Here is a 72,089-nt window from a genome sequence, read left to right on the forward strand (position 1 = left end):
ATTCTGCCGTTGTGGTAAAGACTTCTGATGTGCAGGTTTCCGCTGTGTATGTGATACCGCACTAGTGTAGAACACAACAAAACAACATTTAAAGGCACATTCCTGAGTTTGCTCCATTGTAAGATGTTTCCGACTAATAAAATATTTCTACAATTAAACTTACATATTAAATATATTTTCTTGTGTAGAATATCAGTGTCTGTATATTCAATGTGTTTCTGGTCGTCTTAATATTTGTAAGAAGCCCAAACTGGATATTGTCTTCAAATAATTTCGTATTTTAGGAAATAAAATAAAATTTAACCTAGTACAAATATTAGAACGATCAGAAACACGTTTAATATACAGCCACGGATTTTTATGCAGTAAAATATATTTAATATGGAATTACAATCGTTAAAAAGTCTTTGTTAGTCAATAGCATCGTAAAAATTGCAGCAAACTCATGAATGTCCCTTTAATGTTTGGCATATTATATTTGTGTTACTGTAACATCATACAATCTAAATGTTTGAAAATTAATGTACTCCACCCCAGAACGGTACATAGCAAACATCGGAGGGTGCGCATCAAACAAAGGTTAATTTCAATGTTTTAAAAATAGTTTGGTTTTTATAAATATACTTACCTTGATATTCGTGTTGTATTGTGCTTTTACAAGCAGCTCTTTAAAACGTTTGTGCTGGGGTGTCGTTAAACACTCATTCATTCATTCATTCATTCATTCATTACATATATATATATATATATATATATATATATATATATATATATATATATATATATATATACATACACACACACACACATACATACATACACACATACATACATATATATATATATATATATATATGTGTGTGTGTGTGTGTGTGTGTGTGTGTGTGTGTGTGTGTACAATGAAAAGCCGAGTGGGCATTTGGCAAAATAGTTGTTGATTCCATGAATCTCTATCTAGTGCCTTGTCTATAGGAGGACAGCCACTCCTGAGGAGATCCTTTACAATATATTCATTTCATTTCATTTCAACTTATTTTCGTGCTTATATCCAGTTATGGTTCAAGCACGCTGTCCTGGGCACACCTCGGCTATCTAGGCTATCTGTCTAGGACAGTGGGTTAGTTGTTAGTTGGTTAGTGAGAAAGAAGAGAGTGTAGTGGTCTGACCCCTACCCATTGAGCCCTTAAAAACTCGCTCTGGGTTGGAGCCGGTACCGGGTTGCGAACCCTGTACCTACCAGCCTGTAGTCGGATGGCTTAACAGCTGCGCCAACTGATGCCGGTTATATTCTTTTGACCACCACACCGAGGACTAATTATAGATATACCTGATCTAATTGCACCACATTTATCTTATCGAATTTGCTTTTGTGTAATCAACATAAGCATAACCGAATTTTGTGTCTACCAAAATATAATGCACTGTCTGTAATCACAATCCTTGTCTAAAATAACAATATTTTAAAGGCAACCTATTATATACTGTTGACATATTATTGCAGTTTAAAACCATATTGTTTTTCTGTGCCAATCTCCGATGTCGCCGCGTATAGTTAAATTATCTGTAGCGAAGATAACCGTAAAAAATATATAGGCGCGACTAATAAAGCCAGCTTATTTAACTGTAACTGATACAAGACTACTTATAATAAAGTCTTAGACACGAAATCCACTATGACATACAATGCGTCTTGTCTCTCACCAAGCACTTAATAAACCCGAGTTTTTGATAACGCGATACAGTTTACTTGCTGACACGTGTCCCGGGTAATTTAATTATATCTTGTCAGGCGGACAAACATAAAGACCATAGTGTTACAGATTGTCATATTATTTGCACACCATCATCTGTTTTTTTCACAATATAAATTCTTATTCCCGATAATGTTAAAGGGACATACCCTAGTTTTTAAACACTAAAGCATATTTTCGACTATTATAGCCGTTTTTGACAACTGAAATCATACTTTACTTAGATTTTGTGGTTTACATTATCAATTTCCGTACATTCGAAGTGTTTTTGGTCATCCTGGAGTTTTTAATATCACAAAATGCATTTCTCATATTTTTAAAAACGCACGTGCGTCTGAGAAGTAACAGTTAAGAAGGCGAGTTTTAGTCTATTTTTAGAGGGTATTTCACCATTTCAAGGTCACTGAATTGTAACTTTATGCAAATGTGTTACAGGTTTGTAGATTAATTAAACTTAACGTTAATTTTCACAGGTTGAAACTAGGGTCTGTCCCTTTAAAATAATTTTGGCAAAACTTCTATATATACTTACATCTCCTTATTTTAAAAGTGAACAAAACAGGGCCGGGGGGGGGGGGCATAGAGGGAGGGGAAATTGCCCCTCTAGTACTGGAGCAAAACCTCAAATTCGGGCAAAAATTACACAGACAGACACATTTTTTTATTTACGTGTCACCTTGTGTACAGATTAAAATAAGAACAAGAGTTCAACAGTAATAATACAGTAATACAGGAATACAAGTACACAATCCACTCCTATGGAGTTATGAGACACTTTAAAACTACTAAAAGACTATCAAACACATTTAAAAAGTATTGTATTTACAAGAAGTAAAACTAAAACCCCTAAAATAGTTATATGTCTATATGTATATATATATATATATATATATAAATGACGTAATAAAATAAAATGGCAACTTTTGGCTGTAATTTTAACAATATGCCGGTGGCTTAAAAGTACTGACATTTTTTCTTTATCTGAAAGGTTATTAAAGTTTACTACAGCAGCTACTGCCTTTAAAAAAAAAAAAAAGGATCTACTCTAATGTCATCATAAAGAGGACAGTCAATAAGAACATGTTCTTCAGGTAGTACTAAACCAAATAACTTCCGGCTGGGTCAAAGTTCGAGGTGCACCCAACGTTTGATAGAGAGGCGAACACCACAAGTCCTGTGATTGGTGATAAATGTGAGTGTGTTGGTTGTAAAAAAAAATAGTTTCGTCTGGGTAAAAATAAAATATGCAATTTTATTTCATCTAATACCACTGAGTCAATTAGCATTGTGCTTGAAACATGTATGGGGTACCTGTAAAAAAAAGTACTCGAATTTTTTGCAGAACTAGGGTAGTTAGAGACGCTACCCGTTATCTCAGAAATGAGCAGCTTGACCCCCATTTTTTTCTGATTTACTTTAAGGGTGAAGGTTGGTAGTATTTATATCTGTGGCATTTATGTCGATTGATACTTGCAGTTAGGAGTTTTAGCCACACATTACTATTGTCGTCTAAGGGATTTGATTTGGTAGTATACATCCTGTACTAAATTATGTACTTTTGGTTTCACAGCAATTGCCATGTAATCCTTTTGCATAGTCGTCTGTTTAATTCATTTGTTAGAAATCGCTTATCTTTAGATGAGATCGTTATTTGAAGTAACCACATCGCGTCTTCTGTCTTCTCTATAATCACTAATCCGGGCACCAGTTAATTTAGGAATCTTTTTGCACTACAGACTGACGAGCACCAGGTTAGGTCTCGTGCACTGGACAACGTGGGAAAACGCGATCCGATACTTATCGAGTACTTGTGTTTTGTAGTACTAAACCAAATAACTTCTGGCTGGGTCAACGTTCGAGGTGCACCCAACTTTTGATAGAGAAGTGAACACCACAAGTCCTATGACTGGTGATAAATATGAGTGTGTTGGTTGTAACAAAAAATAGTTTCATCTGGGCAAAAATATGTGTGCAATTTTATTTCATCTAGTACCACTTTGTCAAGTAGTCTTGTGCTTGAAACATGTATGGGGTACCTATTAAAAAAGTACTCGAATTTTGTGTGGAACTAGGGTAGTCATAAACGCTACCCGTTATCTCAGAAATGAGCAGTTGACCCCCAGTTTTGTCTGATTCACTTTAAGGGTGATAGTATTTATATCCATGGCGTTTATGTCGATTGATACTTGCAGGTAGGTGTTTTAGTCACACGTTACTATTGTCGTCTATGGGATTTGATTTGGTAGTATACACCCTTCAGATTCTACATAATTAAGACCGTTAAAACAGGTTATTTTGTGAATCTCCAAATGTTCATATCTACCCGTTTCTAACCTTAAAGGCGCGGTACCACTACGAAACATTGATAACGCACGTCGATACGACATAGGCATCGGAGTAGTAACATCAAATTCAGTGGTAAAACCATGTTTAAAAGTTCTGTAAGTACGGAGTTTATTTCCGCCATTTTTTTCTAGTAGACGTGTCACGTTCCAAAACATTTGTCCATTAAATTTCAAAACCATCTAATACTTTTCTTTTCGTTTCTGTTATTGAAATTGGATTATTAAAACGATTCATTGTATTATTAAAACCCAGAACACCAAATTTTCTGTGAAATCTAAAATGCCAGTGTTTACAATGTGAACCTGGTGTATTGTTCGACCATTCATAAACACTAAATTAATCCTATTAAAATTAAGTTTGAGTTTTCTACACCAATGCCTTGCTATAGCTACTGATTGTCTTACACAGTTATTCACAGACACAAATATTCGGGGAAAATGTGCTAACCTGAGAATCTTTCACCATGTATTTCCATGATTCTAATCTCAAAATTAGTTGTAATCCATGTAAAAATGCGTAGCGACTCGTTTGTAACTCTATATAGCTGTTTGGTATTAATACTAATATGAATAAATGTTGTTATCCAGATTCGGGCATTTTTGTTTAATTCGGGGAAAAGCCAATTTGACACCCCCCCCCCCCCCCCCCCCCCCCTTACACAAATGGAAGCCCGTACGCCTTTGCCGTGTTTGAACCTTCAAGTGTGAATTACATGGCATGTAAGGGATTTAAAGATTTGTTTGTGCAAAAAATCACGGTTGCATGTTTAATGGTGTGCTATACTAGTTTCCTAATCTAGTGTACCTAATATAACAATAGTAGATTAATAAAAATATTCGAATTTATTGGAAATAGAAAATAATATTTGAAGAAATAATCATACTTCTTTTAATTCATAATACTACCAGCTTTTACTCAGTGAATATCTGACGGTGGCACGTGGACGTATAACAGAAAGTCCCCCATTTCACGCTTGGAGGGTATATAATCTGAACAGAGTTATTCCCCATGAGAAGGGGGTTTTTTTTGTTGCTTTTTTTGGACATTACAAACATAGATGATGATGAGATGAATGGTGAAGCCGCAGTATTTCTATTTCGGTATGGGACTACTTTACAGGTCCGTGCTCCACGCTTGCTGTCAGTTGAGCTATCTCGGTATTACTCGAGCCCAGGGTACACGGAACCTGCAGTGCATGCCGGGTAATCATCCCCCATGTGGGGTCATAAACTTGGGAGACACACCCATAATCGCACCCGTGAAGTGGGTGAAACTCGGTGTATGTGGCCTTACACCTACCCATTGAGCCTAGCGGTGCACTCACTTTGGGTTGGAGCCAGTACTGGCATGAAACATTCCCCATTGCCTCAGATGGGATACGAACCCAGTACCTACCAGCTAGAAGTCCGCTACACCACCGAGGCCGGTCCCCATGAGAGAATTAGTTAAAGGGATGTGTCTAAGAGAGGAAACCCACCCGCCGCCGCCAACGTAGGCTCCTAGCATTAAAACTACAAGGTTCCTTTATTTGCAGATTTTAGCAAACGGGATAGTGAATACCACGGTCTTTGATGTACCAGTCGTGGTTGGGACGGGCAAAACGTTCGATAATGTGAATCATTCTCACACATAATAATGTGAAGAAACCCAGTTATCAAAATAAATTACTTCCCATTGTCAGGACAGCACATACCATGGCCATTGATTTACCAGTCGTGAGGCACTTGTTGGAACGAGAGAAACTACATAGGGCAATCAAGGAGGTTCGATCCCACTGAGCTCGATCCTGCCGCCCCCCCCCCCCCCCCACACTCCACACACGCACACACCTACAGCGTTAACTGTGTGAGTATACTGATACTCAGCCAAAATAAGATAAGCTAATTATCTGACGAACACAAGTGTTAAATATTGTATCAAATTTGTTTATTTCGTTTCAATTAGCCAATGATTTGTCCACTCAGCGTGCTCGGAATTAGGACGTGATCGATAATATGAACAACCCCGTTGTCGCACTCGATGTCGCTCTGTGATAATCGTGCCACGCGGTTGAGACGAATGTCATTATCTTCAAGAAAGAAAAAAAAGATGAAACGACGTTAAAACAAACTCACACTATGTATGTATGTATGTATGTATGTATGTGTGTATGCATGCAAGTGTCAGTTTATAACGTTTAATACGGGGGGGGGGTAAAAAGAGAAGGTTTGATGGGGGGGGGGGGGCATGGCCCTCGTGTCCCATCACCTACGTCACTGTAAAGTTAAGGGATTGCATGCAATGTAACAGACGTCTGATTAAGTTTGTTTGTTGTTATTGGTCACAGGCATTGTAAAATGTAATTTTGTGATGTTGAAAGGCAGAAGATGGGGAATAAACTGTAAATTAAAAAAAAAAAAACTTAACCTTAAAAGACTTACTATTTATATCGACGCCTATCCTGTGTCCAGTGTACAGAGTGGAGATTCTGCCGTTGTGGTCAAGACTTCTGATGTGCAGGTTTCCGCTGTGTATGTGATACCGCACTAGTTCTACACACAACAAAACATTTAAAAGACATTCCTGTGTTTGCTGCATTGTAAGATGTTTCCGACTAATAAAATATTTCTACGATTAAACTTACATATTAAATATATTTTCTTGTTTAGAATATCAGTGTCAGTATATTCAGTGTGTTTTTTGTCGTCTTAAAATTTGTAAGAAGGCTAAACTGGATTTTGTCGATGAATAAATTCATACGTACGAAAAAATTATATTTTAGGAAATAAAATGAAATTTAATTTAGTACAAATATTAGAACGATCAGAATCACGTTTAATATACAGCGACTAATATTTTATGCAGGAAAATATATTTGATATGTAATTACAATCGTTAAAACGTCTCTGATAGTCGATAATATCTTTAAAATTGCAGCAAACTCAGGAATGTCCTTTTAACCAAATGTTAAACACAGTATCGTTTCGGACTATCTAAAGTCGAACCTATCAGACACATATTGGAATTACATAACTATAGCCCGTCCCATCATTCTATAATACAAATGTTGTTGTTGTTTTTGTGAATAATTTCTGTTTGGTTTGACGTAAAAATAAAAGTCGAAGTCTTTTGAAATTAACAAAAATATACTATTTTTGTGTGCAATTTAGAAAAAAAATCGGCTTAGAAATAAATAACTTCCATAGTATAAAAAAAGGCGTTCCCCGTGGGACGGACTATAGAAATAATCTTGCACACTGAGATTTAACCATTGAAAAGATAAAATTGCATCCAGTCGGTGAATAGGTAACGTAGTGTAACGCCAAGGAAGGAAGGAAATGTTTTATTTAACGACGCGCTCAACACATTTTATTTACGGTTATATGGCGTCAGACATATGGTTAAGGACCACACCGATACTGAGAGAGGAAACCCGCTGTCGCCACTTCATGGGCTACACTTTTCGATTAGCAGCAAGGAATCTTTTATATGCACCATCCCACAGACAGGGTAGTACATACCACGGCCTTTGTTACACCAGTTGTGGAGCACTGGCTTGTAACGCCAAATGCTAATTTTATTGCAAGCAATGGCATTAAACAGAACAGTACAACCACGACCTTTGATGTTTCAGTCATAGGACACTGGTTGGGATGGGGGGGGGGGGGGGGGGGGCTCGACTCCATCGAGAGCGGTCGATTCTGCGATTGATCGCACCGCAGGCGAGTGCTCTCTACTACTGAGCTATGCGATATAGCCCCTTAGACCACAGTCCTTCGGGTCCTGGTTGGGAGTTTCGTAGGTGTATATACCAATACCAATCGATGGAACGATTCATACACTGTGTTGTATATACTGAGTATCCCAGTCGTTGGACCCATTGGGCTATTTCTCGCTCCAGCCAGTGCTCCACAACTGGTGTAACAAAGGCCGTGGTAAGTGCTATCCTGTCTGTAGGATGGTACATATAAAAGATCCCTTGCTGCTAATCGAAAAGAGTAGTCCATCAAGTGGCGACAGCGGGTTTCCTCTATCAATATATGTGTGGTCCTTAACCATATGTCTGACGCCATATAACCGTAAATAAAATGTGTTGAGTGCGTCGTTAAATAAAACATTTCCTTCACATTGAGTATGTACAACACAGGGTATGACTCGTTCCATTGAGTGGTACTAATTAAACGCCCATAACTTCCAACCAGGACCCGAACGGCTGTGCCTTAGACGACGTTAAAATTACGTTGGCTTAGTTACACTCTGCCTGTTAATGCAATGTTGCTTCATACGCCTAGGTCACTGAATACACGTGATGCTCTACAAACCCCTAAACTATTTTTTTTTAATCTGGTATATAACAGGCGCGGATTCAGACTGGGGCTCACACCTCCCAGGTAATTCCTTTTAGTCTTGTTTATCAACACCACGGAACCACTGAAAAACATTGCACTAATGTTACGCCCCTACTGTATGACTGCTATCAATAGTTTAAATTTACATATAAGAATTCGGCGTGGGCTACAACAGCTTGTTCTGTATGTGCACGTTAAACAATTTTCCTTCCTTCCTATAAGAATTCATATTTCCATATCCAATGTATTGCCATGCATTTACCTGATGCGTAGGTTGAACTTTGCAAAATGTGATCCAGTTGTGCTTTGTTCAACTTGTTAAAGGCCACGTCGTTTGGAGCGAAAACAGTGTAGTGTCGACCGACTACAAAATATATAACCATACACTGCATTTTTACGAAAAGACAAATTTAGATTTGTGAGTATTAAAATGCAATAAAAAAAAAATTAACACTTTTTAAAAGAACAAAAACATTTTTCTTAAAAACATTGATTTCACAGACAGACAGATATTTTCTTTGAGTCTCACCTTATATGCACAGAATAATAAAATGTAATATAAAATACAATATAAAAGTACGTAAGTCATTCCTTACAGTAATTAGGAGAGACTATCAATAATACAATTAAAAGTGAATGTACATATTATACAAAGAACACACATAATAAATAAATAAAATTGAAATACACATATCTAAGTTATGAATGTAGTAGAGTACGACGACGGGTTAACATTAAAAACAGGGTTGGAAGTGTGTGTGTGTGGGGGTGGGGGGTGGGGGGCAATCCATTGAGGACGATCTAAATTACCTATAATTGATCTAACTTCAGGCGATCGCTCTACCACTGAGCTACTTCTCCCACAAATAAATAAATAAATAAATAAAAATAAGTAAATAAATAAATAAATAAATGAATAAATTTAAAAAAATAAAAAGTAAGTAAATAAATAAATAAATAAAAGTACAAATGTATATAATAATATAAAAATAAATACAAATAAATATTACTTTATACTATGTTTCTGAATACGGGTCTGTAGGTGTGTGTATATATTTTGCCATCTATGGATACGTATGTATATAAAAATATGTATACTATATTTAAAAATCAATCTATTGTAAGTGATCTCAGGGCATCACAACCCTGGCATGCCATTCTATGTTTGTTTTTAAATATAGTATACATATTTTTATATAAATACATATTCATAGATGGCAAATTATATATACACACACCAACAGACCCGTATTTCGAGACATAATATTTATTTATTTATTTATTTTAAAGAAACGCAAATAATAACTTACTTTTCTTTATTATTATTATTATTTTTTTTTTACAACTATTCAATTATGTAATCTCATTAGTGTTTGTGACTGTTAAAACTAACAGTCTCTTGTGAACATCGTAGGCCCCAGTTAATGTTATCCCTAAATTAAAAAAACATATTCGCGTTCTTTTGTTGCTGAGTATGAATACCGTAAGTGTGGTTTAACATGCGCTCGTATCGGATCTTGTGAACGGCCTGCAGGAACATGGACGCGTTGTACTTCTGGAGGACTGCCAAGATCGTGCCTTCAGGGACATCCAATACCGTGTCGATGAGATATATCACGCCATTGGTGGCCTCTTTCTCGATCTTCAGCACCTTGGCGTTGTTAAAATATATATTCTGAAATTTAATTGGAAACAAGTGAATTATTACAAAATAGCAGAAGTGCGTCTTAGAACTTAAAAAGAAACCCCCACCCACCCCAAAACAACAACAAAACCCCCTAAAACAACAATATAGCTGTAACATTGGCAACAATGGCTCTATTATAAATACACCATTATACATACAGAAAAGCACAATATCAGAGATATATTTTGTATCAATTAACTTTAACGACATCGCTAGAGTACATTGAGATATTAATCATCGGCTATGGGATGTCAAACATTTGGTAATTTTTACATATTTAGAGAGGAAACCCGCAACATTTTTCTATTAGTCGCAAGGGATCTTGTATATGCATCATCCCACAGACAGGATAGCACATACCACGGCCTTTGATATACCGGTTGTGGCTCACTGGCTGGAACGAAAAAAAAACCCCAATGGGCCCACTAACTCATCCCCACCCACTACCTCGGCCCGTAACTCTATCAGACGATAAGTATGTAAAAAAAATAAAACAATACCAAACACGGAGACTTACGTTTCCGGACTCAGACACCCTAATGGCGTGTCCGTTGATAGTCTGAACCATTCTTCCGCCCATACTCAGATCCCAACCAAATATTTCTCCCTGGATGACGTGATACTCTAGCATATTTTTAAGGGCGGCGGTGTCGCTGTTCAGTTTCGTCATGTCGGCGGCGGGGATAGCGGCGAAGGCGGCGTCAGTCGGTGCGATAATCGTGTAGGGACCTGGAAAGAGAATCTTATTTATGTCAATAGATTCCTGTTTCGAAAGGCCCAGTTAAAGAGGACCTTATTTATGTCAATAAGGCCCTGAAAAATAAGGCATTATTTGCAATGAATCCCTGGAAAGAAGACCTTATTTATGTCAGTAAATTACTATTGCGCAAGACCCTGAAAAAGAGGACATTATTTATCAATGAATACCTTAAAAGAGGACATTATTTGTGTCAATAAATTCTTGTTATTGTGCACGACTCTCAAAAGAAGACATTGTTCATTGTTCGACTTTCTGGTATAAAAGGAGGCTTGAGGTAGCCAGTGGTAAAACGCTCGCTTGATGCACAGTCGGTTTGGGATCGATCTTCCTCGGTGGTCCCATTGGGCTATTTCTCGTTCCAGCCAGTGCACCACGACTGGTATACCAAAGGCCGTTGTATATGCTATCCTGCCTGTGGGATGGTGCATATAAACGATCCCTTGCTACTAATGGAAAAATATAGCGAGTTTCCTCTCTAAGACTATATGTCAAAATTACCAAATGTTTGACATCCAATAACCGATGAATAATAATTCAATGTGCTCTAGTGGTGTCGTTAAATAAACCAACTTTAACTTTTATAGTATAAAGGAAACTAGACATCAGGGGTAAGTTCAGTCAACCGTTTGTGGCTAACGTACGCTAAACAGTTTACGCTACACACAAACTGATTTACCACTTTGAGAACCAGTCAAAATAGTTTGCAAACGTTAGCGAAAAACGACTGGGTGCAGGTAGAGCTTAATACAGTCATGACGAAAATGATATTATTTTTTAAAACTTTGATCCATGATTCTGATCTTTGACAGAATACTAACAGAATGTCTTTTAACACAAAACACGGTTTGCTATTCAGTGGACCGTATACGCAGCTCTATTTAAAGACTGTATTGGAAAAAAATTCTCATTTGGGCGTCTTCGATGTTTAGGTGTGTACATAGATTAAATTCCACTTTACCTCCACTTTTAAGAGAATCTGCGAGTCCTGACTGTTTCAGTAAAGCCACCAGTCGGGTGGCGTTCAGCTGTGTGGCCAAATCCACCAAACTTGGCATCCCTTGCACCAAGGTGCCAAAACATATTGCAGCAAATACCAGTGAAAACATGGTTTCCTTCACGACACTACTGGGTGAACTAGTTCTGCGAAGACCACCTCTGGGACTGATAACAAACCACGTGGCAGACAGGACGGGTTATTTTATACCAACAGCCAGTCTAGAGAGTAATGAAGTCTGATTAGCAAAACCATGAAAAAATGTGAATTATTAAACCTGGATTTACACGCCCATAAAAAACATAATTCATCCCATCATCGTACAAAAATGTTTTGGTTTTTTTTGTGTAAATAATTTCAGTTTTGTTTGACGTAAGAAGAAAAGTAAAAATTGTTTTGAGGGGCGTAACAGTCTCTTTGAGAATGGCCAATACAGCACAAATACATTTTGAATAACTTCATGTTTTGCATTATCATAGTTTGACACCCAATAGCCGATGTATTTTTCGTGCTGGGGTGTCGTTAAACATTCATTCATTTATTCATTCATTCATTGAAAAAATAAACCCAACAAAAAAACCCCTATTTTTTGTGTCCAATTTTAAAAAACAATCTGCTCATAAATAAATAAATTGCAGTAAATTTCATAGCATGAAAAAAGAGCGTTCCCTGTGGGACGTACTATAAATAATTAAATTTACAAAAAGAAGAACAAATTTTGTTTTGTAAATGATAGCATATTTTACTCGATAAAAATATAAACGATATTGCACAAAACATAAAATATCCTATCTATAGTTATGTATATCACAACACCGTATCTAGTCTATTTATTATTAAGGTTATATTTTAAGTTGACATGCATTTGAATTACAATATCATAATCTGAGACTCGTGTCTGAGTACATATTCTTCTATTTTAATGAATAAATAAGCGGATGGACTATCATCGTTTAGTGGAAGCCATTCCACAGCAATAGCGTTGACGTTATTGAATAACTTTTATTGTGAATCACAATAGAAGTACCTATAGCTAATTGTTGATAACTACAGGTAATTGTAATGTAAATACACATGTATATATATTTCACTTTTCTATTGTTAAGATCATACTATTACTAATTGTAATGTCACATAGCTTTCACGTTTCAATTTGCTGCATTGTAAGATGTTTCCGACTAATAAAATATTTCTACGATTAAACTTACATATTAAATATAGTAACTTGTTAAGAATATCAGTGTATATATATTCAACGTGTTTCTCGTCGTCTTAATATTTGTAAGAAGCCCAAACTGGAGTTTGTCTTCAAATAATTTCGTACGTATGAAAAACAAAACGTATTTTAGGAAATAAAATGAAATTTAACCTAGTACAAATATTACAACGATCAGAAACACGTTTAATATACAGCCACTAATATGTTATGCAGAACAATATATTTGATATGTAATTACAATCTATTATTAATCGATAACATCTTTAAAATTGTGGCAAAGTCGGGAATGTCCCTTTAAGGCCATACTAATTGTAATGTAAAATATCATTGTATCACAGGACTATTTTGTAGTGATGTTAGAAGTGATAAACATCTTCGTTTTAAACTGAAACCTTTTTGATCCTACAAACTGTAGTAATCTAAATTTAAAGGATAAAAAGGATATCGGTGTTTTGCTATCGGCCAATAAACCCAGGTATACAATGGGGGTTAAGCTTTTTGACGTGTCTCGAGAGTTGTGTATTTGTGACAGATGTGTTTCTATTATTGGAGATACGGCACTGTAGTTGCCAGAAGTCATTGTATAACAAACTACCGGCCTCGGTGGCGTCGTGGTTAGGCCATCGGTCTACAGGCTGGAAGGTACTGGGTTCGGATCCCAGTCGAGGCATGGGATTTTTAATCCAGATACCGACTCCAAACCCTGAGTGAGTGCTCCGCAAGGCTCAATGGGTAGGTGTAAACCACTTGCACCGACCAGTGATCCATAACTGGTTCAACAAAGGCCATGTTTTGTGCTATCCTGCCTGAGGGAAGCGCAAATAAAAGATCCCTTGCTGCTAATCGGAAAGAGTAGCCCATGTAGTGGCGACAGCGGGTTTCCTCTCAAAATATGTGTGGTCCTTAACCATATGTCTGACGCCATATAACCGTAAATAAAATGTGTTGAGTGCGTCGTTAAATAAAACATTTCTTTCTTTCTTTGTATAACAAAACGCCTCTAGATAAATAAATGCTTCTGTAAAATCTAGTTAAGACAAACACATCTTTTTGGGAATCAAAATTAAGCGAATAACACCAACAGCTAATATGTAATATTTATTATGGTGATAAATGTAAGATGTCAACAAATAAGCCTATAGAGTTTTAGATATGTATTACAAATTATTCACTCCTTACATATATAATCTAAATCCTGCATTTGTTCGGAATGGAGTAACCTGACCACAGATAGGAACCTGGGAGACAGAACCTATGGCCTATATACACACATTTTCTGGCTTGTCAATGCCTTTCTGGTAACAGGATGACCGGTGCCCGTACGGTAACCCAGAGTGGCTAGAGGCAAGGTCCTCCATATGCCCTCTAACCTGCCCACTCGGGTAACCACGAGGTGAGCAACCAACTAACTCGCAATTGGTAACCAATCTGGACAATCCTTCTGGTACAGCAGAAGTGATTCCCAATGTAAACAATTTGCCCCACCTTCCTATTGGAAAATAGGTAGGACCTAACAACACGTGGGCTGGAAGACCCTGAATCTATGTCTGTCTCCCAGGATCCCGCCTACACAATGTCTAACAAAGTCCACACTTATGTAACAAATTCATCCTTGTCTTACAAGGATGTAAGACAAGGATGTAATAGAAATGTTTCTCTCATCCTCAGGTATGTAGGACAGAGCTATCCCATGAAAGAAAACTAGGTAAGAAATGTCTATCCTACATTGGATATTACGCGTACTCGTTTAACATGACGTCGTTGGTAATATATGACGTCATATTAATGTGAGATAGTGGCGTGAGGTCATTAGACACATTTGTAAATTAATATTTTGTTATGAAAACCTTCATTATAAAAGCTATCTCGTTAATTTGTTGTGTTAAATAAATATTTAAATATGGAAGAAACACGATGAATATGATAGTGTAGTTTATGATAAAATGGTCAGATAAGAAAGATGTTCAAACATCTTTATCTATTCGTGTAAAATAATGGTTTATTTATTGAAAGAATGAGAAAAAAAAAGACTCCATCATTATGCGGTCATGTGGGATAGAAAAAGTACACCCTTGATGGTGACAATTTCGACCATGGGACTCGGCAAGCCTCGTCCCAAGTCGAAGTTTCCACCACCTCGGGTGTACCTTTTCTATCCCACATGACCAAATATGATAGTCTTATAATCTGGAATTAGGCTTAAGTCCCCTAATAAGAGGTTATCCACAGTTGACAATAGAATTATAAAGAAATGCAGGTTACTTAAAATATCATTGTTTCAAGTTGATTAAGAAGTGCAAGTTTACATCCGTGCTGATAATAAAGTCTTGGCAGTTGTGTCAGAAACTTTAGATGCACTTGGAAGTCAAACGTAATGGCGGCTCACTGTCGTAGAGAACTAAGACCTGTTTCATCAGGTCAGTCTCAAACCGCTGGCTACCGAACGCTGGAAAATAAACAAAACTCGAGGCAGTGACTCAATTACTATAACTTAACAGGCTTGTATTATCTGACACATAATAAAATTATGGTGGGTGGGTGGAAAAACAAACTGTACATGGCGAAAACCGGAAACGGATATATATATATATATATATACTGGTCGAGACTAAAGTCTGGACCATACAAGTGACATCCACTCCAAACTAATAGTACATATGTTAAGGTATAAAAGTTGAACCAATTTCCACTTGCATCAAATTGCAGATAAATAGAGATTATTATACGAGCTTGTGTGTCATATTGATTTTACAAAATGAGTGTCAGGATTTTTGTATTGCCCGAGCGAGAGTAATACATGGAGTGTAATAATTTCTTTATTATCCATATTATTGTTGTTGTTTTCTTTATGAATAACAAGACCCAACTAAAAATGTTTCAGCCACAACTAGAAGAGACGACGAAATGATATTTCAAATGTACAGTCTGAGCTAGGGCTGGAGAAGCAACGTCATGTTATGACGTCACTTCCCAAAATTACGTCATTACTCATGTTATTACACGTGTGCTTCGTAAGATTATTATTAACTTGGTTATGTTGAACCATATGGATAATAATTCTATTTATATTATACCAAATTATCACTTATTTTCACTGCTATGTTATACTATTTTACCTAACATATTGCTGATCATGAATAAGAACTGGTCAGGTACTTTATATGCGCTTTCAGTCATTTCACAACATAGACAGCTGACAGGCAAATATTATTCTGAAACAAATATATAAAACATGCTACACATATCGCATGTACAATTAATAAATATTCTTATTCAAATATCATTTCAATACATTATAGGTAGTACTAAGCCAAATAACTTCCGGCTGGGTCAAAGTTCGAGATGCACCCAACTTTTGATAGAGAAGTGAGCACCACAAGTCATGTGATTGGTAATAAATATGAGTGTGTTGGTTGTAACAAAAAATAGTTTCATCTCGGCAAAACATGTATGCAATTTTATTTCAGCTAGCACCACTGTGTCAAGTAGCCTTGTACTTGAAACATGTATGAGGTACCTGTAAAAAAACAGTACTCGAATTTTGTGCGGAAATAGGCTAATCATAGACGCTACCCGTTATCTCAGAAATGAGCAGCTTGACCCCCAATTTGTTTTGATTCTCTTTGAGGGTGAAGGTGGTAGTATTTATATTCGTGGCGTTTATGTCGATTGATACGCTGCAGGTAGGAATTTTAGCCACATATGTTACTATTGTCTATGGGATTTGATTTGGTAATATACACTCATCTTATGCGTATATGATGCTTGCATAATATATTTTATTATATAACATTTAGTGAAATATCTTAACATATCAGTGAAATAAAAGTGTTATCAGTCACTCAGTGACGATAACACATTTTAGAGTGAAAATTTCACTATTTCATTCTAAAAGGTGTTATCGTCATTGTAGAAAGTGTTATCTTCCCTGTAAGAAAGCCGGAACTATTTTGCTGCTGGCATTTTAAAAATAAAGGTATATTGCCAAAAGTTATATAATAAATAGAAATTTTTTGTTTTTTGTCAAATAGGATTTATATCTCATCTCATGAAGTTTGCAGTTATATCACACTCGTCGCGCAAGCGCGACTCGTGCGATATGATTGCAAATTTCACTTGATGAGATATAAATCCTATTTGACAAAAACATGAAATATCCTCTATAAATCAAACAAAAATACTTTGCTCATATTTTTAATATTCTTGTATTAATGGTTATTATGCAAAAATACTTTTAAAACATTTATTTTAATAAGGTTATATTTTTTAATACAGTGGTTGGTGTTACAATATCCATTTGTATTTTTGTATAAACTCAACATTATAATAAACATAATATTAATGCATCTCATTGTTGGTCTACACATGTTTTTATCAGAGTTATTAGGCGGGTCTTGAAGCGATTTTTTTTTTTACACCTACACGAAGATACCATGATGTAAACAGCTGTAATAGATCTCACTGATTTCCGTTATATCCCTGTTTTTCTCTGTCCCACCCAAAGTTTGTGACACTTGTCACTGAGTTATGTCAAACATGTGGATTCTCTTGCTGATGATATGTGCCGGGGGTGCCTGTGGTCAACATGGCACCATCATGGACGTGTTACATCAGCACAGACACACTATATTCATTAACTACATACAACAAGCATGTCTTGAAGACACACTCAAAGGAACAGGTAAAGATGTTTAACATCAGTTTAGATCGGCCTCGGTGACGTAGTAGTTAAGCCATCGGATATAAGACTGATAGGTACAGGGTTCGCTGGCCCAGTACGGGCTCCCACCCAGAGGACAGCGTGTTTGAACGCTTATTTGGATATAAGCACGAAAATAAGTTGAAATGAAAGAAAAAAGGAACGTCTGTTTAACAGAACCTCAGCATATTTAAAACTATGGTAAAAACTAAATAAATGTCTAGTCTCTGGTCAGCGCAGGTGTCGATTTTAACCATCGCTCTAGTCAATTTTGACCATCGCGCATCAGATTTAAAAAACAACAACATTTCACACGGTATGACATCGATTTTTCCCGGGGATGTCTCGCTGGGACATAAAATCGCATTTGGAGCCAAAATTATCTCTATGCTGTCTTGGATCATTAGGTTTTTTTTAATGTATCTCTAAAACAGGTCCTGTTGTTCTGAATCAGTAGCATGGTCTATTTTAAAAAATATTTCTGGCCAAAGTCGAAGTAATAAAAATTTCCTTGGCTATATAGAAAATGTAAAGGAAAATATTTAGGGTATCAAGGACAGGATGGGGGCACCATGGCCATTAAAGATGAACCAAAGCAGACGAGGAGGACTTAAAAAAAAAACACCTAAATATACCCACCTTTTCTGTGCAATGAATCCATAAAAAAAGCCGCATCAATTCTGAGACCGATTGTGTGTGTGTTGTGTGTGTGTGTGTGTGTGTATGTGTGTGTGTGTGTGTGTGTGTGTGTGTGTGTGTGTGTGTGTGTATGTGTGTGTATGTATGTGTGTGTGTGTGTGTGTATGTGTCTAACATACGGTTATTTAAGAATCGGTCTAAATGCAGATTAAATTGGCTCCCGCTACATACGCTATTCCTACCGAATGGATATCTTCTCTGCCTTTTTCATTAGACAGGATAGCACATACCACGGCCTTTGGTATAATCATAGGGCACTAGGGACGAGAAAAAAAAGAAGACCGGCTAAAATTATTTACCACAACCACTTATTTATATCCAAAAGATATTCGAAGACTTTACAAAAGCAACAATCAACACACGTTTTACATTCATCTTGTGATCTAACATAGAAAACCTTTTCGTCTTTCGTGTTTTACAAATTAGTCAAGTTTGATTGTACAAAGATACCCTCGTTTTCATTTAAATCTGATAATGCTTCTACAGTGCTGGCTACAACAGGTTTGGTGATGTTAAAGTCAATACAGTCAGTTTGATGATCTTACACATTTTGGATACAGTTTGGTAAAATGGTAAGTCACGGCAATGAATTTGCACTACAGAACTTCATGTAATAAACCGTTGGCCGTTGCGTTCCATGTTGAGCTAATCTCATGTTCTAGTGCTAAACAGAGAGCAGAATAGATTTTATATGTGTGCCATCAATGTCATCCAACAAAGATAAACAAAAAGTTGTGTCAAAATTAAAATTTCTAACAAATGTGTAGGAACGTTTGAGATTTTGATGTCTAACACTGATTTGTGACAGTAGGCGATCGTTGTTTAGTATTAATTCATTTAATATCGTAGAGGATTCGTTTCTTGACATACTTCATAAAGTACTTCCTTTTTTAGTCCACAAATAGCCGCCGGTAAAACTTTATTTGTGACTGTAAAATACAGCACAGTTATCTCATATGTCGTTAAACATTCATTCATTTATTCATTCCTAATTAACATCCACAAATGGTAAAAAAACAAAACATAGTGGTTCCCCAATTACAGTGCACCCTAAATGTGACCAATTCTGGGAAAACCCTATTTTATTTTACCAAGTGGTATTACAAATGAAGGTTGCACTTCAAATTGCATTCAGTGTTATTCATGTAATTAGGTACAGAGGCGGATCGGGGGTGGGGGTGGGGGAGGGGCAGGGGCAGGGGCCCGGGCCTCCCTAAATTTTGTGATATTTATAATTTTATTATATATTAATTTTCTTTTATTTTTTACGATCCCCCTCCAAACCTCCCGCAAAGTTTCTTTGGCATTCCACCTCATGTCACTGGGGCCCCCCTAAAGGGATTTTCTGGATCCGCCACTGAGGTAACACGCTGTTTGAATGCTTCAGACCTTTCACCGTGTTCGCTCCCACCGACTTTGCGTTTAGAAGAAAGCAACCCGTCGTCGCTGCCAGAATGAAGAACGACTCGTCCCTGGCGACGACGATCATCAAGTACCACATCGTGAAAGGCAGCTCCTTTTTCATTGCCGATCTTATGGTGGACGAGAAGATGCTACCGTCAATGGAAGAACGCAGCATCAGAGTGAACCACTTCCTAAACAACGGGGTAGGTCAACAGATCAAAACTACTGTAGGTTTATATATATATCAGATCACATACTTTCAGAATTTGATATATTTACAAATTAGATGTAAATTAATCGAGGTCACGGCACTACGTTTATTGACTTTTAAGCAAACGTTTTATGGTGGCACTCCATGATAGACGTGTACATTCATAGTCATCGAATAAAAACATTTCAATAGCAATTTTACACTGAAAGCTGTCCACGTTAAGCACTAGTTTATTTTGATGTAAGGACATCCAAAATGACGTCATTCGAGTTCAAAAAGCTACCGCGCCACATATGTTTTTACGTAATTTGAATATCTAGTAATGGGGTACTGGGATTACATTTGCGTGTATAGTTTACAAAGTCGCGTTGTATTATATGATAAAGACATTAGTACCATCGAGGCTCGCATAATACAATTTTTATTCCTAATATATGATACTGACGATATCGAAACATACGAGGGTATTAATCTCTCTCTCTCTCTCTCTCTCTCTCTCTCTCTCTCTCTCTCTCTCTCTCTCTCTCTCTCTCTCTCTCTCTCTCTCTCTCTCTCTCTCTCTCTCTATATATATATATATATATTGTGTGTGCGTGTGTGTGTGTATATATTATATATTAATGAGAATCTAGAGGTTTACCGAGGCCCGTACAAAAACATTTTGTTCCGAGAGTTGCAATTGACTTATCTATACCCCACAACGGTGACCGATTATTTTTCTTTCCCATTTAATTACAGTAAAACAAAAAACCACATTAATTTTGTAAGCTACGGTTTGTTTATTGTAGAACGATTCTTAAACATTTCACCTACAAACACATTTAACTGTACGCGGAAACGACATAACAATTTAATAACTTAACAATAAATATAAAGTTGAAAATATTAATTTAAAAATAATGTTTTTTAAACCAATGATACAACGTGAAATCACAGAATTCTGAAAAACATGAGTTATGACGTCAATCGTTGTAAAATACGAGTTATGACGTCACGCGTTATGTAGAAATCGTCCAGCACCGGGGTGCTAGACAGATTTTTCTAGCACCTTGCAATAGATGGCTAATTCAGTCCAGTGGGCAAGACATATATACATGTCTGCATTGCAGGAATTTAAATGTTGCAAAGGCATGTATTTCTCTTAGCATCCGTAGCATCACGACGACGTCTATACACTCGACGTTTTCCATCAGCGTAACGAAGCAAAAAAACGAGATTCGTCACTAAATCATACACAGTTGGTCATACTCTGTGGACTTGACACTACTGACGTCGTAGTCGACGATACCGGCCTCGGTGGCGTCGTGGTTAGGCCATTGGTCTAAAGGCTGGTAGGTACTGGGTTCGGATCCCAGTCGAGGCATGGGATTTTTAACCACTTGCACCGCCCAGTGATCCATAAGTGGTTCAACAAAGGTCATGGTTTGTGCTATCCTGCCCAACACAAATAAAAGATCCCTTGCTGCCTGTCGTAAAAGAGTAACCTATATGGCGACAGTGGGTTTCCTCTAAAAAACAGTGTCAGAATGACCATATGTTTGACGTCCAATAGCCGATGATAAGATAAAAAAAATCAATGTGCTCTAGAGGCGTCGTTAAATAAAACAAACTTTACTCTTTTGTTTTAGTCGACGATGTTGTTGAGTCAAAGTGACACCTCTTACAGGCCGCCTCGCTCTAATACCTGCCCCAGGTAGTCGGTTCCGCACTGTCTGAGACGATATCCTATGCAAACTTGGTATTATGGAAGCGGTAGAGGTTGCCGTGGTGGTCATTGGTCCTAGACGAATTACCCGTATATAGCGGTCCTGGGCCACAGTCACACGTGGTCTACCTGATCTGGGAAAGTCATGTGTTGTCTGATGTTGCTGGAACCAATACCACAATCTCGAAATGGTGCTTGGGGATACATGGAACGTCCTTGCTATAGCCGACCTGGATTCGCCTGCTTGTAAACGATCAGTGACGTTGTTTTGTTGTGCTTCACTCAGTCGCGGCATGAATTTGATGTTATGCAGTAACCAAAATAATGAAAGCAAGTAATCGAAAGACCTGCACTTTTATAGCGCACGTATTCATGTCTTATGTGCAGAACGCGGGGGGCTTTTTTTTCAAATTAGCACGATTGTGTTCTGTTTGCCATGGTGACTGCCTTGTGTTGACTATAACGAAGACAATATGTTTGGATCACCAAATGGCATTATTATATTCATGATTTGTACATCGTTATGTGTAAAATTGTCATACATACATATATATATATATTAATAAATAAAGCATTGTGTATTTTGTTATTTAAACACGATTGTACATTCTGTTACCTTAGTCCAAGATGTCATCATTGATGTAATAAACGGAAAATAATTACTGACGGTCCAGGATATTAAATTATTTTATCGTTTTACAAGTTTTAAGTGAGTGAGTGAGTGAAGACTTTCCCATGCTCCTATACCACTAAGGCTTCGAGCATGTCCACCCCGGGTTCGGTCTCTGGAGGCCAGGGGCCCAATCCGGGACAGAAATTACTTAGGACAATTTTGAAATTAAACCAATGGGGAATACGGATATTATATAATTAGTTTTTATTTGCGCAATTCCAAAAATAATAATTAATATAAAATATATAATCCATTTAATTTAAAACTTTGTCGCAAATTTAGAACGAGCATTTCAAAAATACAAATAGTACAGAAACTCTTTATTTTAGCCCTATTATTATTTAGTAGGAGGTTGATTAAAGGAGGCCACAGGGTCCCATTTCCCTCTATCTCAATAAAGTTAAAAACACGTATAAAATAAATTAAAACAAATTAAAAGAGCACGCTTGTAAACCTATCAATTTTAAAACATAAACACCCAATAAAAATTAAAAGCAGTTCATACAATATATTTGGTCGGCGAGGAGGGGGCTGTTACTGCCAGATAGCAACCCCATCATCAACCCGAAGTAAAAAAAAAACTACAACAAAATTCATTCAAACACCCACACCACAATATAAATTAATTTAAAAATTAAAATACAATATACTATTTATATACAATATAATTAAAATAATTTTAAAACCGGTACATTACATTAAAATTAAAAATCCAGCAAGCCAGGTGCGACATTGCAGACGGAAGGGGCGAAAGACCGGACAGTAGGAGCGCAGGTAACATCCTTCCAACCCCAGAAGGGGTGAGGAGCAAACAATAATGAGTGCTATTACCCAGCCCACCAACAGTGATTATTTATTGTGGGTCCCATAAAAGGAACGGGCCTGCCACATTTGCACCAATCTAACAATGCCTAGGCTATGGCAGGAACCGCCCCCAGGAGAACCCTATAATATTATATATTTATTTTAGATTGATATACAAAAGCGACCATTGTATTTTTATATTCTTTAGGTGGATTTAATAAATTATAAGCATTAAACTCTAATTTAATTTTAATAAAATAATTAACCAGTTTCAGTCTAATTTTGTCATGTTTAGTACATTTTATCAAAAAATGATTAACATCTTCAATTGTATGACATACTAAACAGTTGGGTGACTTAAATTTTTTAATTTTAAATCTAACATCATTTAAAGCCGAAGAGACACCCATTCTAAGTCTTGCAATAATTCTAGTTACCTTAACATTAAAAGAAACTGGCCCAGGAGTGGTCGCTTTTGGTTTAATGTAGGCATGCCACACCCTGGCTCTGTGGTTCCATTCGGTTTGCCACAGAGCCACCAGGTGTAGCTCAGCTATGGAATTTATTTCGTTAACATTATGTTCTACTGGAACGCCGACTGCCGGTTCCAGCAAACTCTTTTTAGCGTTGGCATCGGCTGCTTCATTACCAGATATTCCAATATGAGCCGGAACCCACTCCATAACGACTTGGATACCCAGAGCAGCAATATTAAAATATATTTTATAAATTTTATTTATAATTTCCGATCTGATACTATGGGCTCCATTGATTGCTTGCAGGGCACTAAGACTGTCAGAGAAGATGACATATCTATTGGGGCTATTATTAACATGATATCTTTCAATCCATTTCAGGGAATACAGTATGGCCATTAATTCTGATGTATAAACTGAAATGCTATCCGATAGTCTAGCCCTAATGGCTATCGGTTTCCTTAAATATTTAAAATATTTAATAACAAAGGCCATTCCTGTTTTACCAGTGGTTGGGTCTTTCGACCCGTCTGTATAGACCTGAGTCACATCCGGGTAGATTTCTCCAACCACTGCTTGAAATATAATATTTTTAAAATTAGGATTATTAGTTTTAATAATTTCTTCCCTGATATGGTAATGCACTTTTGGGACATTGGTCACCCACGGCAGATCCACCGATGTCTCTATTCTGCTTAGCGGAAGGCCAACAATCCCAAAGTCATTTGCAAACTTATTTAAATATGAAACAATAGATATGTCCCTATCTCTGTTTATATTTACTTTAACAGGTTTTTTAAGGTTGTTAACTGGAGAATCAGGCACAAGGCTACGGATTTTATTAATATATTTCAACCCCTGCCTGATCCTCCTAAGGGCCAATGGCATTACCCCCAGCTCTACCAAGACACTATCATACGGTGTGCAGATAGTTCCCCCAACTATTACCTTGAGAGCCCTACCATACACACTATCCAGTTTTCTCAGCTGAGTCTGGGAAGCACATCCAAAGGCCTGGGCTCCATACTGCAATCTGGACACTATAAATGCCTCAAAGATCATGAGCAGCGTTTTTCTATCAGCACCCCAGGGTGTGCCTGATAATGCCCTAAGTAAATTTATATATATAGTGCAGTTACCAGTCACCTCCGTTATGTGTTCTCCAAAACTAAGATTATGGTCAAAGATTACTCCGAGAAATTTGACCGATTGCACCTGGTTAATAGTAACCTCATTTATTTTAAGTTTTAGATCACAAACGGATTTAAATTGTCTTTTTTTATAAAACATTATACTTTTAGTTTTAGATTTAGAAATGGTAACACCCCAAGCTCTAGACCATAGTGCTAGATTGTTAACATCCAACTGGAGATCCTCTAAAAGGTGGTCATAGTTTTTTCCTACTCTTTTTACTACTTTAAGGAAAGTCCTTTGCTGCTGTTAATAATACAAATCCATTCTGTTACCCTATTTGTCCAAACTGTTTTCAAAATTGTAAGCTTTTAATTTAAAGGCATACTGTCACGGATTTAAGGACCTTATTTCTCTAAAAAATTATAATAAAGGAAAATTACATTGATTTTTGGAAACCAAATCTAGCTATCGCATCACTTTAACTGAACGATGATGGAGTGAAATCTATGTCAACCCTCTCTTCAATTTTAGTTTTTTAATTATGGACCATTGCCATTATTCAATTATTTGTACAACATATCCTTAATAAGTGGAATATGGTGGTTACGTAGATGGTTGAATAAAGTACATTTAGGGACAGACCCAATATAAATTTTTTCAGGTAATATTTTTTAGGCCATTTTATGGGTCAGTGGTCTGTGACAATATGCATTTAAGATCATATCAAATTATATTTTACCATTAAGAACATAATATAGATCACCTATTTTTGAAACAATAGAATTATACTGCCATAAAAAAAATAAAAAAAAAATAATAAAAAAATTCTTATGAAATTATTTCTTTGATTTTGGCACGTGGTTAACTCGTCATATGGAAAAGTCATTTGGTCATTGCGCCAATGTTATTCTAATAATAACAAGGTATGATATATTGGTTATGGCTTTTCCTTTTGATGTCTTGACGGTATATTCACATTTTCCTTTTGTTATACCGCCCACCCACTAACCATCTCACTCCCCAACTTACAAACACTTCTTGTTTTGTAAGACCGGCTTCGGTGGTGTCGTGGTTAAGCCATCGAACATAATGCTGGTAGGTACAGGGTTTACAGCCCGGTGCCGGCCTCCACCCAGAGCGAGTTTTAACGACTCAATGGGTAGGTGTAAGACCACTACACCCTCTTGTCTCTCACTAACCACTAACCAACTGACAACTAACTCACGTTCGCAGCCAGGTAACGGCTCCCAACCAGAGCGAGTTTTAACAACACAATGGGTAGGTGTCAGACCACTACACCCTCTTCTCTGCCACAAACCAATAACAACAACTAACCAACTCATGTTCAAGGCAGACAGCCCAGATACCCGAGGTGTGTCAAGGACAGCGTGCTTGAACCTGAATTGAATATAAGCACGAAAATAAGTTGAAATGAAATGAATGTTTTGTACGGGACAAATTCCTTTTGTTCAAAATCCGTGTTGCGTATACGTATAGATAACCCGCACTGCATAATCCGTGACAGATACTTTATATGCAAATGAGTTGAGCAGATTCAACGTATGCGTCTCCGTACGCATGTGTCCGTGTAGACGACCACTATGCATTATGGACTATGTATACAAATACGAAAATGTTTTATTTAACGACGCGCTCAACACATTTTATATACGGTTATATGGCGTCGGACATATGGTTAAGGACCACACATATATAGAGAGAGGAAACATGCTGTCGCCACTTCATGGGCTACTCTTTTCGATTAGCAGCAAGGGATCTTTTATGTGCACCATCCCACAGACAGGGCAGCACATACCACAACCTTTGATATACCAGTCGTGGTGCACTGGCTGGAACGAGAAATAGCCCAATGGGCATACGAATACGTGGTACGGACAAATTTAATTTGCGCCTAACTCTCCGACCTGAAAACATTTTCTGTGAGTTCGAATAGTAGAAATAATAAATTTTGAAATAACATATATATAAATAATAAACATTGCAAACTCGTACAATAAATAATATGGCAAAACAACTATAGTATGTGGTTCTGTCTTAGTCTGAACGGACGTAGAAATGTGCTTCTTTTTACGTCGGAAAATGGTTACATCATCTTTTATATAACTTGTATTCAAAACTTGTGGCACCATGTTTCAACTATTTCTCAACCGATATTGTGAACAAACGGACACACAAACCAAAAATGTATAACCTATTGCACTCACTAAACATTCGATTGAAGTATTTGCGTCATTATTTACAAAATAAATGTTCCAACGACAACCTTCAAAAATGTCCCCGCCATTTTAAATTTGCTAAATAGAGGAAAGCAACTCGCCCTGCACATCGAGAAAAGTATCGACTTAATGTGCGCTTGCACTAGTTCTGTCTAGGGGCGGAACGTAGCCCAGTGGTAAAGCGCCCGCTCGATGCGCGGTCGGTCTGGGATCGATCCCCGTCGGTGGGCCCATTGGGCTATTTCTCGTTCCAGCCTGTGCACCACGACTGGTATATCAAAGGCCGTGGTATGTACTACCCTGTCTGTGTGATGGGGCATATAAAAGAGAAAAGAGTAGCCTATGAAGTGGCGACAGCGGATTTTCCTCTCTCAATATTTGTGTGGTCAACCATTTGTCTAACGCCATATAACCGTAAATAAAATGTGTTGAGTGCGTCGTTAAATAAAATATCTCCTAGTTCTGTCTATGTATTACACATGTTGAACTTCCAGCACACGACAGTGGGTGGGGCACGTTTGTACATCTTTGATATCAAAGCGACGAACGGCGTCGTGCACCAGACGATTGACTTCATGATACCCCCGATCGGCAGCGTCGTCGACGTCATCAACAACGACCCCGAACTCACTACGTTGAAGAAGGTTGTACAGAGCAGCTCTGGGCTGACCAAATTCCTACAAGGTAACTCTCCACTTTGTGTGTACATTATTATTATTACACGACACATATATATATATACATATATATACAGTGCTGTCCGGTGTATCGGCGCACCTAAGCTTTCAAGGACCATTTTCTATATGAACATTGTGAAATATTTAATAAAATGCGTCTCACACCAATGAAGAAGTGCATAATCTGAAATACACTACAAACTGTTTTATGTCTGTAGTAAATAAACATTTTAAAATGGTGCATAAATATAGACACCCCCTTGTATCCAAAACGATTTGCATGTCCGGTGATTCGGCGCAGTAGATGTGGATCGTTGACCCCGCTATTTATAAACCGCCCATGACCTGACCTTTAGCCCATAAACGCTACACTATTGTCCCAGAATTATTTAGTACTTTTTTGTTTTGTCTTGTTAAAAATATTACTATGAAAATGAATGATCACACATCACCCATCTCATGATCAGTTTCGGAATCGTTTTCTTGAGTGGCACAGTACTGCAGATGCATACATGTTCATTGTTATGCATGGCTAAGATGCCTACATGGATTTTATTTTTCTCGGATAAATTGTGCACACACGTGGATCTTATTTCGCTTTTATTTTGTATAACAATGTGACAATTGTGAACTGGAATGGCTGTCAATTAAGGTGTACAATTTTCGTTTTGTTTGCATTTGTCTGTGTTTTCTTTTTTGGTTTAAATAAAAAATAACCGAACAAAAATAATTACATTTATACTGTTTACTATAATTTTTAAAATGCTGGAAAGGTGTTTTTAGACTGATTTTAACATTCTTAATATCAATTGTCAATAAGGATGACCTACTTCGCGTTTATTAACACGAAAACAGGTGAATGATTTATTTTGAAATTATTATATAATTATTGATAATTCTAAAAAAAAAAAAAATTGCACCCTTAACGATAAATATGTTCATACGTTCATATGTTCAAAGGAATTGAACTTTAATTCGTTAAAAACTCCGACAGCATGACAACTTCCTAAGCATATTCAATCAAAATATCAAGTGCGCCGAATCACCGGACGCGCCGATACACCGGACGCGCCGAATCACCGGACGCGCCTATACACCGATACACCGGACGCGCCGATACACCGGATGCGCCGATACACCGGACGCGCCGAATCACCGACGCGCCGAATCACCGGACGCGGTTGTATATATATATATATATATATATATATATATATATATATATATATATATATATATATATAGGTAGCGTTAAAGCAAGGGGCGGAACGTTGCTCAGTGGTAATGCGTGGTCGTTCCAGGATCGATCCCTGTCGGTGGGTTCATTGGGTTATTTCTCGTTTCAGCCAGTGTACCATGACTGATATATCAAAGGCCGTGGTATGTGATATCCTATCCATGGGATGGTGCATAAAAAATATCACTGGCTGCTAATGAAAAAATATAGCGGTTTTCCTAAGAATATGTCAAAATCACCAAATTTTAAGAGTAGCCTATGTGGATGCAGCGAGTTTCCCATCTCTTCCTCTCCGTCCCTGTCTCTCTCCCTCTGTCTGTTTGCCCCCCCCCCCACTCTCTCCCTCTGTCTGTTTGCCCCCCCCCCATCTCTCTCTCTCTCTCTCTCTCTCTCTCTCTCTCTCTCTCTCTCTCTCTCTCTCTCTCTCTCTCTCTCTCTCTCTCTCTCTCTCTCTCTCTCTCTCTCTCTCTCTCTCTCTCTCCACAAAGATTTGTTTTGGTCAAATTAACTATTTTGTTAAACACTATATAGCTGTAGTTCAAACAAATACTAGTATCCTTTTCGGACGTTTCCGAAGGTAAGCAACATCTTTGATGTAATTTAAATTTACTCATGAATGAATGTTAGCATTGCTTTATTCTATAATAGAATAAATACAAGACATTTTTATTTCGACTTCATTTGGGTCATTTCTTTTTACTATATAACGAGAGTTTATGTTCCAATAATTTATTATAATACAACATTGGTCGATTTGGCTCTACCGATGTGATGACTGATTATAAAAATCAATAATCGATTAACTAATATTCCTACGGTAAAGATTAAAGGGACATTCCTGAGTTTGTTGCAGTTTTTAAGATGTTATCTACTAACACGTTTTAGCGAGTGTAATTACATATCAAATATATTTTTCTGCATACAATATTAGTGGCTGTATATTTGTACTAGGTTAAATTTCATTTTATTTCCTAAAATATAGTTTTTTCGTACGTACGGACAAATTTCCGGATTTCAGGTTCCTTTTCAACCTATGTTATATATGCTGCTGGACTATAGATAGCGTCCAAACAATTAGCCATTGCATGTACATTCAGTGATTATATAGATTAAAATTATTCTAAATGAGGATATGTTGAAGATTATTATTAATGATTTTTTTTTTACAGAACAAAGTCCAATCACCATGTTTACACCTACTAACAAAGCCTTTAATGCTCTAGGCGAGAATTTTGTTCAAGGTTTGATCGAACATCCGGCCTTGCTTACTTGTATGTGCACGTCTAATCAATGAGTACTCAAGCATTGCATCACAATGACCATAACATGACCCAGTATGACAGAAACCATATCATATATTTTCCATCTTTGGTTCTTGTCATCAATTTTGTTTTCAGTTATATTGCAAATTCCTCCGAAATCCCACAGTATTTTGTTTTCTTAAAGGGACATTCCAGAGTTTGCTGCACTTTTTAAGTTGTTATCGACTAACAGAGACTTTTTAACGATTGAAATTACATATGAAATATATTTTTCTGCATAAAATATTAGTTACTGTATATTAAACGTGTTTCTGATCGTTCTAATATTGGTATTAGGTTAAATTTCATCTTATTTCCTAAATATTGTTTTTTCGTACGTACGAAATTATTTGAAGACAACATCCAGTTTGGGCTTCTTACAAATATTAAGACGAACTGAAACACATTGAATATACAGACACTGATATTCTAAACAAGAATATATATTTAATATGTAAATTTAATCGTAGAAATATTATATTAGTCGGAAATATCTTACAATGCAGCAAACTCGGGAATGTCCCTTTAAGTGAAAATTACGCAGGTATTTTAAAAATCATTTGATTTTAAATTGTTAGAATCACTTTGATTAAAGATTAACTATACTGATTGGAACAAATAAGCGATCACGCAAATAGTAACTGCAAACAGTGACTGCAATCAAAACCCCAATCCATGGTGTCAGAAGTTGACATTGGTCCTGGCAATCAATTGGACACTATTGACCTTTATTCCCACCAGGCGGAATTTAGCTCAGTCGGATGAGCGCTCGCCTGAGGTGCTTGCATCGCAGGATCGAACCACGTCAGTGGATTCGTTCAGCTGATTGGGGTTTTTTTTCTCGTTCCCACCAGTGCATCACGACTGGTCAAAGGCCGTGGTATGTACTTTCCTGTATGTGGGAAAGTGCATATAAAAGATCCCTTGCTACATTAAGAAAATGTAGCGCGTTTCCTCTATTGACTGCGAGACCACTAAAGCAAATCGTCGGCTATTGGATGTCAAACATATGGTCATTTTGACACAGTCATAGAGAGGAAACCCGATACAGTTTTACATTAGCTGCAAGGGATCTTTTATATGCACCATTCCACACATATGACAGCACACACCACGGCCTTTGATATACCAGTCGTGGTGCACTGGTTGGAACGAGAAATAGCCCGATGGGCCCACCGACGGGGATTGATCCTAGATCGACCGCGCATCAGGCGTGTGCTTTACAAATGGGCTACGTCGCGCCCCCAACGGCATTTAAATGCAGTAGTTGTACGGAATTGTACCTTGGCTTGCGAATATGCGCAAAATTTGTTTTCAGTATAAGAGTTTTGTTCAAGATTCTCCCTATTCCAATTTCCACAAACGTCAGTATCAGGGCCGTCTTAAGAATATTTCAGGCCACATGGCAAATCGATGTACTGGGGCCCTTAACCACCCCCCCCCCCCCCCACTCCAACCACCCCATACCCCCTTTAATTTTCATTTTTCAAATTGAATTTCGCGGGCCCTAAAATCGTGGGGCCCAGTGTACCCATGCGATAAGACCTCATTGGTCAGTATATGTGACAGAATGTCACAACGTCAAATATACAGATAAAACCCACGTTGTCTTTGCAGCTCTTCTAAAGTACCACGTAGTACCAGGCAGCCTATGAAGGGACGGCTTCCTTCCAGCGATGGTGGAGACTTTCGATGGTGATGATAAACTAAGACTAAACAGATTCTTCAATTGTAAGCATAGCCCTCTGTGATATATTAATCTTTAGCGATGTATGTATATATATATATATATATATATATATATATATATATATATATATATATATATATTGTCGAGGTTTAGATAACGGTGTAACAGGCTCGCTGAAGCTCGGCTGTTACACCGTTATCGAACCGAGCCAAATAACCACGATATCAAAACGTAGTAACCTGATATTTTTTTTTATCATGCAATCCCTTTCAAGTTATATTTGTGTAATATGTTTCAGTGAAAAGCAGTAAAGATACTATTTTATCGTGTAGAAACTAGTACCGGAAGTCGGGACAATAGCAGGTGATCGAAAGAATCTTGGGAATGGCATAGCCAGCCTAAAAGTTATATGATTCAAAATTGTAAATAAAATACTTCGATTATACGTGTATTTCAAAGTCTCTTGTGTCACAACATTACAATTTTTGTACCCTTTTCTGTGAAAATAAACTCAAGTTAAAAGTGACCTGAAGAAGATCTACATGACTGGCTGCCAGTGACTGTAACGTCAGACGCTGTTCCAATGTAAACATGCTTTTTTTCACAATGTTTAATTCAAAACGCTGGCTAGTTGCGAGTGGGAGCGAATACTGGTGAATTGAAAAATAGCAGGTAATTTGATGTTACAGGAAGTGTATATGTATTTATGCAGTTCAACAATTATTGCTGTAAATGGATGTTTGAAAAATGCAAAAACGATCTACCTGAAAATTGAGCAAACATCCGTCATGCGCACAACTCATTTCCTAGTGACATGATAACACTTCGAATTATCAGGTAGGGGTTATCAGGTCAGTAGGAAGCATGATTGCATAATAAATACTTGGTGGTTTCAGTGGAAACATATATTTTTATATATACTTTTTTAATAAATACTTATGTCATACTTTGTTTGACACCCAATAGCCGAGGGCTGGTCGTAGCTCAGTGGTAAAGCGCTATCTTGGTGTGCGGTTGGTTTGGGATCGTTCCAGCCAATGCATTACGACTGGTATATCAAATGTCTTGGTATGTGCTATCATGTCTATAGGATGGCGCATATATAAAAAAATCCCTTGCTACTAATGGAAAACTGTAGCGGGTTTCCTCTCTAAAACTATATTTCAAATTTCCAAATGTTTGACATCCAATAGCCGATGGTTAATAAATCAATGTGTTCTAGTTGTGTCGTTAAATAAAAACAAACTGTTAGGTCGCATCTTAAAGTGACAGACCCTATTTTTTAAACACTACCGCGTATTTTTCACTATTAGAGCCGTTTTTGATAATTGTGATGAGACATTACTTTGATTTTTACTTTGATTTGAAAAACGCACGTGCGTCTGAGAAATATCTGTTATGGAGATGAACTTAAGGACAAGTAACCCTGTGTCAACGACTTAGATTCTTGTTTAACTTTATTGTAACTGTACCAAAATGTGTTACAGTATGTAGATTACTCAAACTTTGTGTTAATTTTTATAAGTTGAAAATATAGGGTCTGAGACTTTATCAGGGGTTTTGAAATACCCCGAAAAAGCGAGCGTTGAAGGAAGGGAGGAAGTAAATATTTTAGTTAACGACGCACTCAACACATTTTGTTTACGGTTATATGGCGTCGAAGACACGAAGTCCGTGACAGGGATGGGGGGGGGGGGGGGGACCTTAATATAGGCATTGGCCTGTAGAGAGAGGTCTTAATATAGGCACTGGCCTGTAGGGAGAGGTCTTAATATGGCATTGGCCTGTAGGGAGAGGCCTTAATATAGTCATTTGCGTGTAGAGAGAGGCCTTAATACAGGCACTGGCCTGTATAGAGAGGTCTTAATATGGCACTGGCCTGTAGGGAGAGGCCTTAATATAGTCATTTGCGTGTAGAGAGAGGCCTTAATACAGGCACTGGCCTGTAGAGAGAGGTCTTAATATGGCATTGGCCTGTAGAGAGAGACCTTAATATAGGCATTTGCGTGTAGAGAGAGGCCTTAATACAGGCACTGGCCTGTAGAGAGAGGTCTTAATATGGCATTGGCCTGTAGGGAGAGGCATTAATATAGTCATTTGCGTGTAGAAAGAGGCCTTAATACAGGCTCTGGCCTGTAGAGAGAGGTCTTAATATGGCATTGGCCTGTAGAGAGAGAGAGACCTTAATATAGGCACTGGCCTGTAGAGAGAGGTCTTAATATGGCATTGGCCTGTAGAGAGAGACCTTAATATAGGCATTTGCGTGTAGAGAGAGGCCTTAATACAGGCACTGGCCTGTAGAGAGAGGTCTTAATATGGCATTGGCCTGTAGGGAGAGGCATTAATATAGTCATTTGCGTGTAGAAAGAGGCCTTAATACAGGCTCTGGCCTGTAGAGAGAGGTCTTAATATGGCATTGGCCTGTAGAGAGAGAGAGACCTTAATATAGGCACTGGCCTGTAGAGAGAGGTCTTAATATGGCATTGGCCTGTAGAGAGAGACCTTAATATAGGTACAGGCCTGTAGGGAGAGGCCTTAATATAGGCATTTGCGTGTAGAGAGATGCCTTAATACAGGCACTGGCCTGTAGAGAGATGCGTTAATGTAAGCATTGGCCTTTAGAGAGAGGCCTTAATATAGGCATTGGCTTGTAGAGTGAGGCCGTAATATAGGCACTGGCCTGTAGGGAGAGGCCTTAATATAGGCATCAGCCTGTTGGCCAATCCCAAACCGCTGTATTTGATTTGCGGAAATAAATATTGTATAAACCAAGTTCAAAACGTGGGACATTTTTCTATATGAATCACCCGATATGAACGTAACACCAAAAGAATTTGAAGTTAACTTATCAGTTATATGTATTATGGGTTGTGTTTGTTATTTCATCAGATGGCTATGATATAGACCACGCTCATCTTAAAAGGAAACCTATTTCTGTGACTAACGGAGTTGTGCACAAGATCGAAGAAGTGTTGATGCCGAATTCCCTAAATGAACAGATCCAGGCGTTGATGGCGGCCCCGAGTAAAACACCGGGAACATAGGCACTGGCGCGGTAACACGTCTGATGATACTGTATTTGACAATAAACTATCAAAGTTATTGATATTGATGTTACGTTATTTCTCGTATGCATAATGATAAAGAAAAGAAAAAGACAGACACAGACACACACACACACACACACACACACACATACACACATAGAGAGAGAGAGAGAGAGAGAGAGAGAGAGAGAGAGAGAGAGAGAGAGAGAGAGAGAGAGAGAGAGAGAGAGAGAGAGAGAGAGAGAGAGCGGTTGAGAGACAGACAGACGGACAGAGAGACACAGCGACAGAGACACAGAGATAGCTATACTGATAGACAGAGAGAAAGAGGGAGAGAGACACACACGCACACACACACAGACACGCACAGTATTACCATTGGTAAGCACCCGTCTGATGCGCAGTCGGTCTCGGTTCGATCCCTTTCGGTAAACCCATTGGACTATTTCTCGTTCCATCGAGTGTACCACGACTAGTTTATCAAAGGCCGTAATATGTGCTATCCTGTTTGTGGCATGGTGCATATACAATATACCTTGCTACTACCATATGTGTGACATCCAATATACCTTGCTACTACCATATGTGTGACATCCAATATATCTTGCTACTACCATATGTGTGACATCCAATATTCCTTGCTACTATCATATGTGTGACATCCAGTATACCTTGCTACTACCATATGTGTGACATCCAATATATCTTACTACTATCATATGTGTGACATCCAATATACCTTGCTACTACCATATGTGTGACATCCAATATATCTTGCCACTACCATATCTGTGACATCCAATATTCCTTGCTACTATCATATGTGTGACATCCAATATACCTTGCTACTACCATATGTGTGACATCCAATATACCTTGCTACTACCATATGTGTGACATCCAATATACCTTGCTACTACCATATGTGTGACATCCAATATATCTTGCTACTACCATATGTGTGACATCCAATATTCCTTGCTACTATCATATGTGTAACATCCAATATACCTTGCTACTACCATATGTGTGACATCCAATATTCCTTGCTACTATCATATGTGTGACATCCAATATACCTTGCTACTACCATATGTGTGACATCCAGTATACCTTGCTACTATCATATGTGTGACATCCAGTATACCTTGCTACTATCATATGTGTGACATCCAGTATACCTTGCTACTACCATATGTGTGACATCCAGTATACCTTGCTACTATCATATGTGTGACATCCAGTATACCTTGCTACTATCATATGTGTGACATCCAATATACCTTGCTACTACCATATGTGTGACATCCAATATACCTTGCTACTATCATATGTGTGACATCCAATATACCTTGCTACTACCATATGTGTGACATCCAGTATACCTTGCTACTACCATATGTGTGACATCCAGTATACCTTGCTACTATCATATGTGTGACATCCAATATACCTTGCTACTATCATATGTGTGACATCCAATATACCTTGCTACTATCATATGTGTGACATCCAATATACCTTGCTACTACCATATGTGTGACATCCAGTATACCTTGCTACTACCATATGTGTGACATCCAGTATACCTTGCTACTATCATATGTGTGACATCCAGTATACCTTGCTACTATCATATGTGTGACATCCAATATACCTTGCTACTACCATATGTGTGACATCCAATATATCTTGCTACTATCATATGTGTGACATCCAATATACCTTGCTACTACCATATGTGTGACATCCAATATATCTTGCTACTACCATATGTGTGACATCCAATATTCCTTGCTACTATCATATGTGTGACATCCAGTATACCTTGCTACTACCATATGTGTGACATCCAATATATCTTACTACTATCATATGTGTGACATCCAATATACCTTGCTACTACCATATGTGTGACATCCAATATATCTTGCCACTACCATATCTGTGACATCCAATATTCCTTGCTACTATCATATGTGTGACATCCAATATACCTTGCTACTACCATATGTGTGACATCCAATATACCTTGCTACTACCATATGTGTGACATCCAATATACCTTGCTACTACCATATGTGTGACATCCAATATACCTTGCTACTACCATATGTGTGACATCCAATATATCCTTGCTACTATCATATGTGTAACATCCAATATACCTTGCTACTACCATATGTGTGACATCCAATATTCCTTGCTACTATCATATGTGTGACATCCAATATACCTTGCTACTACCATATGTGTGACATCCAGTATACCTTGCTACTATCATATGTGTGACATCCAGTATACCTTGCTACTATCATATGTGTGACATCCAGTATACCTTGCTACTACCATATGTGTGACATCCAGTATACCTTGCTACTATCATATGTGTGACATCCAGTATACCTTGCTACTATCATATGTGTGACATCCAATATACCTTGCTACTACCATATGTGTGACATCCAATATACCTTGCTACTATCATATGTGTGACATCCAATATACCTTGCTACTACCATATGTGTGACATCCAGTATACCTTGCTACTACCATATGTGTGACATCCAGTATACCTTGCTACTATCATATGTGTGACATCCAATATACCTTGCTACTATCATATGTGTGACATCCAATATACCTTGCTACTATCATATGTGTGACATCCAATATACCTTGCTACTACCATATGTGTGACATCCAGTATACCTTGCTACTACCATATGTGTGACATCCAGTATACCTTGCTACTATCATATGTGTGACATCCAGTATACCTTGCTACTATCATATGTGTGACATCCAATATACCTTGCTACTACCATATGTGTGACATCCAATATATCTTGCTACTATCATATGTGTGACATCCAATATACCTTGCTACTACCATATGTGTGACATCCAATATACCTTGCTACTATCATATGTGTGACATCCAATATTCCTTGCTACTATCATATGTGTGACATCCAGTATACCTTGCTACTACCATATGTGTGACATCCAATATTCCTTGCTACTATCATATGTGTGACATCCAATATACCTTGCTACTATCATATGTGTGACATCCAATATATCTTGCTACTACCATATGTGTGACATCCAATATATCTTGCTACTACCATATGTGTGACATCCAATATACCTTGCTACTATCATATGTGTGACATCCAATATACCTTGCTACTATCATATGTGTGACATCCAATATATCTTGCTACTACCATATGTGTGACATCCAATATACCTTGCTACTATCATATGTGTGACATCCAATATATCTTGCTACTACCATATGTGTGACAGTGTAACATCCAATATATCTTGCTACTAACATATGTGTGACATCCAGTATATCTTGCTACTACCATATGTGTGACATCCAATATATCTTGCTACTATCATATGTGTGACATCCAATATATCTTGCTACTACCATATGTGTGACATCCAATATATCTTGCTACTATCATATGTGTGACATCCAGTATATCTTGCTACTACCATATGTGTGACATCCAATATATCTTGCTACTATCATATGTGTGACATCCAATATATCTTGCTACAATCATATGTGTGACATCCAGTATATCTTGCTACTACCATATGTGTGACATCCAATATTCCTTGCTACTATCATATGTGTGACATCCAATATACCTTGCTACTACCATATGTGTGACATCCAATATATCTTGCTACTACCATATGTGTGACATCCAATATACCTTGCTACTACCATATGTGTGACATCCAGTATATCTTGCTACTACCATATGTGTGACATCCAATATACCTTGCTACTACCACATGTGTGACATCCAATATACCTTGCTACTACCATATGTGTGACATCCATTATACCTTGCTACTATCATATGTGTGACATCCAGTATATCTTGCTATTACCATATGTGTGACATCCAATATACCTTGCTACTACCATATGTGTCACATCCAATATTCCTTGCTACTATCATATGTGTGACATCCAGTATACCTTGCTACTATCATATGTGTGACATCCAATATTCCTTGCTACTATCATATGTGTTACATCCAATATACCTTGCTACTACCATATGTGTGACATCCAATATACCTTGCTACTATCATATGTGTGACATCCAATATACTTTGCTACTATCATATGTGTGACATCCAGTATATCTTGCTACTACCATATGTGTGACATCCAATATTCCTTGCTACTATCATATGTGTGACATCCAATATACCTTGCTACTACTATATGTGTGACATCCAATATACCTTGCTACTATCATATGTGTGACATCCAGTATACCTTGCTACTACCATATGTGTGACATCCAATATTCCTTGCTACTACCATATGTGTGACATCCAATATTCCTTGCTACTACCATATGTGTGACATCCAATATTCCTTGCTACTACCATATGTGTGACATCCAATATTCCTTGCTACTACCATATGTGTGACATCCAATATTCCTTGCTACTACCATATGAGTGACATCCAATATATCTTGCTACTACCATATGTGTGACATCCAATATTCCTTGCTACTATCATATGTGTGACATCCAGTATACCTTGCTACTACCATATGTGTGACATCCAATATTCCTTGCTACTATCATATGTGTGACATCCAGTATACCTTGCTACTACCATATGTGTGACATCCAATATTCCTTGCTACTATCATATATGTGACATCCAATATACCTTGCTACTATCATATGTGTGACATCCAATATTCCTTGCTACTATCATATGTGTGACATCCAGTATACCTTGCTACTACCATATGTGTGACATCCAATATTCCTTGCTACTATCATATGTGTGACATCCAATATACCTTGCTACTATCATATGTGTGACATCCAATATTCCTTGCTACTATCATATGTGTGACATCCAGTATACCTTGCTACTACCATATGTGTGACATCCAATAGAACGGCTCAAAGAAAAACACATTATAGTTATATTAACACAGTTCTATTATTATGTACGGATGAGTTCATTTCTGTCGACATTGAGTCATTCCAGTTAACATCTGTAGCTGTTCCCTGTTGAGAAGTGAGTTTTAAGGTCAGTATTGAGGAAACGGGACTTTTGGCCTTAACTCGTACTGAAATGATGTGTAGCTGCTTTAGCCACATTTGTTACGTTTATCATCTATGCAATTTGATTTTCTCGTATACACCTTGTTGCATGTATTCATGATATTAGCAATAGATGTTGGGAGATTTGTTTTGCCGCTCAAAGTAAGTAAACTGCACTAATTGCTTACTTAGCCCACATTGAGTTATTCCAGTTGACAATGGCATTGGCCTTGGTACTCACAACTGTACACTGCTGAGAAATGAGTTTGAATACAAGTCGGTATTCGGGATAAGGAGGTGTTTGCCTATAACCCATATTATAATGATGTAAATGATACCTTTATAAATGGTAACACATCTTAACACATCTAGGCAACCTGGATGTAGATTTCTTTTGATATTAAAATCAAGCAAAGTTCATACAGGATGATATGTTTGGCATATTCTTATCATCAAGAAATGCATGTCGTCATTACGATTCATCCAGGTACATATTGACTTATAAAGGAGCCCAGACGTCAGGTAGTGCACTCAACACAAATGTTATCCAGTTAACGTTGATCCATGACTGACCTTTGACAGAATAATGACAGAATTTCTTAACACAGTAACACCATTTGCTCTATAGTGGATAATACAGCTCTATTTGAAGATTGAACACTAATGAAACAAAATTCGCGTTTGTTACAGTAAAGCCATAAGTTGGGTAGAATTCATTTGGGTGGCCAAATCAACCAGATTTGGCATTCCTTGCACCAAGGTGCCAAAACATATTGATGCAAATACTTTCCTTCGCGAGAATGGAGCAGGACGTGGCCCGGTGGTAAAGCTCTTGCCGTATGCACAATCGGCCCTGGATCGATCCCCATCGGTGGGCCTAATGGGCTATTTCTTTGTTAAAAATCTGAAACAGCGATTCCATACAGACAAAATACCTCCTACCGTAGATATTTCTGTTTACTTGCATCTTAATCAACGGTGGTAAAGCGTTCGCTTGATGCGCGTTCAGTTTGGTATTGATGCCTGTCGGAGAACCCAGTGGGTTATTTCTTGTTCTAGCCAGTGCTCCACGACTGGTATATCATAGGCCGTGGTATGTGCTATACTGTTTGTATGTTGGTGCACATAAAAGATCCCTTATTGCTAATAGGAAAACAATGTAGCGGGTTTCCTTCTAGGAATATATGTCAGAATTATCACATGTCTGACATCCAATACCTGATGATTAATAAATCAATGTGCTCTAATGGTATCGTTAAATAAAATAAATTTTAACTTTGTGCGAAATTACAAGGTATGGTATCAGCGACTGACAACAAACCACGTGGATAAAGAGACCAGGTTATTTTAAATTACAAGGTATGGTATCAGCGACTGACAACAAACCACGTGGATAAAGAGACCAGGTTATTTTAAATTACAAGGTATGGTATCAGCGACTGACAACAAACCACGTGGATAAAGAGACCAGGTTATTTTAAATTACAAGGTATGGTATCAGCGACTGACAACAAACCACGTGGATAAAGAGACCAGGTTATTTTAAATTACAAGGTATGGTATCAGCGACTGACAACAAACCACGTGGATAAAGAGACCAGGTTATTTTAAATTACAAGGTATGGTATCAGCGACTGACAACAAACCACGTGGATAAAGAGACCAGGCTATTTTAAATTACAAGGTATGGTATCAGCGACTGACAACAAACCACGTGGATAAAGAGACCAGGTTATTTTAAATTACAAGGTATGGTATCAGCGACTGACAACAAACCACGTGGTTAAAAAAGAGACCAAGTTATTTTAAATTACAAGGTATGGTATCAGCGACTGACAACAAACCACGTGGATAAAGAGACCAGGTTATTTTAAATTACAAGGTATGGTATCAGCGACTGACAACAAACCACGTGGATAAAGAGACCAGGTTATTTTAAATTACAAGGTATGGTATCAGCGACTGACAACAAACCACGTGGATAAAGAGACCAGGTTATTTTAAATTACAAGGTATGGTATCAGCGACTGACAACAAACCACGTGGATAAAGAGACCAGGTTATTTTAAATTACAAGGTATGGTATCAGCGACTGACAACAAACCACGTGGATAAAGAGACCAGGTTATTTTAAATTACAAGGTATGGTATCAGCGACTGACAACAAACCACGTGGATAAAGAGACCAGGTTATTTTAAACCAACAGCCAGTCTAGGAAATAACGAAGTATGATGGTGAAAACCAAGAAAAATGTGAATTATTAAAAATTGAAATACGTGGCCATAAATATTACAACAAATAATGTCATTTATTAGAAGAATAAAGTAGTGATTATTTGTTTTGTAAATGGCAGCCTATTTCACTAGATGCAATGTAAATGATATACTCATGGAAAATATAAGGGAACACATAAATAATAACAGCAAATATTGCTTGCCACCAGAATCCTCATCCGTTTTAACATGAAGTTAACTGTTATTAATGTTCAACCCCACAGTACTGACATTCAATCCCACATTACATTTGTGTATTTTATACAGGCATATCTCCTCTAATAGTGAATTAAATATGGTCTTAAATACCATGTGTTCCCATATTTATTTCCATCAGTATATTTCACAACATATAAAATATACAATCTACAGTAATGAATACGACAAACCGTGTCTAGTGTATTTGATATTATAATACAGTTTCTTGGTTATGTTTTAAGTTGACTTGCAGAGGAACTGCTATATCAGAATAGTGAGTAGATATTCTATTTCATTGAATAAGTTAGTGGATTTGACTATCATCGTTTAGTGAAAACCATTTCACAGCAACTTCGTTAACATTATTTAATAACTTTTATTAATTATTTTATCACTGCATGAACTATATTTCAGTTTTTAATTGTTACGGTCATATTAACTGTAATGTAAAATATCAGTCACTTTACAATTGTTAAGATCATATTAATTGTAATGTAAAATATCATTCACTTTTCAACTGTAATTAGATACATGTTGAAGTCCTTTGTACTTATATTAGAAGTGACAAACGTCTACGTGTTAAACTGGAACCTTTCTGATGCTTCGAACTATAGTAATCTACATTTCATGAAAATCTTGTAGTTTGTGTTTCAGTTATCTGTATTTTGTTATCAGCAAATAAAGCCATATTCTCGTATACCACAAGTCTTAAGTTTGGTGGCGTATCTCCAGAACCGTGTATTTATAACAGATGTGTTTCTATTATTGTAAATACAGTAGTCGTGTTTGGTCATAGAATGTCAAAATGTCCCCAATAAGTAATTAAGCAGAATCTTGTCCACAGGAAAATAGTTCAAAGATATCTTTGTGGAATTTATTGGGAATAAGAATCGACCAAATGACACCAGCGTCTGTATTAATAATAATAATAATAGATTTTTATTTCAGATCAGTGATCTATAGAACATATTTAAACATCACATATAAAACTGATTACATAATATACAGTAGCTTGGGCCAGCGATTTACACATACACATTTGAAGTACACATTTGCACACCACAGGTGGGCAGGTAGGTCGTTTGAGGTTGTTTCGATTCTGCTCTTCAGCGAATATGCTGTTGAGCGAAGTAAAGCGCCAAAGCTTTCTACTCGATGACTGACACACATCTTGCTGGCACTGTATGGTCGTCGTTGTCCGATCATCCATCGGTATGCATTATTATAACATATGTTAAGATCCTTCATGGTATCCTGTGTAAATTTCACCCAAAATGCACGCACGTACAAATTACTAAAATAACTCACAAATAGTTGTGTTTTAACAGATTCTGAACATTTTGCAAATCGCAGCAACAACATGTTTGCACGTACACAAAGGGCTCTATACTGTCGTTTAATGTCTTTATCGTCTTTCATGTTTTTACATATAATATTGCCTAGATATTATGTTCAAGTTCAAGTTCTTTATTGCGTTAAGTGTTACAGTTAATCAACCATTTGACTCGTGCTTACATCCATTGAAGGTTCAAGCACGACTGTCTTGGGCACATTATCAGAGATTCTCCAGTAGATGTGTGCAAGACAAGGTTTTACAACTGATCAGCATTATAACAGTGAAAACGATGAATACATACAACAGTTCGAAAGAATGACGCAGAGTGACAATGTCATGCAGTCAACACTCAGCTCTCTAAGACTATATGCCAAATTTACAAAATGTTTGACATCCAATAGTCTATGATTATTAAATCAATGTGTTCTAGTGGTGTCGTTAAACTAAACCAATTTTTTTTTTCAACATTCAGATAAATAATTATTTCACTAGTTAGTTTCATGTTCATAAATATTACTAAATATTTGTAGATACAAGAATGTTCTATTCACAAGTGCCATCGGCAATATGAATAGCAAAAATGAAAACATTATTGATACAATTAGTTTATAGTAATAATAGATATCTAATTTGATTCGCTTGCCGTAAGTATTGGTCACGGTAACTTATCTCCTTGTTGTTTCCAGCTGACAAGAGCTGTATTAGTTTTAAAGTTATAATATATTCTAAAATGGCGCAAAATAAACTACCATTTTTTATGCAGGTCACTCAATGACTGGCCCACTCTACTAGCAGTGTTAGAGTAACAGTGACAGAGGCTGTGATAATAATACTGATCATCTCAAAGTGACTTATGACTTGACTGCAAAAACAAAACAACAATTTGTAATGTGGAATATTTATTATTAGTCTACCAGACAAATCTGAAAGGAGGCCTAGTTTAGGAGTTTGTACAAGTGTTCGGGTAGAAAAATGCCAGATGGTGCCATCTGTTAGGGGAGTCTATGGGGGTAATCACCAGGTTGATGTTATATTATAAAATTATCATTTATATTTTCAGTTATGCTATTCCTGTTATTATTTCATAATATTCCTGTTATTATTTCATAATATTTTCAATGCATTGAGTGGTGGATCCAGAAAATCCATTTAGGGGTGACCCCAGTGACATGAGGTGGAATGCCAAGAGAACTTTGGGGGAGGTTTGGAATGGGATCGTGAAAAAAATAAAATTATAACTATCGCAAAATTTAGAGGGGGCCCGGGACCAGCCCCCCCCCCCCCTAGATCGGCCTATGGCATTTATGTGAATAAATTTGTTTTGTTTTCTTAAATATTGTATATATTGTTACAAGAACTACTTATATTTTTTGTATAAGCTCTTCGCTATAACAAATAGAATAATAATGCATTACACTGTTAGTCTAGACTATTTAAAAAAAAATAGCACAGCTGTATCCGCGGTCTTGAAGCGACTCTAGGTTTTGCCAGCAGCACGAAGATATCGTGTTGTCAACAGATGTTCCAGATCTCACGTTTCCCGGTATGGGTCTTCGCCACTGGTTTTCTCCATTCCACACACAGTGGGTCACTTGTCACTGAGTTGTACCAAACATGGGGGTTCTCTTGCTGATACTGTTAGTCGGGTGTGCCTGGGGTCAACATGGCACCATCATGGACGTGTTGCATCACCGCAGAGACACTTCATTCATCAGCTACATACAGCAAGCGGGTCTTGAAGATACTCTCAAGGGAGCAGGTAAAGATGTTTAACATGAAATCATGGAAAAATATTTAAGAACATTTCCATTTATTGTCCTCAGGCAACCTTACAAATGAACAAAGAGAAAAATATCTGTTAACCGCACCTCAGCACATTTTAAACTATGGCTAGTTTGTGTCTAGCATACGGTTATTTTAACACTTTGTCAAAATACAGATATGTCACTCCTACCGAAGAGATCGTATCTATGAAGTTTTTATTAGACACACTAGCACATACCACAGCATTTTAGTGTCTAACATACAGTTATTTCAACACGGTTAAAATACAGATATGTCACTCCTACCGAAGAGATCGTTTCTATTAATGTTTTCATTAGACAGGACAGCAAATACTAAGGCCTTTTTTTTATCAATTGTGGGGTACTGACTGGGACGAAAAAAAACCCAGATGAATTGACGGGCTCACCAAGTGCGATTGGATCTACGAGCAACCGCAGCTTAGACGAGACCTGGGGTCTAATTCACTAAACTATCGCAACTTTGCGATCTCGCATTGCAGTGCTAAAAAAACTTGCAAAGAGGATGCTTTGTTGTCTAGCAGAGCCTAAGATACCTTTGTGAATTAGGCCCATGTACTACGAAGCTACACCAGCCCTTTTCGATTAAGATGCAAGGAAAACTATTTGATAGTATTTTACAAAATGAGAACAGGAAGGTAGGAAAATGAAATTAAAATATTAGCTTTGCTTTTAAACAGAATCAAATCAAGACGAATACTATTTCACAGTTGCTGATTGTCATCAGGGTTATAACATCCAAGAAATCCTAAAAGCCTTAAACAAGTTTTATGGTAGACACTCAGAAGACTAAGGACCAGCACTTGACATCCTTTTCGACTCTGCCCTGTGCAGTTACAATTTTGATCATGGAATACGCTTTTGTCATTCAGATTTACAATTACAAATTGAAGTCACCAGCAAAACCCAATTAACCTCGTAGTAACGGTGTACGACATGAATATAACTGCACACTTTGAAATGTTTTGTTTTGTTGGGTTTGTTGTTTTTTTTGTTTTTTTGTTGTTGTTTTTTTTCTGTATCACAGTAATATTTTAATAAATATTTTAAAACATAGCAGACTAATATGTTTGAAATATCACGAATAGAACAAATATGTAGGTATTCATTTTAAAACCAACGTTCAGCATTTTAATACATCGAAGGTTGTAACATCCATTATTGTTTCTATGGAAACGTGTATATAAAAGCTCTATTGCCGTTTGTTTGCAAGGAATCTCATACGTGGCGGAAGCTTTCGACTACGTATGTGTTAGACACCAAATAGCCATAGTCTCAAATGGTCTGAGGTGTTTGTAAAAATATTTGTTTTCCTTTCCTTTGACTATTTCTCAAACATGGTGCATATATTATGACGGATTTTAAAAAAATTGAATATACTTGTAAACGGAACTTAAATCCTTTTTTTTGGGGGGGGGGATTGGGTTTTTTGGGGGGTAATTGGCTGGGTGGGGGCGGCATTTGCTCAGTCGATTGAGCGCTCACCGTAAGTGCTTGCGTCGCAGGACAGAACCACCTTGGTGGATCCGTTCAGCTGATTTTTTTCTCGTTTCAAACAGTGCACCACAACTGGTCAAAGGCCGTGGTATGTGCCTTCCTTTCTCTTGGAAAATGCACATGAAAGATCCATTGCTACTAATAGAAACATGTAGTGGGATTCCTCTGTAGACTACGAGTCAGAATTACCTATTGTTAGACATCCAATAGCAGATGATTACTTAATCAATGTGCTCCAGTGGTGTCATTAAATAAAACAAACTAACCTTTTTTTGTGTTTGTTTCAGGACCTTTCACCGTGTTTGCTCCCACCAATCATGCGTTTAGGAGACTGAGCACTGAAATCGCTGCCAAGATGAAGCTCGACCCGGCTCTGTTGAAGTCGATCATCAAGTACCACATCGTCAGCGGCAGCACCCTGTCGCACAACGATCTGATGGCGAACGAGAAGTTGATCCCGTCAATGGAAGGTCACGACATTAGAGTGAACCACTATCTATTCAACCAGGTAGGTCAACAGATCATTATCTTAATATTAATAAAGAATTTCCAATTTCTCCCACGATTATTAAATCCAGTGGCGGATCCCAAAAATCCATTTAAGGGGGCCCCAATGACATGTGGTTGAAGGCCACAAACGTCCCCTAAGAGATTCCTCGGATTCTCCCACTTAGATCCGCCACTGCCGTCTGTCAGCTTCGTCCTACACGGCCTTCTGAGCTGCGCAAACCATCGACTTCCTGTCTCAGCTTCCTCAACGGGTGCAGTTTCTGTGCACTCCCCCGCACCCACCAGGCTTCCTCGTCCTCTGCCGCTAATAAAGTTGGTATGACCCACGGCACTAACTAACGATCTCCGGTAGCAGGAGTGTATAGCAGATGGTTACAAGTGCCTCTTAAGAACGCGATAGAGAGAGAGAGAGAGAGAGAGAGAGAGAGAGAGAGAGAGAGAGAGAGAGAGAGAGAGAGAGAGAGAGAGAGAGAGAGAGAGAGAGAGAGAGAACCTTTTAACATGCCCCTATACCACTGACAGCAGAAGTAACTGTTGTACAGTCTCCGAGGGGGCGGGACGTAGCCCAGTGGTACAACGCTCGTTCGGTGCGCGGTCGGTGTGGGATCGATCACCGCCAGTGGGCCCATTAGGCTGTTTCTCGTTCCAGCCAATGCACCACGACTGGCATATCAAAGGCCGTGGTATGTACTACACTGTCTGTGGGATGGTGCATATAAAAGATCCCTTGCTGCTAATCGAAAAGAATAGCCCATGAAGTGGCGACAGCGGGTTTCCTCTCTCAATATCTATGTGGTCCTTAACCATATGTCTGACGCCATATAACCGTAAATAAAATGTGTTGAGTGCGTCGTTAAATAAAACATTTCTTTCTTTCTTACCGTCTCCGAAGTGGTCAGACTAACATATTAAAACAAAGCTACTGTAGGTTTGTCTCTGTACACGATATGAGCGGGACATAGCCAGTGGTAAAACGCTCGTATGATGCGCGGTCGGTCTAGGATCGATCCCCGTCGGTGGGCCCGTTGGAGCTATTTCTTGTTCCAACCAGTGCACGACGACTAGTATTTCAAAAGCCGTGATATGTGCTATCCTGTCTGTGGGATAGTGCATATAAAAGATCCATGTAGTGGATGTCCTTTCTAAGACTATAAGTAAATTTTTTAATCAACCCAGTAGTCAATGTTTAATAAATCAATGCACTCTAGTAGAGTCGTTAAACCAAACAAACTTTAACTGTACACAGTAAGCACTGTACCATACACCTTTATAGCAATGGATGAAAACACGGAATCATACAAGTCCTTTTCTCTCTCCCCCCACCCCCCCCCTCACCCCCCTCTCTCTATCTCTATCTATTTATCTCTTTCTCTATCTCTTTATCTCTCTCTTCCTCTCGCCCCCCCATCTCTCTCTCTCTCTCTCTCTCTCTCTCTCTCTCTCTCTCTCTCTCTCTCTCTCTCTCTCTCTCTCTCTCTCTCTCTCTCTCTCTCTCGTCACAAACACAAAAAATACTTAGTATACAGTTTCTAAAGGTTTCCCTTTATTCTGGTAGCATAGAAGTGTTCCCACATTTAGAGAGGGGACTGAATACTGCCATGCCCGTCATGTATGTGTATGTTGAACTTACAGCACATGTTAGTGACCGGGGCACGTATCTACCACTATTCTGGGTTGACGGCTACAAACGGCGCCGTTATCGAGATAAATGACGTCATGATACCCCCGGGCGGTAGCGTCCTCGACCTCATCAACAACGATCCCGAACTCAGTACGTTGAAGCAGGTGGTACAGAGCGCTGGGCTGACCACGTTTCTACAAGGTAACTTTCTTGGACAGTGTTACGATTTTACGTGTTCTATGTCTTCTTCTTCTTCTTCTTCTTCTTCATCTTTCCGATGGCGGGACGTAGCCCAGTGGTAAAGCGCTCGCTTAATGCGCGGTCGGTCTGGGATCGATTCCCGTCGGTGGGTCCATTGGGCTATTTCTCGTTCCAGTCAGTGCACCACGACTGGCATATTAAAGGCCGTGGTATGTACTACCCTGTCTGTGGGATAGTGCATATAATATACCTCGAAAAGAGTAGCCCATGAAGTGGCGACAGCGGGTTTCCTCTCTCAGTATATGTGTGGTCTTTAAACATATGTCTGACGCCATATAACCGTAAATAAAATGTGTTGAGTGCGTCGTTAAAAAACCCCATTTCCTTCCTTCATCACCTCCGTACTATGTGCACCAACGACTCCATCCTCGTAGATATAGTAAACAGTTTTAAGATTTAGATTGGAGTACAGACAGCCATTATACACAGGCACTTGACAGATATTTGTATATATGAACAAGTTCTAAATAGTTGTATATTGTTTCTTTTCAAATGTATTTTATCACATAGTTCTATACAGACGATTCAGCGGGTCCAAATTGTTCAAATGGTTCCCGCACTGTAAATTACGTTATATTAACGAATATTACTATGAAAAATAAGCGATCTTTGTTAGAAAGATTTCTACCGATATACGCATTTAAAACTAGAAAAAGAGCATTGCCAAAAAACGTTATATAGATGGTCATCTTTAGAATAGGAATTGTCTCCCTGTAACCAGATGTGTCGTGACTCCTGGAATACGATGACTTGACCTGCAGGAGTTTACATAGAGTAGGCCACAGATCACAATTATCTTCGTTGTACTTTTTTTAAATTTAGCTTTAGTTGCTTGTGACGGAACATGCTCTTAAATTTGTTTCGCCTGTGGCGATTTTAATTGTGTCAGAGGGCCGTGTGCAGTTTCATTGCACGTAGCCCAGGTGGGCAACTTGTTACGTAATACTTCGCGCGATCGGGCATTCCAATATGCACTTAGTCCAAACGTAATACCTCTGCGAGTGCGGTTTCGACGACCGTGATTTTGGCGACCAAGGCGTCAGTAAGTCTGACGATCAGAGAAATTATACCGACTCTGGCAGAGGTGGAATATCAGATGATAGGGGGAGGTACCGCCTTGTACCCCCAGGCAATATTCTGATTTATAATAAATAGCTAGTTTTTAGAGATATCGAGGAGAGACCGAAAAGGAAGCTTCCCGGGATTGTCCGTTTGGACTGGTAAATATTTTTATTTCTGCTCTGTGTATAAACTTGATGTGAAAATATTTTAATACTGTATTATACCAATATTCTTTAGACAGTGTCTTCGGTCATCTGACGAAGTAAATCGTAGTCTTACTGTTCTATATTTTATACGAGTATTTGGTAATATAAAGCTTAGCCAGTAATCCTAGAAGACCTAGGTAAACTGTAGGTTATTGTCTTTATTGTGATAGGTACCAGTATTAATTCTGTGTTACAAGGTTACTGAATGAGTAGTTAGGGTTAATTAAAAATTAACCAGTTAGGAATAGAGCTGTAATTCCTTTATTAATTAAGTTCCCCAAGAAGCGTTTCTCAATTATCACACGTTACTGAACGAGTAGTAAGGGTTAATTAAAAATTAACCAGTTAGGAATAGAGTGGTAATTCCTTTATTAATTAACTTCTCCTAGAAGCGTTTCTCAATTATCACACGTGTGGGTGTTGTGTTACGGTGAAATGATTCGCATATTGTGTAACTAGACACCTAGAGATTAACTAATTAAGTGATCAGTTCTGGGTTGTTATTATTGTTGTTATTAATTAACTACTACGGCTGTACATTTGTCAGCGTAGGTTAATACAGATTCCAAAGTGTATTGTGTTTTGTTGTGTTTCTAGTGAGCTAAACGTGCTATAATAATATATACTTTATATAAGATCGTATCTCTGATCATACCTAGACGAGCCATACTAGGGTTTAACCGCCTGTTACAGAGAGATCTAATAGATATACAGTTAGGAGAGATATTTTGATAATCGTGTTTTATTCAGTTACGGGTATTATAGAATCCCCGTGACATTGCTATATCACTATTATTAATATCAGAAAGCCCGTGTTTTTGTTTGTAATACAATACGCCTTTGTCTGCCTGGGGGTGGGGAACATATCCTGAAAAGGACAATTCCTGTTATCCAGCTCTTTCTCTCAAGATATTGGCTTAAGCAAACACACCCACTAAACCTGGCCGGAATACACCCATTTTACACAAAATGTACTACATATGTATGGGCTAGAATTATCACTTTAGTGTAAACACATGTTTATAAATTACATTCTCTCCCTTATCATCTTCAGTCTGATAATATAAGCCATCGGACATACGGCTGGTAGGTACAGGGTTCGCAGCCCGGTACCGACTCCCACCCAGAGCGAGTTTTTAACGACTCGGTGGGTAGGCGTAAGACGACTACACCCTATTCTCTCTCACTAACCACTAACCACTAACAACTAACCCTCTGTCCTGGACAGACAGGCCAGATAGCTGAGGTGTGTGCCCAGTACAGCGTCCTTGAACCTTAATTGGATATAAACATGAAAAAAGTTGAAATGAAATGAATATAGTTGCCACTTCAAAGCTGTCTGCTACAAGAAAATCACAGTCAAACAACAGACTACTTGTGCGGATTAATTTCCGGATTAACTACATGGGAAGATAACTCTGATCTGTGGCCGACGTTAACGAAGCCACTAACAAACGATTGATTGATTCAAGGACAGATTTCTCCAGCGACAAATATATCCGTGAATTTGCTGTAAAAACACCAATTCTAGGCATGTATTTTCCTTTGTTTGACACACAATAGCCGCAGGGCCGTACCCTGATCAAAATCCTAGAGGGGGAACTACTTTTTATAAACAAATGAAACACTATACAAATTAAACCCTGAGATATGTATGCTATTTCCTGGAGTAAAAGAAAAAGTGAGATTCCCCTGCCCCCCTGCCCCCGGATGGTATGGCCCTGAGCCGGTGTCTATTTTTTAGCCTGTATTTTGACACACGTGTTGCAGGTTTTTAGATTAATTAACATTAATGTCCATTTTCACAGGCTAAAACTAGGTTAATTTATTTATTCCGTTTGTTGGGGATATGCTGCAGGCATTTCTGTTTGAGCCTGTATTCATAACTGCTAAAACAAAAGCTACCCCCCCCCAACCCCCCCCCCCCCCCCCGACAAAAGCAAGTAACAAAAAAGCCTCTAAAAATTAGCGGATAACGATGAGATGTTAATCACCAGTTCGTCCGAAGAAATTCCAACGCATGTTGATGACAATTGAAATCTAACAATACGATTGGACAACACGAATTGATGTTTATGTTGCTATGGTGACTATAGTCCGTTTGCATTAACTCCATGTAGTCCGTGGGCCAGACCCACCAAATTTGACTTATTGGTACCATCTGAGGGGACTAAACGTTATGGTGTTTTTCATGAAGCTGAACATTTCAGTGATTCATTCTGATATTATGTACATCTGAGAAGGGCCATTTTGACCCAAATTACCAAGGTCAAATAAAGGTCAACATTTGTCAATACATTTAAGCTCTTAATCACACAAATGACTGCCACTTTATAATAATGAATAAAGATAAAATAAAGATAAAAATGTATTATTAAGTTTCAAACCTATACCTCATAACTGTTTGTACAACAAATTTCACGTTTCTTAACAAATTACAATCAGATTGCAAGATGATCTTTCTGAGACTTCCAGTTCTGAAAATACAAACATTTTAATAATGGACTGATCCATCTTATTCGCACCAACTTTATAGATAGCCATCTTATATCTTGACAAACTCTACATCCCGAAGATTAATTTAAACTATAGTCACAAAATGTATGCATTCAGTCCCGACTGTTCAAAAGTTAGGGCTCTCTTTCACCCCTTGCTGCCAGATGATAGAAAACGTTGCCATGTCGATGCAATCAATGATTACTTTAAATGAAAATATGTCGAAGATTATTAAATGTATTTTCTTAATGATATTTCCAGAACAGCATCCAATCACCCTATTTGCGCCAACTAACAAAGCTTTCGAAGCTCTAGGCGGGAGTGTTACCCAAGGCTTGATTCAACAGCCAGCCCTGCTTACTAGTAAGTACACGTCTACTTAAGGAGTACTCAAGCGTTGTATCACAATGAACATAACAAACATGACCCAATATCAAACAAACTACATGTATATCATATATTGTTCATGTTTTCTTCTTGTCATAAACTTTGATTTCAGTTATCCATGCTCCACGATCTGCCAAATTCCTCCCAAATCACAATGTTTTTTGTTTTACTTTTTACAATTGAAAATTACGAAAGTTTAAAAAAAAACACATTCAAGTTTAAAAGTGTCATTATCACTTTCATCACAAATAAAATATATTCAGGGCCGTAGCTAGCGGGGGAGCGGGTGGGGTGTGGGGGTGTGGGGTGGTGGTGGGGGGGGGGGGGGGGGGGGGGTGGGGGGGGGTGGCTTGGCAAGAAAAAAAATCCAGAAAACGTTTTAGTAACTTAAAGAAAATTCTCTTCTTAACCGTTTAAGGAGTTTTAGACTATTAACTACTCAGTTGCCCCCAAAAACTAAAAAATATTAGCTACGGCCCTGATATTATAATTTATATTTTAAAAAATACAAGTATATTTTGCAAGATTTTTTCCATTGCAATTTCCACAGCATCACTCACGTTGTCTTTGCAGCTCTTCTGAAGTACCATGTGGTTCCCGGCAGCCTGTGGAGTGATGACTTCCACCAACAGATGCTGGAGACTTTCGATGATGATGATAAACTAAGACTTCATAAGTTCTTGTTTTGTAAGCATTATAACCCAGTGTTCAATATTAGTCTCTGTGCTTACAAGGCTTCGGTGGCGTCGTGGCAGGCCATCGGTCTACAGGCTGGTAGGTACTGAGTTCGGATCCCAGTCGAGGCATGGGATTTTTAATCGAGATACCGACTCCAAACCCTGAGTGAGTACTCCGCAAGGCTCAATGGGTAGGTGTAAACCACTTGCACCGACCAGTGATCCATAACTGGTTCAACAAAGGCCATGGTTTGTGCTATCCTGCCTGTGGGAAGCGCAAATAAAAGATCCCTTGCTGCCTGTCGTAAAAAGAGTAGCCTATGTGGCGACAGCGGGTTTCCTCTAAAAACAGTGTCAAAATGACCATATGTTTGACGTCCAATAGCCGATGATAAGATAAAAAATCAATGTGCTCTAGCGGCGTCGTTAAATAAAACAAACTTTTTTACAAAGGGCGGGATGTAGCCCAGTGGTAAAGCGTTCGCTTGATGCGCGGTTGGTATGGGATCGATCCCCGTCGGTGGGCCCATTAGGCTATTTCTCGCCAGTGCACCACGACTTGTATATCAAAGACCGTGGTATGTACTATCTTGTCTGTGGGATGGTGCATATAAAAGATCCTTTGCTGCTAATTGAAAAAGAGTAGCCCATGAAGTGGTGATATCTGTGTGGTCCTTAACCGTATGTCCGACGCCATATAACCGTAAAAAAATGTGTTGAGTGCGTCGTTAAATAAAACATTTCCTGTATTGTGCGCACATGGGCAGGATCCTGCTCAGTCGGTAGAGCGCTCACCTGAGGTGCTTGTGTTGTAGGATCGAATGACCTTATTGGACCCATTCTCTGATTGAATGTTTTTCCTGTCCCATGCAATGCATCGTGTCTGGTATATGATGGCAGTGCATCGTGTCTTGTATATCGATGGCAGTGCATCGTGTCTGGTATATCGAAGACCGTGGAATGTGCTGTCCTGTCTGTAGAATAACAGCATATAAAATCCCTTGCTGTCAATTTGTGTGCACATGGGTGGGATCTAGCTCAGTCGGTAGAGCGCCTTCCTGAGGTACTTGCGTCGTAGGATCGAACCACCTCTGTGGACACATTCAATTTGAGGTTTTTTCCCTCCCATCCCAACCAGTGCACGACGATTGGTATATCAAAGGCCGTGGGATGTGCTGTCTTGTCTGTGGGAAAGATCATATAAAAATTCCTCTGCTGCTAATAGCAAAATGTAACGGGTTTCAATTAAGATTCAAGTACACTGTCCTGAGCACACACCTCAGCTATCTGGGCTGTCTGTTCACGACAGTGGGTTAGTGGTTAGTTGTTAATGGTTAGTGAGAGAGAAGTAGTCAGTGTAGTGCCCTTACCTACTCACCGAGTCGTTCAACTCGCGCTGGGTGGGGGCCGGTACCGGGATAGGAACCCAGTACCGACCGGCGTTGTGTTCGATGGCTTAACCACTACACTATCGAGGCTGGTATTCACACAGGCGTAGCCAGGAGTTCATACTGAAGATGGCCACCCAAACCGTCTACATGTGTTACTTTGATTTAAAAAAAAAAAAAAAAAATTAAAAAAAAAAGCCCACCAAAAAACACTAGTACAAAAGTGCATTCCATCTTGACAACAACAAAAAAAAGACTACTGTACGGACGATTGTGTAAAATAATGGTATCTCAATCAATCGTCGTGTTCTGTACGCACAGTATATGCTGAGTAAGTTATCAATCGTAAGCTATTTTTACATTAATTTGTGCATCATGTGCAATAACAGTAAGCTACGTATCACAAGTAAACGTCGTTTTACCACCAATAGAAAACAGTTGCATACGTTTTCCGCTATTCAAGTTCACCATAGTGGGACGGAATGTTCTAAGAATCTTCCCGATATGAACGTACATAGGCGTACGGGATTCCAGTTGTGTAGATGGGCAATCTGCTTTTTGCTCGAATTAAACGAAAATGCCCAAATCTGGATAACAACATTCATTCATATTAGCATTACTACCAAACAGCTAAATAGGATTGCAGACGAATTACTACGCATTTTTACATGGATTGCAACTCATTTTGAGGGTAGAATGAGGGAAATACATGGTAAAAAGGTCTCAGGTTGGCACATTTTGCCCGAATATCTCTATCATGTTTGCCCGAATGTGATGTTTTGCTGCATCACTAGGGGCGGTGGGGGGGGGGGGGGGCAGTTGCACCCCCCCCCCCCCCGACTCCTTGCATCGTACGCGTATGTGAACGTAATTATGATAATTTTGTTAATTATCTATTTATGGGTTGTGTTGGGTTGTGTTTGTTATTTTCGCAATTGGCTATCGATATGTTATCATTTTCTCGATATGTATCATGTAATGTAATTATGTATTATGGGTTGTGTTTGTTATTTAGTAGTTGTCTATAATGCATCAACTGGATATGAAATTTTAGCAGTTGCTAAATGTATCACCCGATATGAATGTAATGATGTATTATGGGTTGTGTTTGTTAATTTAGTAGTTGGCTATAATGTATCACTGGATATGAACGTAATGATATATAATAATTAATTATGTAAATTATGTGAATTATGGGTTGTGTTTGTTATTTTCGCAGTTGGCTATGATGTAGACAGTGCTCAGATTAAAACGAAGGATATTGCAGCGACTAACGGGGTGGTGCACAAGATCGCAGATGTTTTGGTACCGAAATCAATTCAGGCCCAGGTGTCGGCATTGAAAGTAACTACGGCGCCACCACCGGTCGTAAATCCGTCTGATGCTCCTTAATCTGTCCAATAAACTACCAGAGTTATCGATGCTGATGTTACGTTGTTATTTCTCACAGAGAGATAGAGATAGAGAGAGAGAGATAGAGAGATAGAGAGAGAGAGAGAGAGAGAGAGAGAGAGATAGAGAGACAGACTGACTGACAGACAGACTGATGGACAGACAGACTGACAGACTGACAGACATACAGTGGGAGATCGGAGTCTGTGCTTGTAAAACTTTAGAATCTATAGTCCTTTCCACAGAGAACACCTTTTTTTCATAATATAGATTTTTCTACATGTCATTGGCGTAGCCAGCATGAGGCAGACGAGGCGCTTGCCTCGTCTGGAATTTCCCCAGATTTATTTTATTTTTCTCATGACACTGATATTTATTTTACAGGTCTGGGTTTTCCTCGGCGTTTTTCTCCTTGCTGCCAATTTATGTGCACATGGGTGGGATCTAGCTCAGTCGGTAGAGCCATCTCCTGAGGTGCATGCGTCGTAGGATCGAACCACCTCTGTGGACACATTCAATTTTAGTTTTTTCCCTCCCATCCCAACCAGTGCACGACGACTGGTATATCAAAGGCCGTGGAATGTGCTGTCTTGTCTGTGGGAAAAAGCAAATATAAGATCCTCGGCTGCTAATAGCAAAATGTAATGGGTTTCAATTAATATTCAAGTACACTGTCCTGAGCACACACCTCAGCTATCTGGGCTGTCTGTTCACGACAGTGGGTTAGTGGTTAGTTGTTAATGGTTAGTGAGAGAGAAGTCGTCAGTGTAGTGCCCTTACCTACTCACCGAGTCGTTCAACTTGCTCTGGGTGGGGGCCGGTACCGGGATAGGAACCCAGTACCGACCGGCGTTATGCTCGATGGCCTAACCGCTACACTATCGAGGTTGGTATTCACACAGGCGTAGCCAGGAGTTCATACTGAAGATGGCCACCCAAGCTGTCTACATGTGTTACTTTAATTAAAAAAAAAAAAAAAAAAAAAAAACCCCACCAAAAAACACTAGTACAAAAGTGCATTCCATCTTGACAAAAAAAGGTCTACTGTACGGACGATTGTGTAAAATAATGGTATCTCAGTCAACCGTCGTGTTCTGTACGCACAGTATATGTTGAGTAACTTGTCAATCGTAAGCTATTTTTACATTAATTTGTGCATCATGTGCAATAACAGTAAGCTACGTATTACATCATGTTTCTACGTTGCTTAGGAGCCGAGATATGACGAATATCGTGTTTTGAGGGCGGTCATTTTGAAATTCAAGATGGCGGCCAGTTACCATGGTGATGGCGATGGGTACCTAGGCTTATATGAATCTACACATGTTAAGCTATCTGTATGCCAATGTTCACGTTTTTGTCAAATTTTGCACGATTCTTATGATATGTGCGCCTTAACCGCTGTACTATAGTTACTTCATACGCATTCAAATGTCGATAGCGTTGCCATAGAGTCCTATTAATATAATAGAAGGCGGGTGTTGGTTAAACGCGGAACGGAATATAATACTACTGTAGCGGAGTAATTAGATTTTTACACGTTTTGTCGTTTTAAAGGCTAAATATTTTATCAATACCCAGTGTAATCGTGTATTGTGTGTATTAGCAGCAAGGGATTGTAACTGGAAGCAGTAAGAAATGCCTACTAAATGTACGGTAGTCTAAAAGCACTTTTAAAAAGGTTAGGTGTGCATAAGCGTACGAGACAGGGAGACAAAACCTCAAATTCGAGCAAAAATAATACAGATATTCGGGCAAAATGCTCTAACCTGAGACCTTTTTGCCATGTATTTCCATCATTCTACTCTCAAAATGCTTAGTGATTCGTTTGCAACTCTATACAGCTGTTTTATAGTAATACTAATATCAATAAATAGACAATGACTAGTTAATGACGTCGGATATCTGCTTTATCCTGTGATGGTAAGTATGGGAAATTCTGTGAGGCGACCCTAAATCAAAATTTTGTGATAAATCCTTATAGTTAACAACGAAACACAGTGATATTATCCCCTAACTGTGGTATGGTTAGTCCCATTTTTTTTCAGTAACATGTTTTATACATGAACAGTTTTGCTAGTGTCTTCTGGCCATTAATGAATGAACGAATCAATGAATGAATGAATGTTTAACGACACCCCAGCACACACGTACACACAACAAATCGGCTATTGGGTGTACAACAAAAGATACACGATGATCAACATCAACTGAAATGTTAATATGAATGTTAAAACTTGTTAAAGTTTGTTTTGTTTAACGACACCACAAGAGCACATTGATTTATTTAATCATCGGCTATTGGATGTCAAACATTTGACATATAGTCTCAGAGGGAAAACCCGCTACAATTTTCCTTTAGTAGAAAGGGATCTTTTATATGCATCATCCCACAGATAGGATAGCACATACCACGGCCTTAGCTATGAAGGGGTCGCATTTATGAAAGACACAATGAAGTATATTAATATTAAATATGAAAATGACAAAAATAAACGCTATGGTTAGACCATGAAAACAGTGTATGGAGACGTGGTAAACAAACCAATACTGTACCGAATTATCAACATAAAACGAGAAACATATTTAAAAACATTATCACACATGCTTATAGAACTAATATTAACATCAAGAGATATTGAATATGTGCTGTATTCGCTACTTTCAAGGATACCCATGAGAATGTTGCCACCCCTGCACCACGATGAGATACAACACACGCGGGGGCTTCTGGACATTAGGAAGGAAGGAAATGTTTTATTTAACGACGCACTCAACACATTTTATTTACGGTTATATGTCGTCAGATATATGGTTAAGAACCACACAGATATTGATAGAGGAAACCCGCTGTCGCCACTTCATGAGCTACTCTTTTCGATTAACAGCAAGGGATCGTTTATATACACCATTCCACAGACAGGATAGTACATACCACGGCCGTTGTTACGCCAGTTGTGGAGCACTGGCTGGAACGAGAAATAGACCAATGGGTCCACTCTGGACATTAGGAATGAGACCTGTATTGCAGTCAGTATTGCAGTAGTGTATAGAAAATCTAGTGGACTAATAATTGTCCAAAAGTAATTATTGCAATTAAATTGGTTGTGGATAAATTATTAAATCATCAAATAGAAAACTTAGGGTTTTTTTAAAGTGTCAATATAGCATAATAGTAGGCGTTATTTAAGGTGGTCGCTATACACAAAGTCGTATAATAGCCAAATTGTATTAACTTCTATGTACACTATACCTCTATCTTATTTCCAACAATTTCAGGAAATGTGCCCAAGAATGTGTTTATTTTAATAGCATTAGTGAAAACGGGGCAAAATTGGTCGTTAATGAAGGTGATTTAATACACAAGTTCGTATGTAACCCATTTTTTTCCTATCAGACAAAAAGTGTCCCCATCACCATGTTTCACAAAGATATCAGGAGTTTTGATAACACAGTCGTCAACATATTATATGCAATCATAGATTTTGCTGAAATACATGTCATAAATAAAAATAATTGTAACGATTACAAGTCTATAAATAGGTCTCCGCCGCTAGTGATTGGAATCGTAAAACGTCTTTGAGGGGAGAACAGTTGCTCCACTACAACCCACCCGACCCCCTCCGAAGGATACGGGCCTGGCATCTCATTGTGAGACTTAAGTAGTTATTATCATTTGTTTTAATATCACAGAATGTCTTGAAGCGACCGAATTTTTTGGCATCAACACAGCGATACAGATATAACGCTGTCGACAGGTGTTTCAAATCTCACGGATTTCCATTATATCCGATCTCCAACTGCGTTTGTTCTGTTCCATACAAAGCTGATGTCATCGAGTTACGTCAATCATGGGAATTATCTTGCTGATGCTGCTAACTGGATGTGCCTGGGGTCAAAATGGCACCCTCATGGACTCGTTACATCACCTCAGATTCACAACATTAATTAGTTTCATACAGGTAGCTGGTCTTACAGACACTCTCAATGGAAGAGGTAAAAGCATTTTTATGTATTTTTATAAAGAAATAATTAAGAATGTTTTCCATTATCGTCCTCATACAGAAGCCAATATCTGTCAATCAGCAATCAGCCAAATTCTCCTTTATTATTTTTTTTATTATTATTTTATTTTTTTGGTACGGAATCTCATACTTTTCTGTCTTTTTTTTTTTACATACTCTATCAAAATTTCCCCTGCGCGTGCTGTAACCTCACCGTGGTGCAGGGGTGTAACATTCTCTTTGAGAATGGCCAATACAGCACAAATCCCCTTGTTTTCTTCGGGATGCAGTTAAAATTTTGAATAAAAGTCAGTATCTATCTGTGATATTTGTATTTTTGCATAGTTCTTTACACTGTGTTTTTATTTAAATCTTGAATTTTTATATTGATGTTGATCATCACATTATTTGTTTGCATTACCATAGTTTGACACCCAATAGCCGATGTATTTTTCGTGCTGGGGTGTCGTTAAACATTCGTTCATTCATTCATTCGTTCTATCAAAATGTATAGCGACTTATTTCTAAATGTGTAAGACACCACCGAGCAGATGGGACTGGGGATTTTAGCCATCATAAAATAAGTGAATAAAAAAAATGTATTGACATTTATGAGAATTTGTCATTTTATGGGGAAGCACCCCTAAAGCCCCCCGACCCCGACCCCCCCCCCCCCCCGACCCATCTAGACTTGACATAAACGCACAACCAAGCGAGTTGAACTAATTCAATAATTTGTTAACATACATGTGGATACTGAATGCAAATTCGTATTATATTCAACTGGCAATTTTGTTCTTTATGCTTCTAGAAAAATAATTAAATATATACTAAAATCAGTTCAATGGCCTCTAGAAATCACGTGCCATCATGAGTGAAAACATAAACAATCGACAGTTGATCAAACTTTAATTCATTGAGTTGTCAACCAATCAACAGCAATTTCACCGACAATAACCAATTTATGTTCGAACAAAATTATAGATGTACATAAGTTTTTCGTTCTAAGACTAAGACCTGAAGTGACGAATTAAGTATTACGTGAAATGAATAAAAAATATCTGCACCTTTTATATATGACAATCTCTTTGCTGTTCTATTAAATTAATATACCAAAACACTTGTTCATATTAAACAATAACGTGTTTTAAATATTATCGAATATGCATAGTAGCCCCAAGGCCTTGTCTGATTGGTGTATATTCAAATATAAAGTGGTCACCTAAATAAACTGCCTCTCGCTCCCGCAATATGATCTATTCTTGAGAGCCCAAATGTATTTTACCAGTTGGTATTAAAAATGAAGGAAGGAAGGAAGGAAATGTTTTTATTTAACGACGTAATCAACACATTTTATTTACGGTTATATGGCGTCGGACATACGGTTAACGACCACACAGATATTGAGAGACGAAACCCGCTGTCGCCACTTCAAGAACTACTCTTTCCGATTAGCAGGTCAGGTCAGGTCAGAGTGTTTAACGTTCACATTCAGAACAAGCTGTTGTAGCGCACGGCTGTCCTGGGCACAGATGCCGGCCTTGGCCGGTTCCTCTGTCCAAGACAGGAAAGGGGTGCGGTGGGTTGGAGGGTGGACCGCCTGCACTGGCAGGTGCAAGTGAGCACCAGCAGTCCGACGGGGCCGGTAACAGGCGGAGGGAGGTATGGTGCTATGGAATTTGGAATGTCCCGTAGGATTAAGCCAAAGAGAAAGGGTGCGGAGTTTTGGTGAAGGAAATTAGGTGCAATTTTGAACGGTCCGCCAAAAAGGAAAATAGGGAACTACGTATAGTTTTGGAAGATTAGTTATGCCGAGAGTAGCTCGATTAGCAGCAAGGGATCTTTTATATGCATCATCCCACAGACAGGATAACACATACCACACATTTGATATACAGATCGTGGTGCATTGGCTGGAGCGAGAAATATCCCAATGGGCCAACCGACGGGGATCGATCCCAGACCAACCACACATCAAGCGAACACTTTTCCACTGGGCTACGTCCCGCCCCATAAAAATGAAGGTGGCACTTTAATTGTTTCCAGTAGAAAAGTTTGTTTTTGTTTAATGACACCACTACAGCACAATGATTATTAATCATCGATCGGCTATTAGATGTTAAACATTTGGTTATTAGACATACAGTCTTAGAGAGGACACTCGTTACAGTTTTCCCATTAGTAGCAGGGGATATACCAATGGGTCCACCGACGGGGATCGATCTCAAACCGACCACACATCAAACGAGCGCTTTGCCACTTGGCTAGGTCCCGCCCCTAGTTTTCAGTAGAATACGTATAATAACACGCTGTTTGAATATTTCAGGACCTTTCACCTTGTTCGCCCCAAACAATCATGCGTTTATTGGACTGAAGCGTGACGTGTTTAACAGGATGAAGAGTGACCCGTCCTTTCTCACGGCGATCTTCAAGTACCACATCGTGAACGGTAGCTCCATTTCGTCCACCGATCTGCAGGTGAACGAGAAGATGATCCCTTCAATGGAAGGTCGCAGCATTAGATTGAACCACTTCCTACACAATGGGGTAGGTCAACGGATCAAAGAATAGCTACTGTAGGTTTGTCTCTGGAGGTAGGTCAAGACATCAAAGCATATCTACTGTAGGTTTGTCTCTGGAGGTAGGTCAAGAGATCAAAGCATAGCTACTGTAGGTTTGTCTCTGGAGGTAGGTCAAGAGATCAAAGAATATGTACTGTAGGTTTGTCTCTGGAGGTAGGTCAAGAGATCAAAGCATAGCTACTGTAGGTTTGTCTCTGGAGGTAGGTCAAGAGATCAAAGCATAGCTACTGTAGGTTTGTCTCTGGAGGTAGGTCAAGAGATCAAAGAATATGTACTGTAGGTTTGTCTCTGGAGGTAGGTCAAGAGATCAAAGCATAGCTACTGTAGGTTTGTCTCTGGAGGTAGGTCAAGAGATCAAAGCATAGCTACTGTAGGTTTGTCTCTGGAGGTAGGTCAAGAGATCAAAGAATATGTACTGTAGGTTTGTCTCTGGAGGTAGGTCAAGAGATCAAAGCATAGCTACTGTAGGTTTGTCTCTGGAGGTAGGTCAAGAGATCAAAGCATAGCTACTGTAGGTTTGTCTCTGGAGGTAGGTCAAGAGATCAAAGAATATGTACTGTAGGTTTGTCTCTGGAGGTAGGTCAAGAGATCAAAGCATAGCTACTGTAGGTTTGTCTCTGGAGGTAGGTCAAGAGATCAAAGCATAGCTACTGTAGGTTTGTCTCTGGAGGTAGGTCAAGAGATCAAAGCATAGCTACTGTAGGTTTGTCTCTGGAGGTAGGTCAAGAGATCAAAGCATATGTACTGTAGGTTTGTCTCTGGAGGTAGGTCAAGAGATCAAAGCATAGCTACTGTAGGTTTGTCTCTGGAGGTAGGTCAAGAGATCAAAGCAAAGCTACTGTAGGTTTGTCTCTGGAGGTAGGTCAAGAGATCAAAGCATAGCTACCTTAGGTTGGTCTCTGGACTAAATACGACTTCAGGTAGCACTACACCATATAGCAATAGAAAGGTGTGTTTCGTTTACAACTCCACTAGAGACCGGCCTCACGCGAGCGGGCGAAGTGAGCAAAGACTTCGCTTTGAGAAGCTTTCCTTCGGCTTGTCAATAACTATTGGATGTCAAACATTTGATAATTCTGATACATAGTATTCATAGGAAACCTGCTACATTGTTCCATTAGTACTACAAATAGGACAGGACATACCAGAACCTTTGATATACTACTGGTTGGGTCCGTCAAGGAGGTTCCTTCTATCATACCCTACCCCAACATATAAGTACTTCTTCTTGGGTATTAAATTTCTGCATAACACATCTGGCTAATTCATATTGTAGTTACAGAGTAGATTATTGAGCGTGAAATGTATAACTTTTGAATCAAAATGATTGAACGAAGAAATCTTTAACGACACTTGATTCAATACATCTTTAAAAATAATAATAATAAAAGAAGCATATTAAATGTTGAACTTCCAGCACTCGTTAGTTGGAGGGGTACGCCTGTACAACTCTGGGCATAATGCGACGAATGGCGTCATACACGAGATAGGTGGCGTCATGGTGCCCCCGGTCGGTAGCGTCGTCGATGTCATCAACAACGACCCCGAACTCAGTACGTTAAAGCTTGTGGTACAGAGCGCTGGGCTAACCATGTTTTTGCAAGGTAACTCTTCATTTTCTTTGTTATGATTGCACGGGAGACACCGTGTTAACAATAATAATGGTACGTCTAGAGGTTGCCAAACTCTCCTTTCAAATTCATCCGTGAAGGATATTTTCGCAGATACAACAAATATAACAAAAAAGTGGTACGACCATGCCGTACCTCTTTGAAAAGTGGTGCGGCCATGGCCATATTGGCCGTACCGTACTACCTCTTAAAGTGGCAGACCGTATAACTAGTTCCTACCCGTGAAAATGGAAACTAAGTTTAGATAACCTATAGACATGGGACCCATTTCACTAAGCATCATAAGTTTACGTCTGCTACTAGCAGTTATACCGGTCGTGCGTTTACATGTTTTTGGCATCAATTCCACGCAGAAAATTACATCATTACGGAAGCTGGATTATTTTAAAGACAAAAGAAAATAAATATGTGTTCTTCAAACTATATTTGTTGAACTATAATAGTAATAAGAATTGTGGTTTAGTCGTAGATTTACGTTTATGTACAAAACTAGGCTTACGATGTTTTGTGAAATTGGGCCCTGTGACACATTTGTATAAAGATACAGCAGAGTGAAACAAGAGTATGTTGTGTTGAAACGGGCGAATATTTAAAAATAGAGGAGCCATAAGCGTTACTTCTATGAGGTGCGTGCATTTTTAAAAATAACAAAACATGCATTCCGTGGTGTTGGCAATCTGATTAAAATTAGCTCTACTGAGTCTACCCTGGTAGATCTAACAGCATTGCGTGGACTCCCATGTCCAGGTGACATTTCATCTATAAATAACAATTCAAATATCGACCAATTACGCCGTGTATAGCGTTATTCGGGAGCATACAAATTCTAAAAATATCGGGCGAGACTATATATGTAATAGGCGACCTTGTTGGTCTGTTTCAACATTACAAAAAACAGGGGGGAATGTGCAGTAATAAACTCTGGATTGTATACTAGTATAAACAGATTTTATGGCTATACCATCACGGGATGTTGTTTTATTTCGTCTCGAAACGAATTTTATATAAAATTTTATATTGAAATTACTTTCCAGCATACTTCGTAATTCACCCGAATCATTTCGTATACCCTCGGCATAATCCCGAATGTTTTCAAATTCTTTTCAAATCACTGGCATGATTTTGCAAGTAAGGTTCTGATTGGTCGAATGAAAGGTCAACTGGACATGAGCTCCAACGGGCTGCTGTTAGATCCACATGTAATAGTGGAGCTAATTTTAATTAGATTGTGGTATTGGAAACACCAGGATAACCAGAAAGACTTCGGTTATATGGAAATGGATAATGTAAACAATAAAATGTAAGAAATGTTTGACTTTGATACTCCAAAACGGCTACAATATTGACAAATACGCGGTAGTGTTTATAAACTAGGGTACGTCTCTTTAACGCCGTTATTGCTATACCAGTGTGTCTCACGATTGATACATCAAGTATTGTGGTAATTATTTTCCTGTCTATAGATAACAAAGTGTATGCAAGCGATCCACTGATGCTTTTTCATAGAAACAAATAAGAGAAACCTAAGTTTCTATTTCAGTGGGTAATTCCTTTTTTCTAGATTCATTTGATAGCAATTTGCCATGCATCTTTGTGGGTTTATTATCAACGTTTTTATCCAAGAAGCATTCTTGCGGAAAATATTATAATATTCATAGATGACGTCAATACATTTGTTCATGTTAAGTTTTGCAATTTGCATACCAATCAGTGATAACTCTAAATGAGGATAAGTCGAATATGATTATTAATGTATTTTCTTCATGGTATTTCCAGACCAAAATCCAATCACCATGTTTGCACCAACAAACAGAGCCTTCCAAGATCGAGGCGACAGTTTTGTCCAAGGTTTGATCAAACAGCCAGCCCTACTCAGTAGTAAGTTCAAGTCTAATTAGTGAACATTTGAGTGTTAAATCGCAATGAACATAAAGTGACTAATTATTAAATGAACCTATATTTATATGTCATATATTCTCGTGTGATATATGTTACTTCTTACGTAGTTAAAAGTTAATTTTTGCATACATACATGTCATGTATACTTAAAATAATGTCACAAAACGTTTTTTGTTCACAAACAATTCATTATTACAGTGGTAAAGCGTTCGCTTGATGCGCGATCGGTCAGGGGTCGATCCTTGTCGGTGGAGCCAGTGCTCTACAACTGGTGTAACAGAGGCCGTGGTATGCACTATCCTGTCTGTGGGATGGTGCATATACAAGATCCCTGCTGCTAATCGAAAAGAGTAGTCCATGAAGTGGCGACAGCGGGTTTCCTCTCTCAATAGCTGTGTGGTCCTTAACCATATGTCTCACGCCATATAACCGTAAATAAAATGTGTCGAGTTCTTCGTTAAATAAAACATTTCCTTCTTCTTCTTCTTCGTTATTATACTAAAATTAGAAGTAAAATGTAGTCGTATACACTAATAAAATAATTGATAAAACGTTTACACTGAAAGTAACTTCAAATTAAATGTGCATGTAGATCCACTTGATATTCCTCTGAGCCGTGTATTTTGGTTTCAAAAGATCAAGGCAGATTGCGTCGTTATTACTATAAATACATCTGCAATTACAAACATTGAAAAAATAAAACCCACAAAGCTTTGTTTTAAATATATATCATATATTTTCCATGTTTTGATCCAGTCATAAAGTTTGATAATAAATTTTGATTTTAGTTATACATGGTTCTCCATTTTGCAAATTCTTCTCAAATCCTACAGTATTTTGTTTGATAAATTATGAAAACTTTGAAAAGAAGTTTAAAAAGTGTTGGCATAATTTTTTTTAATTGCCGATTTATTTAATATATCAATTTATAAGAGTATGGTTCAGGATTTCCCCGTATGCAAATTTTTCCACAATGTCACACTTACAAATAAAACCACGTTGTCTTTGCAGCTCTTCTAAAGTATCACATGATACCAGGCAGCCTATGGGCTGATGGCTTCCATCAACAGATGCTGGAGACTTTCGATGCTAATGATAAACTAAGACTTCATAGATTCTATTTTCGTAAGCATTTAACGATTGGCACACACTAGATTAATACATAAGATGTGATTCTGTCTCGAGATTAAAGGGACATTCCTGAGTTTGCTGCAATGTTTAAGATGTTATCGACTAACAGAGACCTTTTAACGAGTGTGATTAAATATCAAATCTATTTTTCTGCATAAAATATTAGTGGCTGTATATTAAACATGTTTCTGATCGTTTTAATATTTGTACTAGGTTAAAATTCATTTTATTTCCTAAAATATATTTTATTTCTTACGTACGAAATTATTTGAAGACGAAATCCAGTTTGGGCTTCTTACAAATTTTGACGACCAGAAACACATTGAATATACAGACACTAAAATTCTAAACAAGAAAATATATTTAATATGTAAGTTTAATCGTAGAAATATTTTATAAGTGGGAAACATCTTACAATGCAGCAAACTCAGGAATGTCCCTTTAACACAAATATGATTGTTGCGTAGAAAACACGAGAGATTGGCTAAGAATAAATAGGAAAGGAAAGGAATATCTGATTAACGACACCTCCGAGCATTTTAATCATGCATCCGATCACACTTCCGGCGAGCGCTCTATTATTGAGCTACATCCCACCTCCGGTTAAGGTTCCAGTGTACCAAATCAGTTCATATTGCCGAAAATGTTAACGTTTACTAATAAAACTGATATAAGGCATCGTATCAACACATCCAGGCAGTACACCAATAAAAAGTGTGGCACTTCACATTTAATATATCTACAAAAAAATTGGAGGTGTGTGTGTGGGGTGGGGGGGGGGGGGGGGGGGGGGGGGTCAGATACCATTTAAGTCATGTAACTAATGGTTTTATTAGCTACCCTCATTTTTGCTGAAAATCGCAGGTCCATTTTGGGGGGGGGGGGGGTACCCTGCACTAGTTTCAACCCCTGGTGTATATTGGGCGCATAACAACTGTATAACAAATGAAATATAACAAATGAAAGTGTATTTATTTATTTATTGGAATGGATAACAGCATTTGCATAAATAATCAATGTCACAATAACTATCACAGCCGCAGCTGTTAATTTTAAATTAACTCCGAACATCTCGAACTTTGACATGGAACTTTTTTCTTTGGTACAATGCAAACTTAAAATGAATGCCCAGTCTCACGAGTTATTTCCCCTTAGATGTACATCGTGTTTTCTCCATGTGCTCTAAAAATGATTCACATCTATACAGTGTTCCACTAACGAACAACCACATATTCTCATCTGTTAAATAACCACATTTTACTGATACTTAAGTCTTAATTATAACAACTATTTTTAATACGGATTTAAAAAATGGTAGTCGCACACTTGTTACTTTCGTCAAATTCAACAAATAAAATTAGTCCTAACTACAATAAACATATAATATGCATATTGTGTTTGTAGTTTAAAATGTAATATGCGTATTGTATTTGTAGTTTAAAATGTAAATTTAAATGTCATTATAGGCATTACGATTGTTTATGCTTAATAAGCGTGGAATTGTTTTCTTCAATTGTTTAAAGGACATGTTATTAAGATGCCACTTGCTAGGAATCATCCGATATGAATGTTTTCCGAACGAAGCTGTTAATCATGTATTATGGTTTGTGTTTGTTATTTTGGCAGTTGGTTATGATATGTTTGTTATTTTGGCAGTTGACTATGACTGTTTGTTATTTTTGGCAGCTGACTATGATATTTGTTATTTTGGCAGTTGACTATGATCTATTTTATATTGGCAGTTGACTATGATATGTTTGTTATTTTGGCAATTGACTATAATATGTTTGTTATATTGGCAGTTGACTATGGTATGTTTCTTATTTTGGCAGTTGACTATGACTGTTTGTTATTTTTGACAGTTGACTATGGTGTTTGTTATTTTGGCAGTTGATTATGATATATTTTATATTGGCAGTTGACTATGATGTGTTTGTTATTTTGGCAGTTGACTATGATATGGTTTTTTTTTTTTTTTGACTGTTGACTATGATATGTTTGTTATTTTGGCAGTTGACTATGATATGTTTGTTATTTTGGCAGTTGACTATGATGTGTTTGTTATTTTGGCAGTTGACTATGATATGTTTTTTTTTTTTTTTGACTGTTGACTATGATATGTTTGTTATTTTGGAAGTTGACTATGATATGTTTGTTATTTTGGCAGTTGACTATGATATGTTTGTTATTTTGGCAGTTGACTATGATGTGTTTGTTATTTTGGCAGTTGACTATGATATGGGGTTGGGTTATTTTTGACTGTTGACTATGATATGTTTGTTATTTTGGAAGTTGACTATGATATGTTTGTTATTTTGGCAGTTGACTATGATGTGTTTGTTATTTGGGCAGTTGACTATGATGTGTTTGTTATTTTGGCAGTTGACTATGAGGTAGATAATGCTCCGATTGAAATGATGGACATCTCGGCGACTAACGGTGTGGTGCACAAGATCGGAGGTGTGTTGATACCGAGTTCAATACGCGACCAGGTGACGTCGTTGTAGTTGAGCTCGGCTCCAGCAACGATGATGACGAACCCGGCGCCGGCTGATAACGCAGAGTTTTGTCCAATAAACTATCAAAGTTATCTATACTGACGTTACGTTGTTATTTATCACAGAGAGAAATAAAGATAGAACAGAGGAATACAGGCAGAGAGAAGGACAGGCGGACGGGTTGATGTACAAATAGAGCGACAGGTAGAGGGACAGGTAGATAGATAGACAGAAATACAGACAGATTTAAAGACCCATATACACATACATAGATAGAGACACACATACAGAGAGAGAGAGAGAGAGAGAGAGAGAGAGAGAGAGAGAGAGAGAGAGAGAGAGGAGAGAGAGAGAGAGAGAGAGAGAGACTTTAACAACTGGGGAAAGGGGGAAGAGAGAGGATTGATATAGAGAGAAAGAAGAGAGATACATGTAGAGAGAGTAATATAGAGAGATAAAACAAAGGCTATCTCTAATGCCGACGTCATAAAGACTACGTCAGTGAATCTCAACTGGATTTTTTGTTTTCTCTGTTAAAGGCACATTACTGAGTTTTGTTTCCGACTAATAAAATATTTCTGCGATTAAACTTACATATATTTTCTTGTTTAGAATATCAGCGTCTGTATATTTGATGTGTTTCTGGTCGTCTTAATATTTGTATGAAGCCCAAACTGGATTTTGTCTTCAAATAATTTTGTACGTACGAAAATATTATATTTTAGGAAATAAAATGAAATTTAACCTAGTACAAATATTAGAACGATCAGAAACACGTTTAATATAGAGACAGTAATATTTTATGCAGAAAAATATATTTGATATGTAATTACAATCGTTAGAAAGTCTTTGATAGTCGATAACATCTTAAAAATTGCAGCAAAATCAGGAATGTCCCTTTAATGGTCTGTATTATATATGAACATCACTCCTAAAATCACGGTGTTTAGTTTGTTTCCTTTTATTTTTTATGCATTATTAGAGATATTTTACTTGTTCTCTGTGAATATTTTGGGACCCACATCAATGAACACTGGTTGGATTAA

At 38.0% G+C, this 72,089-nt stretch overlaps 5 protein-coding genes and 1 long non-coding RNA gene across 6 annotated transcripts in view; 4 read left to right on the forward strand and 2 right to left on the reverse strand.

The window, feature by feature from the left end:
* Nucleotides 1-6,006: 6,006 nt before the first annotated feature.
* Nucleotides 6,007-12,026, reverse strand: LOC121376550 (transforming growth factor-beta-induced protein ig-h3-like). Its single transcript, XM_041504463.1, has 6 exons — nt 11,831-12,026; nt 10,630-10,841; nt 9,908-10,100; nt 8,688-8,789; nt 6,518-6,628; nt 6,007-6,165 (listed from the first exon to the last, which is right to left on the reverse strand). The coding sequence occupies exons 1-6, from the start codon at nt 11,976-11,978 to the stop codon at nt 6,038-6,040; spliced, it is 894 nt and encodes a 297-aa protein (XP_041360397.1). The 5' UTR covers nt 11,979-12,026; the 3' UTR covers nt 6,007-6,037.
* A 7,889-nt stretch (nt 12,027-19,915) lies between these two features.
* LOC121374695 lies at nt 19,916-28,778 on the forward strand. The gene is made up of 3 exons (XM_041501800.1): nt 19,916-20,090; nt 27,622-27,811; nt 28,765-28,778. The coding sequence occupies exons 1-3, from the start codon at nt 19,938-19,940 to the stop codon at nt 28,776-28,778; spliced, it is 357 nt and encodes a 118-aa protein (XP_041357734.1). The 5' UTR covers nt 19,916-19,937.
* Nucleotides 28,779-30,219: 1,441 nt separating this feature from the next.
* On the forward strand, nt 30,220-35,077 carry LOC121376552. Its single transcript, XR_005958467.1, has 3 exons — nt 30,220-30,312; nt 31,960-32,073; nt 34,922-35,077. It is a non-coding gene; the product is annotated as an uncharacterized LOC121376552 (long non-coding RNA).
* Nucleotides 35,078-45,575: 10,498 nt separating this feature from the next.
* On the forward strand, nt 45,576-57,325 carry LOC121376549 (transforming growth factor-beta-induced protein ig-h3-like). The gene is made up of 6 exons (XM_041504462.1): nt 45,576-45,758; nt 47,586-47,806; nt 49,441-49,630; nt 53,716-53,817; nt 54,415-54,528; nt 57,126-57,325. The coding sequence occupies exons 1-6, from the start codon at nt 45,614-45,616 to the stop codon at nt 57,296-57,298; spliced, it is 945 nt and encodes a 314-aa protein (XP_041360396.1). The 5' UTR covers nt 45,576-45,613; the 3' UTR covers nt 57,299-57,325.
* Nucleotides 57,326-61,161: 3,836 nt separating this feature from the next.
* Nucleotides 61,162-71,135, forward strand: LOC121376551 (transforming growth factor-beta-induced protein ig-h3-like). The gene is made up of 6 exons (XM_041504464.1): nt 61,162-61,294; nt 63,629-63,849; nt 65,302-65,488; nt 67,292-67,393; nt 68,426-68,539; nt 70,928-71,135. Exons 1-6 carry the CDS (start codon nt 61,168-61,170, stop codon nt 71,050-71,052), a joined length of 876 nt encoding a protein of 291 aa, XP_041360398.1. The 5' UTR covers nt 61,162-61,167; the 3' UTR covers nt 71,053-71,135.
* A 945-nt stretch (nt 71,136-72,080) lies between these two features.
* Nucleotides 72,081-72,089, reverse strand: part of LOC121374696 (transforming growth factor-beta-induced protein ig-h3-like) — an 8,324-nt gene continuing 8,315 nt past the window's right edge. The window contains exon 7 of the mRNA XM_041501801.1: nt 72,081-72,089. This exon is cut by the window's right edge and continues 164 nt beyond it. The gene's annotated coding sequence lies outside the window, so the exon portion shown is untranslated.

The sequence above is a fragment of the Gigantopelta aegis genome, chromosome 6, assembly GCF_016097555.1.
Source record: "Gigantopelta aegis isolate Gae_Host chromosome 6, Gae_host_genome, whole genome shotgun sequence".
Lineage (NCBI taxonomy): Eukaryota > Metazoa > Mollusca > Gastropoda > Neomphalida > Peltospiridae > Gigantopelta > Gigantopelta aegis.

Coding starts and splice junctions, on each gene's coding strand:
- LOC121376550 (XM_041504463.1), bottom strand. CDS start 11,978: ATGTTTTCACTGGTATTTGCTGCAATATGTTTTGGCACCTTGGTGCAA. Junction 10,101..10,629: donor GGGTGTCTGAGTCCGGAAAC/GTAAGTCTCCGT, acceptor ATTAAATTTCAG/AATATATATTTTAACAACGC. Junction 6,166..6,517: donor GATAGGCGTCGATATAAATA/GTAAGTCTTTTA, acceptor TCTTTCTTGAAG/ATAATGACATTCGTCTCAAC.
- LOC121374695 (XM_041501800.1), top strand. CDS start 19,938: ATGAAGAACGACTCGTCCCTGGCGACGACGATCATCAAGTACCACATC. Junction 20,091..27,621: donor ACCACTTCCTAAACAACGGG/GTAGGTCAACAG, acceptor TTGAACTTCCAG/CACACGACAGTGGGTGGGGC.
- LOC121376549 (XM_041504462.1), top strand. CDS start 45,614: ATGGGGGTTCTCTTGCTGATACTGTTAGTCGGGTGTGCCTGGGGTCAA. Junction 47,807..49,440: donor ACCACTATCTATTCAACCAG/GTAGGTCAACAG, acceptor TTGAACTTACAG/CACATGTTAGTGACCGGGGC. Junction 53,818..54,414: donor ACAGCCAGCCCTGCTTACTA/GTAAGTACACGT, acceptor TTGTCTTTGCAG/CTCTTCTGAAGTACCATGTG.
- LOC121376551 (XM_041504464.1), top strand. CDS start 61,168: ATGCTGCTAACTGGATGTGCCTGGGGTCAAAATGGCACCCTCATGGAC. Junction 61,295..63,628: donor AGACACTCTCAATGGAAGAG/GTAAAAGCATTT, acceptor TGAATATTTCAG/GACCTTTCACCTTGTTCGCC. Junction 65,489..67,291: donor GCTAACCATGTTTTTGCAAG/GTAACTCTTCAT, acceptor TGGTATTTCCAG/ACCAAAATCCAATCACCATG.